General features: G+C 48.2%; 3 protein-coding genes across 4 annotated transcripts in view; 2 read left to right on the forward strand and 1 right to left on the reverse strand.

Annotated features, from left to right (window-relative positions):
• Positions 1-9,962, forward strand: part of SH3RF2 (SH3 domain containing ring finger 2) — a 21,740-nt gene extending 11,778 nt beyond the window's left edge. Inside the window, exons 3-8 of the mRNA XM_058815149.1 lie at positions 1,458-1,763; positions 3,776-4,153; positions 4,917-4,999; positions 7,520-7,725; positions 8,545-8,879; positions 9,678-9,962. Coding sequence (XP_058671132.1) covers positions 1,458-1,763; positions 3,776-4,153; positions 4,917-4,999; positions 7,520-7,725; positions 8,545-8,879; positions 9,678-9,962 — 1,593 coding nt within the window. The remainder of the gene's footprint in view (positions 1-1,457; positions 1,764-3,775; positions 4,154-4,916; positions 5,000-7,519; positions 7,726-8,544; positions 8,880-9,677) is intronic.
• Positions 9,963-12,489: 2,527 nt separating this feature from the next.
• LARS1 (leucyl-tRNA synthetase 1) lies at positions 12,490-37,703 on the reverse strand. The gene is made up of 32 exons (XM_058815021.1): positions 37,685-37,703; positions 36,692-36,810; positions 35,160-35,247; positions 34,444-34,524; positions 33,874-34,014; positions 32,596-32,757; positions 31,819-31,931; positions 31,357-31,420; positions 30,759-30,826; positions 30,188-30,413; positions 29,022-29,109; positions 28,855-28,931; positions 28,153-28,206; positions 27,329-27,469; positions 26,525-26,602; positions 25,563-25,648; positions 25,407-25,472; positions 25,233-25,315; positions 24,289-24,427; positions 22,688-22,900; positions 21,726-21,783; positions 20,943-21,006; positions 20,164-20,347; positions 19,860-19,950; positions 18,905-19,045; positions 18,231-18,371; positions 18,042-18,152; positions 17,089-17,199; positions 14,972-15,076; positions 14,730-14,825; positions 14,221-14,353; positions 12,490-13,552 (listed from the first exon to the last, which is right to left on the reverse strand). Exons 1-32 carry the CDS (start codon positions 37,688-37,690, stop codon positions 13,347-13,349), a joined length of 3,534 nt encoding a protein of 1,177 aa, XP_058671004.1. The 5' UTR covers positions 37,691-37,703; the 3' UTR covers positions 12,490-13,346.
• A 440-nt stretch (positions 37,704-38,143) lies between these two features.
• On the forward strand, positions 38,144-60,584 carry RBM27 (RNA binding motif protein 27). Of its 2 annotated transcripts, XM_058815127.1 has the most exons (22): positions 38,144-38,247; positions 41,057-41,175; positions 41,904-42,028; positions 43,795-43,901; positions 44,465-44,655; positions 45,068-45,151; positions 45,450-45,713; positions 46,255-46,488; positions 48,018-48,152; positions 50,113-50,262; positions 52,033-52,180; positions 52,463-52,616; positions 53,160-53,417; positions 53,515-53,643; positions 54,450-54,572; positions 55,121-55,195; positions 55,303-55,467; positions 55,885-55,989; positions 56,076-56,267; positions 56,518-56,604; positions 57,049-57,159; positions 57,764-60,584. In XM_058815127.1, exons 1-22 carry the CDS (start codon positions 38,189-38,191, stop codon positions 57,848-57,850), a joined length of 3,102 nt encoding a protein of 1,033 aa, XP_058671110.1. In that variant the 5' UTR covers positions 38,144-38,188; the 3' UTR covers positions 57,851-60,584. The 2 variants fall into 2 exon arrangements, with proteins under 2 accessions (XP_058671110.1, XP_058671109.1); XM_058815126.1 differs by lacking the exon at positions 45,068-45,151.
• Positions 60,585-60,948: the final 364 nt, after the last annotated feature.

Below are 60,948 nucleotides of genomic sequence, written 5' to 3' on the forward strand. Positions count from 1 at the left end.
ATGCAGGGTGTACATGGCACCGGCACCAGTTCCTAGAAATAAAATTAATACTTGCAATGCCCATAATTACAGCAAGCTCTGCTTTGTGGCTGTTTTATAGGAGGACGCAAGCAAAACATCTTATTTGGAGTTCTAATATATTTTTTTAATGTCTTTTCATTTAATGAAATCATGTTAGCTTCAGTAATGACTTATTCAAGTCTGGCATTGAGAGACACAAGTTAGTTAAGGGACACATACAGCCACCAAGGAATTAGAAATTAATTCTAGAGAAGGCAAAGGTAGGGCTACTGTGGGAAACACGAGGCTCTCCTGGCTCTGACATGCAGTTTGTGCCCCATTTTATCATGTCTTCTGGGACTTAGGCAGAAAAACATTTCCAGTTTGCTCACACAGAGAAATGACAGGATGGCCACGGCACATGAGTACCTACACACACACTGTGGGCTTTAAGCCTTATTTTGGAGAGGGGAAATGAGAAACCAACCCGTATTGTAAAATATCAACATCTGAGAGCCACCTGTACCTCCCCTGCATGGTCTCCCTGTCCATCCCAGGCATTGAGCACATTGCCTGCCACAAGCAGGTGAGAATCTCAAGTTTTGCAATTCATTCATGTCAGCAGTAAATCATGATTAATTCCTCTGGCACCCATGGTGGTGAAAGGGCTGTCACCACATGCCCTTTGCTACCAACACCCTGATCAGCAGTTTCCAAGAAGTACTGTGTGAGCACTGCCTGTATGCAAACTCAGGGCCTGCCTCTCCCTCATCAGCCCCAGCCCTTGACAGGCCGGGAGTTTTTCAATGGAGGCAGCGCCAAGCCATGAATGTTCAAGCTGGCAGAGGTGGAACGGCGTGGATGTAATCCTGCTGGGAATGCCACCATCAGTGAGGGCCACTGAGCCCGTGCCATCCCCTCAGCTGCCAGAAGCACCCACGTGTGCCAGCACAGACAGGGAAAGGGCGACAAGTCCAAGCACCAAACATCCCTTCTAATTCAGAGTTAGAGTTATTAAGTACAGCTCTCCCAGCACCTCTGCCAGCCAAAGCTCTGGACAAGGAGTGTGTTATCCTCAGTCACCCCTTCTCTTAGCACAAGTTTTAAAAACCAGTTTTAATTTTGCTGTCAGCTTTGAATCGGAAATTTCACACCCAGAGTTTGTCAGTGACACCAGCTGAGAGAGATGACAGAGCCCCAAGGTTTTAAAGGTAACCTGGTAAAGGTAACCTGGTAAAGGTAACGCCACCGGAGCCCCGGCTGCCAGCGGGAGAGGAGCAGAGCATCGGGGGCAGTGCTGGGCACCGGGGGCAGTGCTGGGCACTGGGGGCAGTGCTGGGCACCGGGGGGAGTGCTGGGCACCGGGAGCAGTGCTGGGCACCGGGGGCAGTGCTGGGCATCGGGAGCAGTGCTGGCCGTAACCCCTGAAGCCCCGTGCCCGCTGTTGTCTCTTGCAGCCCGGCACGGCCCAGCAGCTCCTGCAGGCCACCAAGGGCCACTGGTCGCCGCCGCCCCGGGCCGCGTCCCTGCGCCCGGCCAAGGCCCCTGCAGAGCCGGCGGCGCTGCCCAAGGCGCCCGAGGCGCGCAGGAAGAGCCTGCGGCAGTTCTCGCTCACCACGGCCCTCAACACGCTGAACCGCATGGTGCACGCCGAGCGCCCCGCGCTGCACATCAGCCCCCCCGTGCTCATCAGCTCCAGCAACCCCAGCGTGCCCACCCAGAGCTGCGAGAGCGCCGAGCTGCCCTGCGGCACCCCGCTCCAGGTAAGGCAGCGCGGCCGAGCCCGGGCAGAGCCTGGGCACGGGGAGCCGGGGCTGAGCTCACACCCAGACGGACCCTCTGGAATTCAGCCACTCCAGTCTCATTCCTTCTTCTCGCTCTGACTGAAGATGTGAGCACAGAATCTTCACAGATATCTGATATGGGAGAGAAAGGGGTTTTACATTTATATGACATCTTTCATAGTGAAGGTTGCTCCCACCTTTTTAGAGCAGTCACCTAGCCCCTGGCAGTCCGTGTCCAGGCAGGAACACCCGGTGGGCACCTTGTCCTGAGCACCAGCCTGCAGAGAGCTGGGATCTGATATCCTGGGTTACAGAGGGGAAATGGAACCCTACAGGAGTTCCTTAATTCAACTGGAACTGTATCCTGTCTCACACCCCAAAAGGATCTCACCCAAAAGTCTCAATGTGAACCACTGCCAATAGCAGAAATGAGAGAGGGGCCATGTTATGGTTTGGCCTTGCAGGGTTGGAAATCTCTTGTTTCCAGTCAGCAGCGCTGCTCCCAGAGGTTTGCAGGGACCCTGCTGTTTCTGGGGCTGCACAGGACGCAGCTTTCCTTTTCCATCCCTGGGTTTGGGCTGCAGTGACTGAGCTGCAGTGCTGAGATCCCTTCCCCAGCCCAGGTGGGCGCTGCCAGGGTGGCCGGGAGCCGAGGGAGAGGGGCTGCACCCCAGCACAGCCAGCAGCAGCTGGGCAAGGCCGGGCACAGGGGCTGTGCCAGCTGCAGGGCTCCCGCCGCAGGACCCGCCTGCCTGGCACTGCCAGCACCAGCAGCAGGTCGGGCTCCTCTCGGCCCATAAAAGGGAATTCCCAGCGCTGCCCCAGCTCCTCCCCCGGCTCCCGCTTCCCCTCGGCTGCCAAGCTCAGCTGGAGCCAGAACCGGTCTGCAGGGCTGCGGTGGCCGTGCCTGTGCATGTGCCTCTTGTGCAAGCGGCCGTGGGGCGAGGGCAGGGGGGCACCCACGCCCTGCTCTCCCCGCTGGAATCTCCTCCCAGCACATCCCAGAGCTGATTCCCCGCGCTGGCAGTGCCGGGTGTGACCCACAGCTGCTGCTGTGCCCTGAGCTCAGGGAAGGAGCTGATGGACCCACAGCTGATGGACCCACAGCTGATGGACCCACAGCTGACGGACCCACAGATGCCTCCTGCACACCGGCTTCCCTGAGTGACAAATGTGGAGCTGGCAGTGCCCAGTGCCCAGAGCCCCGTGCTGGGATGGGCAGGGCTCCCCTCGCCACCAGGAGAGTCCCAGCAGGGCCTTGCCTGTGTCAGCAGCGCCGGGGTCACGTTGGTGACACGCTAGAAAGGCAGATGGAGCAAGAGAGGGATTTCAGGAGAGGCAGCGAATTAAACACTTTGTACTTACAAGGGCTTGCAAGGTACTCGTGGGAGATCAGCAAAAGTGAGTGCTGAAATCAGTTATGCGTGACTTGAAAATATTTCTCCCAATCTTTTTTCCCCCCTGCGTGTTGCAAATGCAAAGGTGGCTTTGAGGATGCTCTAAGTGATGGCTGCTCCTGGACACAGGGGAACACAGAGATTGAAAGCATGGAGCTTTCCACACAGAATGGGACATTTCAACACAGTTCCATCAGGAAAACCAGCAAAAGGCTGTCATTTTTTTCCAATGCAGAAAAAAACAAACTCCAAATATCCAAATGTCAAGCATTTTGATTATGGTAATTAATAAAACAGGATTATAATTTCCAGTCAACTGTATGAGCACCTGGTCCAATCTTGCCTGGACTAGAAAATGAGGAATGCAGAGAAGGTTTGAAGCTGACCTGCTACTCCAGGTCCGAGACAGAAGCTGGAGTTGCTGGGGTGTTTTAATTAATTTAATTTACTGGAGAGCACCAGGGCGGGTGAGTCACTTTTCTTTTTGCCTAGGTCCCTGCCAAGCCAGTGCTCCCGCACCGCGTTACAGACATGACCACTAGAAATTAGATTTGAAACGAACATGAGATTAAAGCCCCAGTTTGCACCATTAAGGTCCTGTGGCGGCTGCCGGAGAGCGCAGCTGCCGCCTCATCCAAGCGCGGCGCGTTCCGCTGCCCGGAGCTGCCCGGGGAGCCGCTGCCGCCGCCGCGGCTCGGAGCTCCGTCCTGGACAGGCCCCGGTGCTGCTGCTGCCGCCCCGGCTCGGAGCTCCGTCCTGGACAGGCCACGGTGCTGCTGCTGCCGCCGCCGCGGCTCGGAGCTCCGTCCTGGACAGGCCCCGGTGCTGCTGCCGCCGCCCCGGCTCGGAGCTCCGTCCTGGACAGGCCCCGGTGCTGCTGCCGCCGCCCCGGCTCGGAGCTCGGAGCTCGGTCCCGGACAGGGGACACGATGCTGCTGCCCCGGCTCGGAGCTCCGTCCTGGACAGGCCACGGTGCTGCCGCTGCCGCCAGGGCCCAGGGCACAGCAGGGCACTGCCAGGCCCCGCCGCGGTGTGGCCTTGAGAGAAGGCAGGGCTGGTCCGGACGGGAAGGAGCCGCTGCTGGCGCTGCTCAGCCCGGGGATGCTTTGAGCTGCTGGAGGGACAGCCCGGGAGAAGAGACAGAAGGGACAGAAGGGACAGAAGGGACAGAAGGAACAGAAGGGACAGATCGGCAGGAGGGACAGAAGGACAGCCCGACACAAGTGACAGAAGGGACATCACCATCAGCCCAGCGGGGAGATGAGGAGGGACAGGGAGAGGGACCAGCCCAGCGCTGCTCGTGGCCTCAGGGGCACAGCAGGGACAAGGAGCGACCCTCTGGCACAGCTCAACGCACAGTTATCCCAGAACTGGGGCTGCAATTCCTCCCTGGAACACCAGAGACCCTGAGAGAGCCCGGAGGGAACACTGTGGGGCCGGTACCCCTCTGCAGGTGCAAAATAACAGCAGGGAAAGGACCAGGTGGGGATCCATCGCAGGGTCTCATGATCCTGGAGGTCTTTTCCAGCCTAAATAATTCCATGATTCTGAGTCTTCCTCTTGCTGCCCGGTCCTTTTCTAAGTCAAGTGCTCCAGACTCTTCCATTTCCTGAAATGTCTCTGGTGGTTTTTGAAGGGTGGGTGAAGCCAGTCAAGTGTTACTGCTCCTCCAGGGGCTGAAAGAAGCTGATAACCAGATTAATGCTTTGTGTTCTCTATTTCCTTTCTCCCACAGGTCTACCCCGCGCCAGGAGCACTGGGGCCCCCGGCAGCCATCGTGACCCTTCCCCACCTGCAGCACCACGGGCCGGCCTATCTGTACGTAGGGGAACTGGGGTATTTGGGTGTCATTTGCTGTGGCCTCAGCAGGAGCCTGCTCCGGCCAGCCCGGAGCACAGCTGGGATCCAGGGGCAAATCCACGAGGGAATGTCCCTGGCTGCTCTAAGCCAGGGTGGCAGAGACACCACAGCTGAGTGCATCTTCCTGCCTCACTGCAGGTTCTGTGGAGAAACAGTTCTGCCTGCTTGCCAACAATACATTTTAATTTAAGTGTAAAGAACCTAATTACTCCTTAAGTGCCTCTAGTTATTTATCCTGAAACCTTCATGTTCACTGGTGTTTTGAACAATCCAATTTCTGAAAACTTTCACAGAGTTAAAATTTGCAGATAACACTCTATGATGATTACATCAAGGTAAGAGTCACCACCCTGGCATTTAGTAAAGCATCTGAAATAACAGCAGCATCACAACACGCTGTTTACACAGCACTCAGCACCCCTGGTGCAGGCCAGGTCATGGGAATGCTGGTGCCCAGAGCAGCACCCACAGCTCAGTGCTGTGCTGGGACCCACACACACCACCATCAGTCAGCCAGGACTCCAGCACACAAATAGTCCAAAGAACAAGAGAACTCCCAAGACCTTAAAACAATTTGCAGAAGGATGGTGTGAGAGCATGGCACCACCTGCCTGGTGTGCACAGGGGCCGTGTCAGAGCAGCCCTGCAGGGCCTCCCCTTCAGGTGACTCTGACAGCCTGGGCAGCTCCTGAGCACACCCAGAGCCCACCTGGGCTGTGCCAGCCCCATGGAGCTGCCCCTCACACACTGCCCCAGCAGGGCACACCCTCAGATGCTTGTGCTGAACTGCAGGGAGAGAGAGAGAAACCCTCTGAGAGTCCTGGGGCAGCCCTGACTATCCCAACACCCCATCCATCGTTTGTTTTGTAAATAGCACCTGATACTTGTGGTGTTGGGCTGCAACTCATTGGTTCTTGGAGCAGATCACATTCCCTTTGAAAAAAACAACAGTGCAATTAAATGTGTTACTCTGGAGACAAATTCAAGTTCTTTAAGGAACAGATAGGGAAAAGTTTTGAAAAATGCACCATTTTATTTTGCTGCTGTTTTGCTGTGTGCTCACACGTGGGTCAGAGGGAAGAATGAAGCTTCAGCTCCTGGTCCCAATCCCAGAATCACAACAGAGAGGTCTAGGGGGGATTTCAGACCAATTTCTAGTCTGATTTCCTCACTGCCCTGGAGTGGGGCCATGTACCTCCTCCTACCTCCTGCTCTGTCCATTCTCCGTGGCCTCCAGTGGCTGCCACTGCTGTCCCTGTGCTCCAGGCAAGGAGGAGGAGGCAGGGAGGAAGATGGAAGGCAGGGCAGGAGTGGTGCTCTTCCCTGGGCCTCCAACACCTCCTGGTGATGCTCCAGGCAAGCAGATCCAAGGCCTCTGGTTTCAAAGGCAGAACTGCCTGATGCTGTCTTGAACACGGCTCCATAACTGTGCTCTTTCAAGAGCTTTGCCTTAGGACGGGTACTTGTCAGGCCCTGATCCGTGTTTCTGATGGGACACTCGCTGTGTGAGGTGCAGAGCAGCAGTTTCCTCCTCCCCAGCACTTGTCACCCTGGGCTGGCACTTCTGGGAGAGAAACTGTCCTCATGAACTGCTTTGTTCTGCATTCCTGCTGGGTCTTCTGTTATCCACGTCCCCTTTGGCCAGAGGTGACAGGCGCTTTCCTCCCTGCGAGTTCTCTCCACAAACGCTCGATGCAGCCCCTGGCTGAAGGGCTGCGAGCACAGCCAGGAACATCCTCCCAGCCCGGTTAAACTGTGGAGCTCCGGGATGCTCCAGGCACAGCCAGGAACATCCTCCCAGCCCGGTTAAACTGTGGAGCTCCGGGGTGCTCCAGGCACAGCCAGGAACATCCTCCCAGCCCGGTTAAACTGTGGAGCTCCGGGGTGCTCCAGGCACAGCCAGGAACATCCTCCCAGCCCGGTTAAACTGTGGAGCTCCGGGGTGCTCCAGGCACAGCCAGGAACATCCTCACAGCCCGTTAAACCGCAGAGCTCCGGGATGCTCCTGGCTGTGCCTCCCCAGCCCGTTAAACCGCAGAGCTCCGGGGTGCTGCAGCCGCCCGGCCGGGCCGCTCTGCTCTCCCTCCCCTCACAGCCTCTCTCCCCAGGTGCGTGGCTCTGCACTCGTACGCGGCGCACGGACCGGACGAGCTGGAGCTGCAGAAGGGAGAAGGGGTCCGTGTGTTCGGCAAGGAGCAGGACGGGTGGCTGCGGGGCATGTCCCTGGTCACCGGCAGGGTCGGCCTCTTCCCCAGCAACTACGTCAGCCCCCTCTTCAGGTCTGGCACTTCTTACGTGAAAATAAACGGGCAGGGGGAAGCGGGTAACAGAGAACTTGGGGTCTTCTTGTTTCCACGGAGAGCCCGTGGCAATGCATCCCCCAGTTCTGACAAGGGACCCCCCCAGAACTGAGCAGGGCCAGGGGTCCCTGGCCAGGTGGGATGGCACCCGGCAGCCCTCGCCCTTCTTTTCCAACAGGAAATCCAGTCTCACCGACTCGAAGATGCCTTCCCTGTACACCTCCTGGACGCTGTCCACGTCCTCGCTGTCCTCGCAGGGCAGCGTGTCCGAGGGCGGCCCGCGGCAGAGCCGAGCCCTGCGGCCGCTGCTGCTGCCCGTGCCCATCCCGTGCCCCGGCCGGGCCCCGGCCCCGCTGCGCCGCGGCCGCGGCAGCGCCAGGAGGAGTGAGTGAGGGGGAACAGGGACACATCCCCCGGGAGTGAGTGAGGGGGAACAGGGACACATCCCCCGGGAGTGAGTGAGGGGGAACAGGGACACATCCCCCGGGAGTGAGTGAGGGGGAACAGGGACACATCCCCCGGGAGTGAGTGAGGGGGAACAGGGACACATCCCCCGGGAGTGAGTGAGGGGGAACAGGGACACATTCCCCAGGAGTGAGTGAGGGGGCTCAGGGGGGACAAGGGGACTCCCCCAGGAGCGAGTGAGTGAGGGGGAGGGGGGGGAAACAGGGTCACATTCTCCAGGAGGAGTGAGTGAGTGAGGGGGCTCAGGGGGGAGCAGGGGACACATCCCCCAGAGCACACCAGTGCTGCGGTTCATGGTCCCTCAGCCCCGCCTGGCCCCGACTCTGGGGAATTCGGGAATTCCAGGGGTGTGACTCAGCATGGAGAAATTCCTGCAAAGCTTTGTGCAGAGATCGGTGGTTATATTCTCTACAAGGAGGCAGCAAGGTTTATCTTCATCCCATACGCACTGTTTTGTAATACACTTCCCCAGTATTTGGGGAGCCGGGTGTGTGTTCCCAGCTCCGGCAGCAGAGCAGCTCCCGCAGGCAGCAGTGTCCTGGCAGGGGCCGCTGTCGGAGCTTTTACACCCGAAATGGGTCCCGGGGCACAGGGGCGGGCACGGGGCGATCCCTGGAGGCTGCGGCCCCACAGGATGCTGCGAGCGGGGCTGCCGGTGCGGGGCTGGTCACAACCGCTGCTCTCTCTGCACATTCTGGGTTCCTGACTAAACGCCTTTCCGCGGTCCTTGCTCCGCAGACGGATCCCTGCAGAGGCCGGGCCAGGCGGGGACCCCCGTGCAGATCACCGGCTCCCTCCGGCGCCCCTCGGCTGCGGGGCGAGCTCAGCACTTCCAGCTGTACCCGCACAGCGTCCCCGGCACGGACGAGACAGCGAGGCCAAACCCCTCCTATGAGGCTGCCCCGGCGCTGCTGCTCAGGGGAGGGGAGAGCCGAAGCCCCTCGGTGTGCAGCTCGGTGATCCTGGACGCCAAAGAGCCCTCGGTGAAGAGCGAGGCCGCTCCAAAGCCGCCGGCGTCAGCCCCGCCGTCCATCCTGGTGAAACCAGAAACGTCCCGCAACAGCGCCGAGAAGGTACAGAACCCTCCCTGCCCCGGAGCATCCCCCCGGAACCGCAGCGGCTGCCCAAACCAGCCAGGGCCAAATCCCCGAAGGCTCTGCTCCATCCTCACCAATTTCTTCCGATAGAAATCGGGGGGGATTGACACACGCCTTAGGAAATCGGGTTTTGGCGCTGCTGTTCAGATTAGGCCCTGAGGAAAGGCAGGGCGCTGCAGGCGCTCTGTCCCTGTCACCCAGCTCAGTCACAAGCAAATCTCGAGACTTTTCTGAGGTCATAAATTGAGCAAAAATCTGTGAGTTTGGGAGCAGCTCCACAGAACTGCTGTCAGGCAGAGCTTTTGCAGAACTCCCCCATCTCCCTCATGTCACTCGGGCTGAGCCATTTGGAATGGGAATTTCTTTCCCGTTTGGCAGCCAGAGATAAATTTCATAAAGCTTCCCTCTCCCATAGTACCCAGAGCCGTGCCCAAACCGTTCCACATGCCCCCAAAAGCCCAGCCAGCCTCAGGGCTCCCGGGCAGCTCAGCATCAGCAGCAGCTGAGGGAGCCCGCCAGGGCAGGAGGGGCCGCAGCTCCCGGCGCTGCGCTGCCTCCCGCTCCCAGAGCAGCTCTCTGGGTCTGCAGGGCGGCCGGCACCGCTGCGCTGCTCCCCGGGGCTCTCTGCCGCCAAAGCATCACCCTGGGCCGCTCTGCTGAGCCCCGCGGGACCCGGCCGGCCCCCGAGCATCCCCCGGTTCTGCAGGGGCAGGGCAGGGCAGGGCAGGGCGGGCTCTGCAGCGCCCGCCTGACTCTGGCCCCTTCTCGCTGCAGCAAGTGAAGACGGTGAGGTTCCAGAACCACAGCCCGCCGCCGCCCAAGCGGCACAGCCTGCAGCCCTCGCCGAGGCTGGCCCGCAGCAGGACAGAGCCCGGCCCCGAGGCGCTCCTGCCCGAGCCCCGCCTGGGCCCCGAGCTGCTGGTGCTGTACTCGCCGCGCCTGGGCTCCAGCCCGCTGCACCCGCGCCGGGCGCTGCACCCCAAGGCGCTGTCGCTGGACCTCTCGGGGCAGCTGACCTTCCCCATCAAGAAGAGCTACAGCAGCATCTCGGCAAACTGAGCGGGTAACGCCGCCTGCCTGCCTTCCTCCCCGCTCCCGCTCCTCTCCCTCGGCGCCCGGCCCCGCACCCTGCCCCAGCTCCCCGGGCAGGGCCAGCTGCTCCCGCACCGCCGGCGCCTCGGGGGCTGGGGCACCTCGGCGGGACCCCGCAACCCAGGGCTGCCCGAGCACGGGAGAGGTGCCCGAGCACGGGAGAGGTGCCCGAACACGGGAGAGGTGCCCGAGCCGCAGGGCTGCCCGGCACCGCGGCCCGAGCACAGGGACAGGTGCCCGGCTCCGCGGCCCCCGCAGAACCGACGCTCCCCAGGTCGCAGCACCGGAGCAGCGGCAGGGCGGGAAGCGTGCAGGTATCGGAGGGAGTTACGCTTGCTTTGGTCTCCTCAGGGCTGCAGAAAGCCCACAGAGATCAAACACCGGCTCGTTACCTGCCTGCCTCAGGATAAAGAAACCATAAATCAGAACCAGTCAGCTGCTGGCTGATGGTTCATGCTGCCTTTGAGGGGAGGGGGTCGCTCAGATTTTTTGTTAGGGTGGTTGCTTGCTTGCTTTTCTCATTGGTTTTAGCCCAGGAATTTTAACACATAGGCCTAAAAGGTGATTTGGAAGGCAAAGAGCCAACGGAAGGGGCTTTGCCATCACTGCAGTCACCCAGGCCCTGCAGTGAGGGCACTGAATCTCCCTTCTCCTCAATGCTTGTTTTCCTCTGGTCACCTGTCAGCTACCTCCTGCCCCTGAGCTCCTTCCAGCCCTTCCCACCACCCGCCCACTCAGATGTGGCTGTTGTAAATATCTCAAGTGGGATTCATGGGTTTCAGATGCATGAAACACTGTCTATGTAACAGAGGGCAGAACTCAGAGCTCACCCTGCCCCAGACCCCCTCTGCCCCAGCAGCCCCAGCTCTGGTCTGCAGCTCACCCCAGCCCAAGCGTTCTCCTGCGAATCCCAGGGAAGCCAGCAGAGCTCTGCTGGCTCCAGGTGTGCCTGCGCTCTGCCAATCTGCACAGCAGAGTTTGGTTTTCACGCTTAGTTTCCATTGCTGGTTTATCCATGGGCAGTTCCCAGCCCAGCTGCAGGCACCGGCCGCCCCCTCCTGACAGGAGGAGCTGCGCTCCCTCCAAACCTGCCCTGAAATCCCGTCCTCGGTTCCCTGCCTACAAACCCGGGGAAGGAACTCCACTGGTCAATGGAGACTCCTCAGAGAAGGACATTTTTCCTAAAACCACACAAAGGGAATGGATAAAACAATTCACTGTGCCGCAGCCCCTGGACCTTCCCTCTAGCAGGCTTCCTGTGTGTGGAGCAGGAAAACTGGGTCTGCCTGCGGGGATTTTCAGTGGCACAGCGACCTCCAAGGCGCAGAGCTGCTCTCACTCTGTGCCCTCTGTCAGCATTCCTGCAGAAACACCCGACAAGCTGGAAGCATGCGCTGTGCCCTGGTGTGAAAGGCGGCAGCAGCTGCAAAATGAGGGTGAGTCCAGCTCAGCCATGGCACCTCAGACAGCTGAATGCCTCGGGGAGACGTGCTGCCTCTGTGCTCAGGACTCCTGACATCCTTCTAGAGCTGAGCCAGAAAGCAGCTGGCTCTGAGACACATCCCCACATCCCAGCACAGCCAGAAATGAACACAATTGCACTAACCCATCAGCCCCTCTCTCCTTCTGAGAGCTAAGAATGCAAGCACTGGCTCCAAACGTTTTAGTTGGAAACACCAGAGCAGCCTGGGACTGTGTAAAATCTCTCATTTATTATTCTTAGTAGGTTTATTCACTGCCCAACAGTCATTGCAGTTAATTTGTGAAATGAGTGTTTGAAGTGCAATCACAGCTGAAGACTTCTCAGGTTGTTACAAACTTCAGCATCTGTCCCATTTAAAAAGCAACACTTCCAAATATTCACGAGATCAGTGTTTAGAACCCCAAACTGTCCGTGGAGCCCGTGGGAGCTCCCCAGGCTGATCCCTTTGCACGTGTTCCCAATGGGAAGCACTGATGGATCCGAGACCCCGAGCCAGGCTGGGGAGGGCTGCAGGGGGAATGGAGGGAGAAATGATCCATCCACACCAAAGTTACAGCCAGAACAGAGCCTACGGGCAGGAGGGGTCAACAAAAATTCCCTAATCCTTCACATGACCAAGCAGGGAGTTCCATTGCCTACTTTCTGCATCCAGCCCAGGGAATGCTCCAATGAAATGTTACAGCCAGGTCACCACCAGTGAGAAATCATAAATTACTATTTTTACATTACATATCTTAGAAACAGTAGGATGTATAACATTTGCTTAGTTGGTGATGGATAGGAAGAACAAATAATGTTTAGTTTATTGTTCAGAGACACTTGTACAAATTCAGGGATGCTGAATATTTTTTCCATGAAGTGAAGTTCATTTTTTAAAAAGTTTTTTTCAATTTAAGGTACTATTTGGGAGAAAAGTCAATAAACAAGAAGATATTAGTTTCCTGTTTTGTATTAATCCTCAGGCTATTTATTTTGTATTTCTGTAAAAAAAAAAGCAATGGTTTAAAGACGTTTTAAGTTTTCAGAAGTTTATTCATCTAAGTTTATAGCACTAATGCTTAGCTCTGTAGCCTGTAGATAATTAAATTAATTGGGGCCAAATGGATTACAGCCCCTCATGCACTGCAAGCACTGGGGGGTGCACTGGGGAAAATGAGGCTCAGGAAAGATTTGGCACCCACCGTGTGAGACACCAGCCTGTGGGAGCTGCTGTGGCACCATTAAAACGTTTTGCATGAAAACATGTTTATTTTCCCTTTCTTATTTCAGGGTTTGCCTGTTGGGGACAGATGGCAAGGGGAGGGTGAGAGGGTCACTGACTGTGGGTATGAACTGGAATAAAAGCATCCTGAGGCAGTACCCAGGAGAGAATAAACCACGATGAGACCCTCGACATCCCATGTGTCAGAAGGACTTTGAGGCAGCACAGGTGACACCACCCTGGTCCTTGCCTTGTGTCACACCAGCTCCCACCTGCCAGAGCCACCCCTCTCCCTGCCCAGGCAGCCCCAGGCTCTTCAGTTAAAGCCTTTGGCTCAATCAGCTTTGGAGGGAGCTGAATGCAGCTGAGAAGCAGCACAGCTCCCTGGAGTAAGGAGTGCAATTCTAAGCAAAATTTGAAGACCCTGAAGACCCTGCCCACAGCTGGAAAAGAAGGGTCTCCAGGGTAACTTTCTTTCCAAGAGAAGCCAAAGCACCACAGGAAAAAAAATTTATTAAATCCCTGTTTAAAAGAGCAGGGGCAACTCACATGTGAACTCAGGTTGGTTTGGGTGGGCTTTATTTTTTTACAGAACAAATTCTGCCCTTTGTTTAATACAAATGCTTCCAAGTCCCTCCATAACCCTTCTCACTGGATACACGGCAGCTCAATGGACCAAGTAAACAATTGTGTCCCCAATGTCCCTTGTCAGGCCGTTCTCAGTGACACAGACGTGCCTCTGGGCCAGGTCAATGTGGAAGATGGCTTGCTCCAGGATTGGAGACTTCCCTGCTTCCTCTTTGCCAAGCACTGGAACACGGCGGGGCCCAAGCACAGGATCATCAAACCTCATCAGCTTCACTTTGGAGAGATCTGCACAGAGAGAGCAGCTGGTCAGGCCCTGGGAGCTGCACACAGGCCACAGCACCCACAGAGTTCATACCCACAGCAGTGCTGAACCCTTGGAACTTCCCACCTGCTCCAAGAAAATGTATTCTCATGGGAATACCTGTCCTGCTAAGGTTTGCACCAATACAACAATGTCCTTCAGGGGTTACACAGTGAGTTACCAAGAGAAATGGGGATAAACCACACAGAAACACCAGCTCCTAATACCACATTCCAAGCCCTGAACTTGCTTTATCTGGCTCAGGACAGGTCTGAGTAACTGAACTATTCCTCATTTTCTGAGGAATGAACTGCAGAGACTGGGAGGAAGAGGAGGGTGAGAATTGATTTCAATATTGATTTCAATACAATTTCCCATCAAAAGGCAGACTGATAAGACTGCTAAGCAGACCAAGAAGGTGAGACCCTTCAGCTGAGCCTTCCTGCAAGTGCAGCCTTCCAGCCCTGTGCCCCTCAGCACACTGACACCTCCTGGGAGACAGGGAGGACTCCCTCACCTCACTCATTCCCAGAGCTCCACCCAGGAGCGGGCAGTGACTCCCATCCCTGCACACACAGGGATGTCCCACCTCTGTCACACCTGTGAGCACCCCCCCAGCACTGGCACAGCCGTGCCCTGCACTGGAGGCTACCTTTGATGCCCCTGTCCATCTTCATCAGGCGCCTGATGATGGTCTCTCTGTTGTCCCCCTGCCTGATGTCCATTTTGGTGGAGAAGTGGCCGTTGCAGGGCTGAGGGTTCACCAGGAACACGGACACGCCAGGCTGTGAGACACAACACAGACCTTAGAGGAGAACGTGCACGTGATCCCCCAGGAGAAACATGCAACTACACCAAATAAACATCTGCTGTTTGTGAATCTTCCAGAGGGATCAAATCCCTTCAGAGCCCTCCTGGCCATGCTGGATACCAGCACTGCCCCAACTCTAAAATGCAGCCCAAAGTGAAACAATTGTTTAAGACATCTTTAGGGAATGACATTTTTACTTTGCAAGTAGAACTATTCATACATGATAAACATTCATGTCTGATCAAAGTTTTTAAATGGCATATTTAAAAAAACCCAGACAAAAGTAAAGTTTCAATTTAAGTTTTTTAATTAAGTTTTCAGATTTTCAATATCTGAATTTCTGATATTACCTCAGTTCTGAATATAGAAAATGGTTTTCCAGGACAGCACTCTTCTTTGATTTTATCTTCTGCTTCAGAAGCAAACTTCACCTCAATGTGATCCAGCTGTAAAAGAAAAAAATCGGGGAGGAGGGAATAAGCAGGAGTTTATTGGCTTTAGAGGGAACAGCAGAGGCCACAGCCCCATCAAACAGCTGCTGCTCCAGCCATCCCAATAAATGCCAAGCAGTAGGTGCCAAGTCTGTACCAACCTCCAGGGAATTTGTCAAATAGACAATGTTCTCCATGAGCACTGCACGCTCATCAAACTCCAGCTCGAGATCAAGAACACGAGAACCATTTTTCTCCAAGTTTTCCTGTGGGGGGGAGGGAAAAAGTATTAAAACCCTCCAAAGGCTGCAAGCAAAATGATGCTTCAAAATGGCAAACTATCCACATTAGTCATGAAAAGAATAGGCTTGTAAATCCAAGAGCTCTCTGCTGGCACAACATTAACATTGGAGCAATAATTTTCTTGTAACAGGGCTGCTTCTTCTACAGGGAGCTGGTGACACTGATGGGAGGAGTAAGAGCAATTAGAACACATTTTTAATATAGAACTGAAAAGGTGTTTGACATTCACAGTTATTTAAATCCCTACTTAATGTGCAGGTTGAGAATTCACAAAATCAGTCAGCATTTCAGTGGTATTTCACAGCAGGAAGCTCAGGCTTATGACCCAGTTTAAAATAAAGGACAAGCCCACAACACCTGGACGTGCTCACAGCGAGTTCTCTGCAGGGAAATAACAACCACTTTGTACGTTACCATAAAAGTAACTTAATTAGTCCAGAAAGCCAGCAGCAACAGTCACAAGAGACACAGTATTAAAGGCAGTATAAAAACCACACAATTTTTTTTTTTTTAACTAAAACAGAACTTCCTCTTTGGAGTTTAATCTGTCCCTGCCTGGCTCTCACATGCTGAGCCAGCTGTCTCCTTTGAAGCTCTGCTTTGTCAGCCTCAGCATGGTTGTGGTTTCCTGGTTTCCTCATCAGTTTAATGTGAAAGATTCCCTTTTAACATGGAACTGCTTCCCTTTGTAAATCACAGAGGTGCTCCTACATTTCAGCCCTGCTCTGATGAGTAGGAAGCACAAGCAGAGATGCTCCTTGTACCCTGGAATTGATGAATAATTGGTTTCAGAGAAAGACACTGCTCAGGGGAGTCTGAGCTCAGGTGTTTCCATGTCTCTGTGGGAAATAGGCTGCTGCTCTTTGGAAGCAAAAAGATGGATTTGAGGTAAGCCTCAGCTCCTTCCCCACTTGCCCTGGGATCACTCACTGCTGCCAGACTAAAGACACCAAAACACAGCAAGGTTTCAGCCCGAACTCTTGGGGCTGAGAGCTTGTCTGACCTTTCCCAGCTGGATCAGTGCATCTAACACATCCCACTGTTCTTACAAACTTAGACAGGAAGCTCCAGAACTGCTCTGTGCTCTCTGCTCCTCTGAAGATTTCCAAGCTCCCATGAAAAGGAACAATCAGAACAACCCCACAGAGAGAGCAAAGAACAGTTACACTCCTCATGACAAAGCTTACAAAGAGAAGTAATTATTATGTGCATTTCAAAAATCAAGCTAAAGCTTAAGGACAAAAAGTTTTTTTTACACTCATTAAGATCTTTTTCCATTAGTAATCCCTCTCAATTTCTACAGATCATGAAAAGTCATTAAAAAGGTTTTAAATCATACACTGCAACCCCCACCCTCATTTTTTAAAAAAAATTGTTAATTCTTTGCTTCTTGGCTCTCCCTAGTTATTGCATTGAATTTTCATCTGCAACAGCAAGCAAAAGAAAGTTTCTTTAAAGAAATGGAAGCCAAGATCTTCATAGGCTTGCATGACTCAGGGAAAATAATGGACTATCAGCATATTAAGTAATAAACATAAGAATTACACACAAAATTCATAATTCCATTCAAGGCTCAGAACAGTCTGTTGTTTCCTCCCTTACACATACTGCAATCAAACAACTCTTGGCCTTATTCTCAGCTTCCAGTTTCTATGTCTCCAAAGCAGCACTTGACTCATTTCAGCATGAAAAACTGGATAAGTCAAATAGGATAAATTTCAAATACAGAGGGATCCAGGCATGTTTGGAGTACAGGTTCCATCACCCACAAAACACAGAAAGCACCAAGCCTCAACCAGATCCAAAGCTCACCTGGGCTAATTCACACAGAGACATTTTTATTATGCAGCTTTTCTAGAGATGTAGAAGATGTTTTTAAACAAACCCTGGAAGATGACAAATAAGCACAGGGCAAGGGGAGACACTGCATTCACAAAAGCCTTTCCTGTAGCAGAATTGCCCCTCTGACACCTACCTTAACCATGGCAACAAAGGGCATCACCTTCTTCATATACTTCTTCAGCTCTGGCAAGGTGTTCAGCTCACTGGCAATTACTTTATTATCTGGCAGCTGACCTCCACTGCCCTAAAACAGGGATGAACAAACATTAAGGAGAACAGCTGTCATGAAAAACTTGCCTTTCAATATCATGTACCTTTCCTGCTTTCCCATAAACACCAGCAAGGTTTGTCAGCATCATTGATTCCACAGATAGTTTTCTCATCCTTCTGAAACCCAAACAGCATTTAACACTAATACAGAAAAAAAGCCTATACAATGCCCAAAGGTGAAAATACCCCCAAGAACAAATCCCACATGAGGAATGTTGGTTTATCTCATTGCCACAAGCTGGAATAGTCAGGACTCCTGAATCTATCAGCTACAACCCTGGTGTGTTCAAGCTGAGGATGATCCATTGGGATCCCAAAAGCCACTCTCAGCAGTTTCCCCATGTCAGAAACATAAGCCTGCTGTTTTCTTAATATATTTCTTCTTATACTGACTTATTCCATTTCAGCTATTTCTTGTGACACTGCTGAGTGGTTTACACTTACTCAAGGACTAGAACAAAGCTTCTAAGCCCACTTGCAGAGTAAGGCAGCAGCAGTCTGTCAGTCAACCATGTTTCCTCAAAAACATACTTGTAAAGAATATTTAAAAGCTAACCACTTACAATTGGAAGAAACAACAGAGCACAGGCACGCTTTTTACTCAGATTGTCAAAACCAATGAAATGCAACTGTCAAACCAATGACAGTCCTTGGGACATTTTCATTAAGCATCAAAACTTACTGGACAGTTGTAAAAGCATGAAGAAAATTAATCTACTGCAATAATTTGGTAACAAGGTGCAGCTTATAAACTTTCTACAGATGAGCCCCCAAACAGCTGGCAAGCAGCTGGAGGGCAGAGGAGGGGAGGAGCACCTGGAAGTGCTTGCGCAGGACGGACAGGGTGGTGTGCTGCCAGGGCGGGTAGCTCTTTGCCACGTAGATGGTACAGTGGGAAGGCTTCTGGGAAGGCTCTTTTGTACTTTTCTGAGGAAATAGAAAACAATCAGGAAGGGGTCCCTAGGCAATAGAGAATTACCACGTGCACACAAGCAGCAGCCTCACCTTTCCCTTGACAGGGGCCAGGTAGCTCTTGAGGCGCAGGCGGAGCTCGTGGGCTGCCTCCATCAGGTACTGAGAGGAGCGGATCAGCACCTCGTCCACGGGCCCTGCTGCTGGCCACGAGGCCCTCATGATGGACTCAGCCTTGGGCAGAGCAGACAGCAATGCACTGAGCGAACACACCTTGGCTGCTGGGCTCCCAGCCAGTACAGCTTCATTGGAAAAGAGTTCAGCCAGTTTGGACTCAGTGAGCACCCACCCATAACAACCCAAAGGAGGAGGCACACAGACAACAAGCACTGCCAGTTGTTCAGGACTGTACACACAATCACAACTACCACATGCCCATGGAATGCCACCTACAAGCAGAGGGCTTAAAAAACATCAAAACTAAGCTTTATGCAGAAGTGTAAGACTATTGCATTGTTACACTAAATTTTAGATCACCTCTTTGTAAGCAGACAATAATAGTGACTGTTATTAATGTTGCACACATCATCACAGCAACAGGCCAGCTCCCTGCAGTCACTGTCCCAGGGACAATGAGCCAGTATGACTTCTTGTGTACTGACATATCCTTTCTACTTGTACACAAATATCTGTCAGCCTGACATGGGTGTTACTGAAATCCATAGAAGCTCAGATGTGAATCAATGACAGAACTGAAACGCCAGTACCTTCCCCAGCAGGGACCAGATGTGCTCACACAGGTGGGGGCAGATGGGAGCCAGCAGCAGAGTCTGCACCTCGATGAACTGGAACACCAGCTCCCTGTGCATGCCCTCGATGGCCAGCTCCCGGTACTTGTCCTTGGCTGCCTGCAACAACAGCACAGCCCTCAGCCCTCAGCTGCCAGGGACACACACACACACACCTGCAGGCTCCAACATGCCTTCAGAATGTCAGCAGCTTGTCAGAATCCATTATTGAGTTCTAGGAACTGTACTTTCCTGAAGCACCCACTTGTGACTCTGCCAGTCAGCCATTGGATTTTTGCATTTATGTGGTACTTTGAAAAACTGTTTATTAGCACAAACATAAAAGACAAAAACATCCACAGCTGTGTATCAGGTGCTGTCATCCCAAATAACTTACATACTAATAAGAACTAAGAGAAAGGCAATGAATATGATCTATCATTACACATAATTCAGCCTATTTAACCCTGCTCCTGAGTATCTCAAAGCAGCCACATGAAGGAGTGTGTGTAATTCATTAAATGGAGCAGCATGGCTCTGCAGACACTCTGGAGACATGGTTTATGGAGGATATCAAAAAGCACTATGCTTCCAAACAATTTTGTTGATGCATTTTCTGGCTTTCTTATGAAGAGTCCTTTATCATGAAAGATATAAAGGCAACACTATTTTTAATAGTGTCTTTTTTAAAGCAGCTTCTTGCTCATATTAGATATCAGGACTATTTTGCAGAATTGCATTTGCTTTCCTCTGGACCTTTGTAAACTGACACAAGCAAACCCCTATGATTCCACATTTATTCCCTTGAAGAACTCTTGTTTCTTGACACAATTCTGATTCCAATTCAGCTGTATGATTAAGGACCAGAGAAAGAAGGATTAAAAGAAATCCACTAAGTGACAAATACCAGGTGTCATTTTCTTACATCTCCTACCTGAAACTCAAAGAAGCCAGTTTTCAGAGCTTCCTTAAACATCATCTTCTCATAATTTTGGTCTGTCTTCATTATGCCTGCATTCATCTCACTGGGGAGGGAAGTGACAACATCAATACAGCACAGTCTGCCCCATGTAATGGCAACATTGTAAAACTGTCAGCAATGCAGCCAAACCCCATAACCCATTCAGGAATGAGCTCTGTTTTATGAAATTCATTAATTTTTAGAAAAAATAACTACAGGATTCCTCCTTGCAAGGAAAAACCTGGTCCAAACTGCATTATTAACCTTCATACCACACCTGGCAAAGACTCTGTCATTGAAGGTGCTGGCTGGGCCACTCCTCAGGCTGTCTCTGTTTGCAATCATCTCCTTCACCCACTCCACCCACGTGTAGAGACGAAGAATACCAGCATCTGCCATGGCTTCCACAAAGTTGGCATCTTCAACAGTGTCTCCAGCATCAGCCAAGGCCAAACGCATGCCTGAAGAACAGGGGATCAGCTGCCAGGGCTGGGTGCCACCAGCTGGCCGATACCTATGGAGTGCTGTGCCTCCTGCCCCTGTGACAGCTCCCTTCAGCTGGTTAACAATTGCAAAGCCAGGTCACAAACTGCCTGGCCAGCCAGAGACGCCCCAAGGAGGCACTTGCCCTGGGAGAGGGACACTGCCCTCCTTGGGAGGGGAGCAGACAGACACCAGAACCAGGAGCCCAGCACGGTCCCTGCCCAGAACACAGGGCATGGCAGGAGCGTGGCACACACGGATGCACAGAGCACAGATATGCACACAGCCCATGCACACCAACAGCATGTCCTGTGCTCTGACCCCCCAGTGAATGCGGGGAGCTCAAGCAGGCTGCTCCTGGAGAGCTCAGCCCCAGGAGCACCTCCTGGCTGAACCAGGTGTGCTAACACACATCCCAGTCTTCCATGTGGAGTTCAGCTTATCCAAAAGGACAGGTGGCAAGTGGCAGATTTATTGCCATTCAATACTCCAATAAACTCCCTTGAGAGCAAAACACTAATTTTAGTCATGTTGGCATAATTGACAATCAGATGCAGGTCAGAACGCACTCACCATCTGCAGAAAACTTGTCAACAGCTTGAGTGAGGGTGAGGAAGTTGCCTGTCGATTTAGACATCTGAAAGAAAGATAAGAGTGTTTGTTTTCTCACACATCCCCTGTGTTGGTGGATAAGCAAGACAGACCCAGCAAGGGTTTGGGCAAACAATTTTCTCATGAATCACAGCAAAAAAGCGTTTTGGTAAATCTGAATGAGGCCTCACAGCAAAAGCAGACTGAACTCTGCATGCACTCAGCAACAAAATATAATCCCAGAAATTCCCTAAGTTAAACTTAAATACCACTTTAAAAATGGCAGCTTCAGATCACCATGTATTGATTTTTCAAGAACTCCACTAGGGTTTATTTGGGGTTTTTGGATTCATATCAGACAGTCCCCAAGGCCTAATTCCTGGGTTCAGGCACCTGAATTCAGTGTCAGAACCTGCACATATTAGTGAGCTATTGCCCCAAACTTTTCCCTCTCACTGCACCTACTCCAATGCTCTAAAAATGTAAACTTCGCTTAAATAAATGAATATTCTGTATTACTCTAAAACTTAACAGAAATCTTCACTGAACTTTTCACTAAATTGGTGAGCCCACACAAGAGCTGACTTAAGAGAAAGTGCTACCTAAAATCACAGACAAGGCAGGTCTTTAATGAATGAAAAACTGGAGGGCACTAATGAAGAAATGTCACTATTTCCCCAGCTTACATCCCAAGAAGTTTCCAGTCTGGCTAGCAAATGCCTATTTTGACAACACAAAAGCCTGTCACACAAAACCTCACCGTACCTTTTCGGAATTGAGGAGCAGATGTCCATTGGCTCTCACAGCTACTGGCCATTTTTCCCTGTTCAAAGGCAAGATACAAATCTTTTGGCCAAGTAAATACATTTTCTCTTTTTAAAAATAGGAACAAACATTTTATATTCCAGTTTGAAATTAACGCTTTGAGTGGAATCTTCAAAAAAAAATACCTAAGGGTTGTCTTAAATATATTAAGGAGTGTCTCTGAAGATGAAAAGAACTACAGTGTAAAGGCTAAGGATTATCATTGCTGAAACACAGGGCAGGGAGCAGTGCACTTGCAATTACAGTTCATTTACATCACCCTCCTCTGTTCAGATATTTTTAATTTAAAGGCCAGTGATTGGCACTGCCCAAGAGCACACAACAGTGCTGGGTCCACATTTCTACCCATGAAGGAAGGAGATATTGAACTATCCACAATCATCTTTACTACACATCAGAAACACACTTTTCCTATGTACAGTTTTATAGAACCCCTAAACCAAAATTCAAGGGAATGCAAACAGTATCTTCACCATAAAAGCATCATGCAATGGGCAAAGACTCTCAACCAGTCCTGCACAGCCCATGGGAGTATACATGGCTCTTTTAACCATCCTTGAGAAGGAATTAAGGAGACTTAATAATAATGCCAAATAAATTCCAGTGCAGGAATGCAACTCAACACTGGGAAATGCACAGGACAAGATAACGCAGAAAAAAACAGGGGAAATAATGATAAAAAACCCTTCCATTTCAATCACTTCTGTTATAGAAGTGTATAATAATAATGGTAGAAAACCTTTCCATTTCAACAACTTTTGCTATAGACAGCTGTATTAAAGCTGCAATATGAAAGAATACATTTTCAACACAATTCTAAATGTTGTAGAGTCCAAAGGCCATTAGCAAATGTAACAGAACTGCAAAGTCTCCAGCCTTACCTGCCTCACATCCCAACTCACCTTTGCTCTGACCACATGGCCACATGATTATAGAGGTAGTACGACAGGTGATTTGGAACAAGATCTTTGCCAGAAACTCTGAGATCCACAGGATACCAAAACTCAAACTCCTCCTTCAGCTTATCCAACTTTTCCTTTGGAATCTCAGTTTTTGGGAACGGAGCTGTCTTGAAGAAGATGTAATCCCAAACCTCTTTGGTCATTTGATGCGCCCTGCACAGAATCAGTCCCACATTGCACAGTCAGTAAAAGCTCCTCACATTCTAGCACTTTCTGTAAGGCAGCTTAAACCTGTGGCTCCATTCTCACAGCACAGTCCACCTGAGCAGCAAACACAGAGTGAGTGCCCAGGGCCTTTACCTGAGTTCAGGTGATAGCTCTGTGCTATGCACAGAGGAAACACATTCTGGACCCCAAATACTTCCAGAACACATTAAAAAACACCACAGATGGTGATCTGTACTACCATCCAGAAAAAATCCTACTGGCCCAGGTTTGCTGGTTTGGTTCTGGCAGTTTTTGTTCCATGCTTTAAATTCCTGTGCTGTGACTGGGCTTGTGTTTGGTGCCAAATTCATTGTAACTGAAGGTGACTGAAAGGATGGGCCATAAATCCCCTTTTCCTTCACACCACAGAGCAAGTATCAGTAAAAAGCATTTTCCAAGGCTGCCAGATATTATCTACTTGCATAGGAGAGCACTCTAATTGTACATGCTTAATTACATCAAATCTGTAATTCAGGGACGAGGATGCTCACTTCAAAGCTTGTTTCTAGACACGACTAGCTCGTGCATAGCTTCTCTGTAATTAGAGAGGTTTCAGCCCAAATGACAGCCTTGCCCAGTCTCAGAGGTATTTCTGCAAGAATTTTATTCTGGAAATGGTTTTCAGATTAGTTATAACATAAAGTAAGAAAAGTTTCCATTCCAATACATAAACTACTTCAGAAACTAGTCCATAAACCACACAGAATTAGAGCAGATGATTCAAGGCACAATCTCAAGTGTTTTTTCAACTCCAGACAGAGCTGTACTATCTCATCTCTCTGACCCCTATCACCATGCTTCAAAAGCCACTCCAACCAAGCGGCCACATGCCTCCTCCCCCTTGCTCTGAAGACTTCCACAGACAAGCTGTGGATAAAAGATGGTTCTGAGCTTCCAGGAGAGTGACAATGACAAAAACCAAGAGCTAAATCCTATTCCCTCAATACACTGGAGCCTCCAATTTATTGTGGTGCACAGCAGTCTCAGCAAGCGGACACCTAAGCAGCCAATCACCCAAAAACCTGCCAAGGCCCATTTCAAGGCAAGTCAAACAAGTATTGAAAAAGATGATTTACTCTCCACACAGTTCTTTCAGAGGTGCTTTCAGAAGCATTTTTCAACTCTCTTCCTCTCAGTCTGTCACAGTCCTCTCTTTCCTTACCGCCCCCCAGCAAACCTGTTCTAACTCATCTCACGGCAGGTTAAGTTTAATAAAGACACTTTTTACACACAAAAGCAAAGACTCAGCCTCCTTGGCAAGTCTTTCTGCAGAGCAATTCAGGAGATAAGCACACCTAACTAAACAAGATAATTTAATGGTTCACTCTCCTTACCTGATGCCCAGAGGAGACTCTCCTTGGCCCCTGAGGTTCCCCCCCTGCAGCAGGTGAGCCACAGTGTAATAGGCCATGTAGATGGTGGAGTCAGAGAGAGACTCAATCAACCACTGCTCATCCCAGGGTAAGCGGGTCCCTGCAGGGGAAGGCTGTGTCAGGCACCCAGCACCACCCCAACCCCTCACACACACACTGCAGCTGATGGTGATTGTCAGTGGAACATAAACATACATACATACATCAGGGGAAGGCTGTCAGGCACCCAGCACCACCCTGAACCCCACAAACAGCAGGGATGGTGACATAAACATATATACATACATCAGGGGAGGGCTGTCAGGCACCCAGCACCACCCTGAATCCCCCCACACACACACACAGCAGCTGATGATAATTTCCAGTGGAACACATACACATACATTAGTACATACATTAGTACTCACGCTAATGGGTTTAAAAAATATTTGATTTAAAAATTAAACTATGCATTTGAAAATTTTACTCAAGGGCAAACAGTTGTTGACTTTCAACATATTTCCTGACACAGCTCAGCTCAAGAACATCTGCTGTGGGTTACAGTGCATATTTAGCAGCTGGCCCATGTCAGGCTACACAAGATGAAGGCTAATCAGGATTCGAGGAGAAAACTCAAGAAATGGTATAAGCTCCCTCTTCTGAGGTCCCTTCCAAATCAATGGCCCAGGCAGAAAGCTACCAAGATGCTACAAAGACTACCTGTAGTAGTGCAAATATTACCAGCCCCATGCACTTCCAACAAAGCACACCTTCTCTGGGATGCTGGGCCAAGATACCAGTAGGACAATGTTGCTCCCACAGTTCCCTGTATCACTGGGGATGTTACATAGCACTTAAGCCTTCCAAATGAAATGAGGAGTACCATCCTTACAAAGAAGCAACCCAGAAAGGAATGTTTTACCTACCTAAGCCATACGTCCTGGAGCACGCATGCTCTTGTAGCCAACCTAAGGTAGCTTCAAAATTTCTCCTAGTCTCTTCACAGAACCTGTAAGAAAGAAGCTCTTACTGCCTTCAGCCCTCTCAGACCCCCAAGAGCAGCAAAGTCACTCTCCTTTACAGGCACATTCATAACTCACGTCTCCAGATGTTGCAAGCACTCTGATGTCTGTTTCTTCCAGCTTGCTTCACCATAATCTAAATACCTAAAGTCAGGAGAGGTTTATTGTAATAAAGCAATCGAGAAGTAGTGTACAATTGGAGCAACTTTGTAACTGCAGCTTTGTTTCACTCACCACTGGTCACAAAGGGCCACAACACACTCATCAGCAGATCTTGATATAACCTGTTTCTCAGGTTCCATATAAATCATGGCTTCACCCTAAGATTGAAAGGGCAACAGAAGCTGAGATTTAAGTACTTACCAAAGTACTGAAAATCCTGACAACTTACTAAAAAGCATCCCCTCCATTCTAATTTGGTTCATAGCATTTACTGCACAGCTCTCACCACTGCCCAAGCTCTCTGCCTCAGTATTCCCTCTGGTAAAAGGCAAGGCTTGACTCTGTAACTTCACTAAGGTACCAGCTCACAGCACTTTGTACAAAACGCATGAGGAAAAGGAGGACATAAGCACAAAATATTCCCCACCAACTATGACCCTGACTGAAACAGCTCCTAGGAAACTGGAAGACAGAGGGAGGGGAAAAGGCAAAGGAAAATGGGATGCTGAGCTTCAAATCTACTGCACACATCATGCGTGCTGATGCATTATAATCTGGACATAACAATGCCACAACAACAAGGGAATGATGACTAAATGCCTGAAGCCTCCTCTCACTCCCAGTCCTCATCAGGGAGTCTCATTAGAGGGATGCCACAGTCATTGTTTGTTTACTGCTGTTTTCTGAACCAGGAGCCCAGCAAGGCGGCATTTGCACAAACATGTCTCCTTCACTGGCTTGACAGAGACTTGACAGCCCAGGTCCTACACTTCAGCATCCTCCCAGCTGTGCTAAAGAATAAACTGGACCACCAGAACATGTCCTAGGGAGGGTGACAGAATAAGGCAGGGAACAAGAGAACTAATGAAGCTGCTCAGCCCACTCAGCCCAAGAAGACCAGGTCCCTCTCTCTGCAGTGACCCAAAACACCCTGAGGGCTGCAGAACCACACCAGGGGTTCCTCTGGTGACTCAGCCCTGTGAAAAGGACAAAGCAGACAGTTCAGAAGCAGCTGTGTGCACACTGCCACTTACCTTATCCAACATCAGCTTCTGAATCTGCTTCTTGACATCTTGAACTTTTTGTCCTTTGAATTCATCCACCAACATCACCTGCAAAGATGGGTCACAGGAGATAATTTTTTTCAAAATTTAGCAAGAAACAGGTGCCATAGGTGTTCAAATCAATATAAGGAAGTAGCAGGTGCTGCAATCTTTGACATGCAAAAAAATAAGAGTACAGGTATTAGGTTTTTTTCATTATGTGCAGTCATCTTTACCCAAAAACAGTTTGTACAATGTTAGCATCCACACAGATGACAGACTGCAAAGAGTCAGAAATAAAAACTATTGCTTGCTTACAAAAGAACAGCTGAGAAATACACAGGGTAAGCTACTGAGGTAAAGACAGGAGAAAAAATAAAGAAAAACAAAACAAACAAACAAAAAAACACCAAAAAAAAACAACCCAAAAACAAACCAAAAAAACCTGCAACTAATAACACCTTCTCATTTCATATCAGTTTCCCTATCTATACTTGCAACAAAATGGATCAGCTCCCCAGAAGATGATCTCTTGTTCAGAAACCAGGTTACAATGCTCAGAAAACACAGCAATGTGTGAGTGGAAACTTTCTCCAATTCTACATCACTCCTTCAACTGCAGAACTCTACTGCAAGAAGAGTCTAAATGAAAAGTCCTTTGAGACTGTTTTGGGAAAACAGGACACTGGCCCTCCTTCTTGAGATTTTTTTTTTTTTTTAATTCTTTACCTGCCTTTTTTCCCCTCCTAGTTGAACTCACCAAGAAACCACTTACCAAAATCTTGTATTACTTACTCCTTCATAGAATCCTTTCAGGTACACTCTCTCCTTGGCCTCTGCAAGCTTCTCTCTGTCATTCTGGCTCTGGATTTTGAGCTCATCACAGACAAATGGAGCACAAAGGCTGCCATAGCCCGGGATTTCAATGATGGGCACCTGAGAATTAACAGAGGGCTGTCAAACCCCTCCTGCACCCCAGTACTCACTCCACACATTCACAGCATCCAACACAAGTTACACAGGGCTTACAACAGATGGCTGCAATTGCACTCAATGGCCCAGAAGTTCTGGCAGCCCCAGTGTGACCCCTGAGCTGCCCAGGTGTGACCCATGACATGGCACCACACAGAGCTGTGCCAGGACTGGAGCTGGCCTGTGGAACCAAGGGTACTGCAGAATTCTGGGATGGCTTTACCTGTAACCTGCATTTCCTAATGAAAACTGCCTCTGCCTCGAGGCTGTGCTAACAGTGAGGGACTTCAGCTTTTTGCACTGAATAGATACCGTCCTCATTTGACCATGAGTGCATGAAGTTTTCATCAGCCAGCAGGTTATCAAGATAATAATGCATTCCATTTCCCAAAACAGTAACTCCTATAAAAATTGATACTTTCCTTTCTCTCTGAAATATAGCATAGAACAACAAATCTTCGCTGCAACCCTTAACAAACCAATTGCTGCAACTACAGGAAGGTATGAAAACTTTACGTTTTTCAGCTTTCAGCTGAGAAGGACTTTAAACAGAAACTCTGGAAGGGTTAGCACAGCTCCTGGTTTGTTTCTCATCAGTGAACATAACATCCTGTGTGCTGTAGATGGACACGTCTGGGTGCACTCACCGGCTCAAAGGGCAGGACCATTTCATCTCTGATGCCATACTTCACCCTCAAAGCCTTGAAAGTTGGAAGAAAAAAAGCAATAGATAGAAGTCTTCTAGATGTGAAGGTTTTTATGCATTCATAGTAGATTTTTTTTACGTAATGCTTTATTACAAATCAGACAAAGCCACTTCTCTGCCTTCTCACCATTTCTGACACCTGAGCTCAATCCTCATCTCATTTCCAGGTGATTCCTTGCCAAATTGTCTACATTTTTTAAAAGGGCAAAAATTGATATTGCTCTACCCTGAAATGAGTGGGCAGAAATTTCAGTAGCCAGGGATAGCTGTTCAGACACTGAGGTACTCCTGCAGTTAGTAACAAGCACTTTCAGTCTCATTTGAAATTGATAGAGAATCTTAATCTCATTTTTGGAAGTCATTTCCACAACAGGAATTCATTTCTGTTTCCCTGGTGCTCTTCTCTACCTTAACATGCAGCACAAGTTACATGATTCTCATTCAAAACTCAGACCTGAGGTCTGAAGAAAACCCCATCTGTCCTAGCCCAGGTTTAAACTTCATTTATTTTTAACTGCTTTGATTTCAAGTTAGAGACGCCAAAATGCCAATTAAAGCAAGTTTCATTTTTCTGACTGGATATTCACTTTTGACCCTTTTCACCAGGGAAAGGAAACAGAAACAATTCAGCGAACAGACTGACCTGCTTCTTTTTCAAGTCTCTCAGTGCTGCAAAGTCATCTGGAGAGTCAGAGGGAACACTTGTCACCACTCCAGTTCCTTGGCAAAGGAAAAGATAAACAGATGAAAGGATTAGTCCCCACACACTGAATGTCAGTGCCCATCCAACAGGCTCTGCTGCAGAATTACCTTTATCCTCCTTGATGGTGAGCATGGGCAGGGCATATATGACCTTGTAGGTGCTGAGGGGTGCTGAAAGTGCAGCACCCAGAATCTCCTGAGCAGGACAAAGGAACAGCATTACAGTAAATCAGGGGCTTTCAGCCTAGTAGAGTAAGCTCTCCTGGATGATATTCTTCAAATTTTCTGTACATTTTCCTGACACATTACAAACAAACTAAATACATTTTATATACAGATGGACAAGGAGGAAGTACATATGAAAATGTGTAGTACTATTTGAGACAGGATACAGGTTATATAATGGTAGGAAAGTCAAATGCCAAGAAACTTAAACTACAGGTATGTAGAACTGGAAAAGCATAGGAAGCAGGAGAACAGTTTGCTTCCAAGTATCTGAAGCACAACAGCGCTGAGGCAGAAGTGGCTTAGGAAGCCAGTGTCAAAAGTGACATTACACAAAGAAAGCATATTGTCAAGATAGTCACACACTGACAGGAGGCAGTCAAGATGTAGCAGTCGTCTTCTACCTCACTAATTTGCTTGAATTCACATCATGTCTACTAACAAAGGAAAAAAACATGTATTTTCTACTTCATTCTTCAAGGCAAGATCAAGAAAGATGGTGACAAGTTGTAGTGAATGGAGATCAAGGGATGTAAACAGCTGAAGGTGCTTTGTATCAGGATGAATGAACACCACTGATGACACTTGCACAAAGCACACAAGTTAAGGACAGCAAACCCCAAAATCACCGACATTCACTACTCAGGTAAGAAAGCTTCACTCACACAGATGTACTGGAAATGTCAGTACCAACAAAAGCCTTTTCCACATAACCCTTTCTAGCTATTGCTATCCCTACCCTCCCTTACCATTCAATCTTCCCAGCAAGCACAAAAGCTTTCCTTAACACTATCCTTTCAGCACATCATGCTGAGGGAATAGGAATGCATCTGTCCCCAGCTAAGTGCACCAGGTTATTCTCCCAGCAGCAGCTCTGGCTTAGCTGCAAGGAAGCTGCCTGCTGCTTGCACTGTTTGCCACTAAAGATGTCAGTCACTCCAAAGTTTCTGCAATCCCTCCTGTACTTCCTTTCCCATTAGAGCGGCACCATGGCCCTGTCGGGCCCAGAGGGGCAGCAGAGCCCGGCCCGCAGGCTGCAGGGCGCTCACCTCTCCCATGAGCTCCTTGACCACGGGCAGCACGCCGCTGTCCCGGGTGAAGCCCTGGTAGGACATGTTGCGCGCGGCGCGCTGCGTGCAGATGAAGATGTCCCCGCTGCCCGTCTCAAAGCCGATGTACTTCATGTCCGGGCGCAGCCAGCAGTTGGTCTGCCCAAACATGGTCTCTGGCCTCAGCGTGGCAGCCACCAGGAAGATGTTCTTCCCTCTCAAGCCACTGGGGGGAAAAGGTACTGGGTAAGTTACAAAATAAAACCATCATGGCTCACACAGAACAGGTTTTTACACTGACATCAACTTCCAAGCAACGTTTCCTAAAAGACAGAAGTGGATCATTAGTTCATTGTGGGTTTTCCATTTTTTTTTCCTTTTTTTAAAATTTTTTTTAATTCCTTCTTGAGGTCCACACAGACACAGAAAATAGAGCTGGTCAAAATTCTGACCAGGTCTTTGAAGTGATGGAAATAACAAGGTAAAATTAAATTCTGCATTACTGTTTAATTCAATGGTCAGTTCTGGCCAGGAGATAGAGCCCATCTGCCACTAAAAAGTCAAGACTTACCTCAATTTTGCAGGGTAAGGATCCAACACCTTCATTTTTATCAGCGTGTATTCTTGAGGCCCAACACCCTAAAAGACCCACAGACAATGAATGCAACAATCAATAAGTGGAACTCACTTAAGCAGGAAAGAAAACAAATCCTGTAGGAGCCTAATCCAAACACTATTTAAGGTACTGATGCTTTCCTCAGAGTAAATCCTGTTTCCATTAATATGAAAGGCTGTTCACTAAAATGCAGACTGCAGAGAGGTTATACTGTGCTCCTACAGCCAAAAACTTACTAGTCCCAGACACTGTCTCAGCAACATCTAAGTTAACAACAGCTTGTCTATTTAGTTTCAACAGATAACACAATGGAGCAATGCTGCTGGCACAGATTGCCAAACAATCATAGAAACCAGCTACAATGCAAAATACTATCCATAGTTCCAGACAAATCTGCTCAAGAGAGGAGTTCATTCAATTTTCACATGCACTGACAGCTGAGAGCCAGTGACTGTACACATCCAAACTACGTTTTGCTGTAAGACATAACTTACATTCCATTTAGTATTTGAGATCATAAGCAATGCATGAAAATGTCAAGTTAAAACATTACCTCTCCTGTTTGCCTGTCATGATCCATGCAAGGCTGTCCGTCTTTAGGAGAATAAATTGTATATCTAGAAAAAGATTTTCATTTAGCAGTGAGTAAAATAGTGTATAGAGCACGAGAAAAGTATAGCTCTCTGGGAAAAAAAGACCTCTTAATGGCATTTTCAAATTTTGTTTGGATCTGTTTCCATCAGTGCTAATGTTCAGTTTTCACAAGAGCTTTCAGAATTGACTGGTTTTTGTTTGGAGTTGGTACCCAAGGGAAAACTAAACCTGGAAGACAAATCTCACATGCTTTGCTAGCACAACAACTACACTTCACTGCATCAGGCAGAGCACCAGCAAGGAACGATTTTGGTTTCTGGTGAGTTAAAAGCACACTCTAGAGACGTGTCACAGGGCTCTGTCTCTGGCACAGCTGAGCTTATCCACTCTCCCAAAAACTCAGAGCTGAGTGGCAGCTTACCGTTTGCCAAACTTAATCTTATTTCTTTCCTTTAGAGTAAGGAATTGCCATCGGACAAAGGAATCATAGTAGGGATTGACGTCTGTTGTAATGAAGGAACGCCTCCAGTCCACCTGAAAATGGGCAAGAGGCTCCAGTAAGTAAGCACAATCAAGAAATCAGAGGAATCTCATAATACCATAACTATTACCTTAAAAAGAGCTTTCTCTCCAAAACGACAATGCAAGCACATATCCCATAAAGGGTGTAAGCTTAAATACACATCTGTGCCTGCTCTCTGAGCAGAGATGTCAAAGACTTGAGGTCCCTCCACTGACTGAGAAATTCAGAGGTTTTGTAGTAGTTTAAACCAGCCATTCGAGCTGCATTTCAGCACTGCCTTGTTTCATCACCTTTATTTCTCTCCATTTACAAAAATCTGTTGTCAGCAGGACAAGTACTTTTAGGAAGAAGAATGCTGAGATGTCAAATAGAACTACTGTCAATACTGACTACTGATAAGTTAGCTCACATGGGAGCCATAAGTCATAATGTCTTTATTGGACTCATTTCCAGCTGTGACCACTGTACAGGGTACAAGCTCTATATAAGAAAGCACTTAATTATCACCCAAGACCATTTAATGTTAAATGACTAATTCCATAGATATCAGAAACATTCCTGGAATTGTGCTGGTATTGCTCAGAAAATCTTAAGGAGAAGCAGCACGTTCACCAGCACAGTAACAATACGGGTATGGCTGCCTGCATAACTGAGGTTGGGATCACCCAGAGTCACCTTCAATCCCATGCTCTTCAGATCCTGGACAGCAAGGGGAGGGAAATAATCCAGCCAGTGCTCAGCTTCAGAAAAACCGACCACTTCTTCATCAGACAGACCCAAAGACTTCATGATCCCCCACTGGTATTTGGAAGAGCCAGTCTTGGCAGCAGCCTTGCTCTGCAAGAACAATTGGGATTAGGAAGAAGCCCACAGTCTTGTCACAAGAGCATTTGCCTCTGTTAATGTTATGGTTTCTGATTCCAGATACACAAGTTAACACAAATATTCTCGCATCCTCCCTCTAACAGTGAGACTAATTGATTAGAGTTTCCATTCTGCACCCTGTATTTACAGGGTTTCCATTCTACCACACCTTGTGTTCACAGTTCATTCTCTAGCCCTCCTGTTCTCAACTGCCCCATGCCAATGCCCAAAACACCTGCAGAGGCTCTGCCACAACAACCTGGCAAGGAATTGCCTGTTGTCGAGGCCCTGCTCAAACCCATGGGTTTTTGCACCATGGAAAGGTGCATAGCCCTGCACCCCTGTACCAAAAGCCTTTGCTGCTGTCACTTTGCTCATTGTACTTTTCCCAGCTGCTGTCCCTTGAGAATCTCCTGTCTCTCCCCAGCAGTGACCCAGGCAAGGTGACACCTTCTGTCCTGTAGAGCAGCCACACCCCAAACCCAGCAGCTCCAACGGGACAATCTCTTGAGCATACATAAACAACACACAGTGCATCTCTAAGAGTCTTTTCCCAGACTTGATTCTTTGCTTTGCTTTGGAATACTCCCAAAATCCTAAATCTCATTTAAAAACCTGGTAAGTGAAAATAGTTTGGATGATTTTACTGAGCATATCTAGACAGAACAGGTTAGACACCAACTTAAAAAAATAATGACTAGAACAGCAGGAATACACATGCTTTACCTCTGAGAAAGAAGGGCTAATTCCTACAACCTGCTTAGGAATGTTCCGTGAATGGATTAAAAAAAAAAAGAGAAAAAAAAATGAGAGTATTACTCTGGATCTGATCTGTTAATTCTCAGAAAACTATTAGGCAGCACATTAGCTTACCAATAAGGGTCCATGCATTAACATGGTATCTCTGGAACCATGCAGCTAATGCATTTTTTCAAGTCCACCCTAAAGCTAACTCAGCTACCTTGGAAAAAACAAAAAAATCTTTGTATTGAGGTTTCTGTGAGCCCAAAGGAGGAAAAGCCTACAATGTGCACACCGAAATTTTGACAGCACAGCTCTCAGTCCAAGAAGGCTTGCTTTAAACTTTACCTTTTTGCCTTTTGCTTTGTCTTTGATGATAATTTCTTCCTCTTTTTTACCAGAATTTTCTTCCTCTTCCTCCTCCTCATCAGGAAATTCCGGTGGGCAACCATACAACTCCATTTCTCTTTTCAGCTTATCTGCACAAGCCTGAACAGAGTTATTGGGAGTGTGTCAGCCAGGGCACCAGCTGCATCCACAGCCAAGGAGTGGGTTTTACTGATAACATGTTGCATTCCACGCTTTAAACGTTTTTGGACCTTGCATTAAGATCTAGGAGATCGTGCCACTTCCATAACACCTTCCAGGGCAGGAAGAGGTTTACTGTAAGGATTTTCTTGCAAAGGAAAACATACAACAGGTAAAATTCAGTTTTCCAGCACTGTGTCTTTTAGAGTGATGTTATAGCTCAAGCACAACACAGGTTTATTACAAATTCAGGTTCCAATTTACACTGTTTTGGTGAGTTTTTAAATAAACTAAGGTGCTGTTGGGGATGGACAGTAAGCAAGGCCCCGAGCAGCCTTAGGGATAAAAACCCCATCAGAAACAACCCCCCAGCAACTGGCAAGGTCTCACCTTGATGGGCATCCCCGTGCAGTGCAGCCCAAAGGGAAACAGGCAGCTCCTCCCCTTCAGCCTCTGGTACCCGACGGCGAACTGCAGGCAGGGAAAATGGAGCAGCTGAGCCAGGAACGGCCGGGCTGGGCCAGCTCCTGCTCACACACAGCTGGGACTCCTTCTGCACAGAGCCAGGGCAGGTGACAGAGCCAGGGCAGGTGACAGAGCCAGGGCAGCCCTGCTGAGTGTGTGTCCAGGCCTGCCCCTGCGGCTGCCCAGGCACGGGCGTGCCAGGCTTCCAGGCTGGCTGCACCAGAGACCCACGGCTGCACAGGATGCTGCTCTGGAATCCCAGCACCCAAAACCTGCCCCCACACAGGCACAGAGTTACTCAAAACCTGCTCCCACACAGAGCACAGCAACCACAAACAAAAGGGACAGGTCTCTGGTGAAGCTTGAGCCATTTAGCAGCACCTCCTAAAAATCTCATTTCAAAGAACAAACTGGGAAAACACCTGCAGCCCCATCTCATCAAATTAAAAATTACATTAATGGAATTCCCTTCAGCTAGCAATATTCCTACTGAAAATGTGGGGAAAAAGGAAAGTTTTAATAATTCATTACTAAATCTATAAAGGAATTGACATGGCATCCTATTAGCTCAAAACTGAACTACAAAATCAGCATTTGTTCTAGAATAGTACTTAAAGGTATCAGCAAAGGAGAATTCTTACCTCACATTTAGATAAGGAAAACGTGTGTCCCAGATGCAGGCGGCCATTCATGTAAGGGTAAGGAAAGGTAACAAAGTACTTCCCTTTGCTGAGAAGAAAGTCAAAGGATTAAAACACATAATGAGCTTTGTAAATGACCATCAGACAGTGCACAGCAAAACAGGTAACTGGGACGTTCAGCTATTATCAGCCCACAGTGATGTTAAAATATTTTCCTTGCCAGTAACATGAGTATTTGATTTTAAGCATCTGATACACTAACAGGCTTTATCACCTCAAAAAATAAACACAAAAGTAAAGACCCACAGAGGACTGGCATCACATAGAAACATTGAAACAGATACAGCATGCTCCCAAAGGTAACAAAGTATAATCCTGCTTCTGCAAATTAATTACAGCAAAGGTTTAAAGTCATTTATTTAATCTCCCACAGTGCGAGTTCAGATTTTAAGGGCACACTGCAAGCAATCACTCCTTCCACAGGGATATATTGTTGCAGGGTGTTTCAAAGATGTATTACGTTGATGGAACCCGAGCTCTCAAAGCAGTCAAGAAAATATTTACATTTAGCACACTGAATTTCTACCTCCACTTTTGTACTTCACGCCTTGTCTCTCCCCTTCACACACCCCCTCGATCCATTACCATGAAGGAATAAAGGCCAAGTCATTTGTTTGCCTGCAAAATCTACAAGTTAAGAACCTGACACCTGTTACACCGCTTCAGTTACTATCTTGGTTTAGTCTGACTTTCCCACACACCAGATATTAACCTCATGGTGCCAAGGTCACTGCTTTTCCAGCCAGGGACCTTCCACAGGATTAATGCTGCTCCCCCACAGCCCCCCACGCCTGTGAGGAGCATGGATCCCACCAATTCCAAAGGAACTGTGCTTCCAGGCGCGCTCCACATTCCCAGAGGATAAACAAGTCTCTCAGGGTTTACCCTGGGGCAGAAGCAAGAGCAAGAGTCCCGTGGTGTTCCCCAGAGTGCAGAGCACCCTCTGCACTGTGCAAGGCTCTCCCTCCCCGCAGCTCTCTCCATCCCTGCTGGGGCTGGGGCTGCAGCCAGTGGTGACCAGGGGGGCTCACCCAGGACCCTCGCCCAGCTCCACACAAGGACAAGAGGCTGCTCCACAGCACATCTGGGGCTCTGTGCAGCACTGCTGTGCCCTGTGAGGCAGAGCAGGACACACCTTCCCTCAGAGTGAAACCTCCCCAGGCGGAGGGCTCAGGCACCCGCTGCGGAGCCTCCTCCATGTCAAAGGGCACAAGTCACCAAAGAGAACTGGTGTTCAGCCCACAGAGGGTACTGGCACTGCCAGGGAACGAAAAAGCTTCTCTCATCCTGCTGGAACTCAGCCACACACGTACCCAGCTTTATGTCACCAGCTACAGAAATGCCAACAACGTGTGAGCAAGTCCCTCCAGCCGAGCCATGAATACTGCTCATTACAATGGGGCCACCTTTCCCCCCAGCAGATCTTGAATGAAAAGACATTTCAAGCAGTGACAAACCGAGTACAACCGTACCTCCTCTGGTCCTTCCTGTCTGCAGCATTGACCTCAAACACTCGATCACGCTCCCACTTCTGCTGGACCTCTCTTTCAATCTTCTTCAGGAAATCCACTTTCGCTGTTCCTTTACGCTCCTGTTCAGCAGAGAAAGGAAGAGAGGTCTGGCTGAACAGGGTAAGAAATAACAGGACTGTAACCCATCACAGACCACCCTGATCTCCTTGGCCAGGGGACGCACTTCCCCAGGTCCCTGCAGCAGCGGTGGCACTGCCAGCCTGAGATCCAGCCCTCTGAAACTGGAGCCACGATCTGCAAGGAAAGCACCAACAACCATTTCCCACAGCAAAGGACTCTACAGTAGCCAGGACACACACATACACACTGGCCGTCTTGCCAATAAAGAACAAACTCAGAGATCTCTGATCTGGGGAGGTACAAGAGGATATAAATCATAAGCGAAAACTCCTACAGAACTCTGGTTTTATTCCAGACTCTCCATAAAGACATGTGGTGCATCCCCCTCCTGACGTACATAAAGTGGGCACAGCACTCCCTATGCCAGGAAGAGGGCAGGTAACAGCTCTAAGTGTAGTTCACGGAGTTCTTCAGGTAAAGCATTCCAAACGATTTTCATTAAATCCGTGCTCAGTAGCCCTTCCTCTCATTCTTTTATCACATAACATATGGCAAGTATTAAAGGATCTTATTCTTTCACCATATAACACACAGGAATTGCTAAAGGACACACGCATTACGGACACACGCATTCTGCGCTCATAAAGGCTGAGGATGTAGTTTTTGCCCATCAAAACCAAGACACGCCTGAGACCTTTACACCACGGGGCCGCAGCCGCCGGCCAAAGGCCCCGCGCACGCCGCTATAGGACCCTCGTTCCGGAGAGCGAGGCGCCGAGGAGTGACCCTGAGGAGCGGGTGAGGAGCCCCAGGAGCGCCCCGAGCCCCCGCAGAGCCCCAAAGCCGGAGCCCCGGCCCGGCTCCCGGACTCACCGCCATGTTGCCGCGCCTGACGAGGCCCGCGCGGGCCGTGCCAACAGCGGCAGCGCGCGGGGGAGCCCAGGCCGTACCAAGGCAGCGGGCGGGGGGACACCGGGCGCTTTTTGGCGTGCAGGGAGGGGAGAGAAGGAGAGCGGCAGGGAGAGCGAGCGGAGCGGTCACTCCGGGCACTCGTCCCGGCTAGGGAGGGGGAAACGAGCCTGGCGCGCCGGGCCGAGGTATGCGCCCGCCAGCACGCTGTCCCTTTAAGAGCGCCCCCCCCAAGATGTCGCCGCGGGTTCATGTGCTCGCTCTACCGAACTTGCTGGTTCTCCCTGACCCTCGGCTCGGGCTCCGGGCGGCTGCCATTGGTTGGCAGCGCGGAGCGGCAGCTTCTGATTGGTGATGTGGCGCGGCCCCGCCCCGGCCATGCCCAGCAGGCTGCGCTGCGGGCGGTGCCGGGCAGGTCGCGGCCATGGCGGCGGCAGTGTAGCTGGGAGCGGGCGGCGCGGGGCCACCATGATCATCGAGAGCGTAGACGCGCTCAAGTCCTGGCTGGCCAAGCTGCTGGAGCCCATGTGAGTGCGGGCGGGCGGGCCGGGCGCAGCGGCGGACAGCGCTTCCCGCGGGCCGGGCCCGGCCCAGGCGTTACGGCCCTGCCCCCGGCCCGGGCCCGGCGCGCCCGGAGTGCGGGACAGCCCGGGCCCGGGGAGCTGCCGGCGGCCTTCTGTCCTACAGCGTGCAGCGGAGCTGGAGAGGGGCTTGGAGCGCAGGTCTGATGAGGAGCAGCTGGGAAGGGGCTCAGCCTGGAGCAAAGGAGGCTCAGGGGGCCCTTGTGGCTCTGCACAGCTCCTGACAGGAGGCGACAGCCGGGGGCTCGGGCTGTGCTCCAGGGAACAGGGACAGGAGCAGAGGGAACGGCCTCAGGGTGGGCCAGGGCAGCTCAGGGTGGGCACAGCAGGAATTTCCCCATGGAAAGGGGGCTCAGGGTGGGCACAGCAGGAATTTCCCCATGGAAAGGGGGCTCAGGGCAGGCTCAGGGTGGGCACAGCAGGAATTTCCCCATGGAAAGGGGGCTCAGGGCAGCTCAGGGTGGGCACAGCAGGAATTTCCCCATGGAAAGGGGGCTCAGGGCAGGCTCAGGGTGGGCACAGCTGGAATTTCCCCATGGAAAGGGGGCTCAGGTGCTGGGAGTGCCCATCCCTGGAGGTGTCCAAGGAAGGGCTGGCCGTGGCACTCAGTGCTCTGGGCTGGGGACAAGGTGGGGATAGATTGAATCTGGTGGTGTGGGAGGGCTTTTCCAATCTGTGATTCTGTGTGCTCCCAAATACTGCCCCGGCTGTGCTGTCGATTTCAGTCCCAGCTGTGTCATCTCGGAGCAGAGCCAGGGGCTGCTGCAGGAGGTGACAAAACCAGGAATAACGCTGAAACTGTGGGAACTCTGAATTTGCATTCTGCTGCTGCTTGCATTGGGAGTGGGACTGGGATGGAGTCAGCGTGGATCCAGGTCGAGTCGTGCATTGTGTGGGCTCTGATAACTGGCTGCAGAGGGGTTGAATTTGTGCTGGTCCCGAGCTCTGCAGTGCCTGAGCACAGCTGGTGCTGGTGGCACAGGCACAGCGAGGGGCCAGTGGGTCTCACCAGGGGAAGCTGCTTGGCCAGTGCCTGGCCAGGCTTGGGACTCCCGTGATGTACGACCGAGGCCTGTGGGAAGAGTTTTAAATAGGCCTTAGGTCTGCTCACTTGCCATCATTAAGTATTGGGCTTTTGGAAGTCCTTCACAGCTTTCTTTTTCCCTTGTTACAATGGGTTCCTCTGGTGTTTGGTCAAACCCTGCTGAAAGTGTCTAGGCTGGAGCATGACTCCTGCTCCTGCACCTTCCCTGCCAGCTCCAGTCAGTGTCCAGCGTTCCTTGGGCATTTGAACTGCTCTGTGCAGTGGGAGGCAGGAAATCAAGGAATTGGCCAGTGGGCCCTGACAGTCACAGACTCTGTAGTGGCACTAGAGTGACAATACAGACTGGCTTGCCTGGAGGAGGGCAGTGTGTGCTCCTTTACTGCATGATGGGATGGGGTGCTTGGGAGGGTCTGACATATGGAGGAAGGAAAGGTAATGGTTGTGAAGTGGGAGATAGCTTCCTCTATTTGAAATTGAACATTTATAGTCATTGGGTGAGGGCCCCAGTACATCACACACAGTGAATGCATCACATACAGGTTATTTCTCTGTGTGTGTAGGAATTGTAAAATCTGTCAATTTGTGGTTTCTTTGTTCTTAATTGCTCCATTTACCCTAGCTTTCAGTGGAGGTTGGATGTTGTTGGAGGCTATATGAGAGCAGAGCTACTTGATTGCTGCTCATTGAGGATTTTTATTTCTTTTACCTGTTGCCCTCTGCTTGGCTTTTTGCATTTTGCTCATTTTCTGGATTTTTTTCTTACTTGAGATTATTTGTGGTATATATACTTCAGAATTTTTCCTTCTATTTCCAGAGTTACTGTTCTCAGAAAATATACAATCACCTCTTTAAATGTTCATTAAAAAAAAAAATCTTTTGAGTGTTTTAGGTTTCTGCCCCCACCTGATATCTGGCATCTGCACATTCTGAGAGGCCAAACAAGGAGCTGTAGTTTAGTCACACTCTTACTCTGTTTCATACCTGAGGTGTTCCTAGTAGCTGAATAATGGGATCTAAAGCAATATCCAGTTTAAAGATCAGTGGTGAAGTATCACTGCACACAGTTGGTAACTTTGGTCTTTGTGGACCAGACGCAGGTGAGGGAGCATAAGGAGAGAACCTGGGTCAGTAATTGCTCCCCTGTAGGTGTTGCACCAGCATTCAAAGGTTACTGTGAAATATGGCATGGAGGCGTCCTCGAGGAGGAAACCCCAGCACAGCAGGACAGTCACTGAAGCTGTGCAGAACGTGTCTGTGTGTGTATTGAATATGGACCTCTGTGACATCTTCTGAACTCCTTTATAGCAATGTTTTCATTTTTAAACGCAGTTTAATCAGTCCTGGTGCAGTGCCTGCCCTGGCCCGTGCTGTGCTGTGCCTGTGGAGCCACTGGAGGTGTGCTTGCTGGGCCAGGAGGAGGTTCAGCAGCAGTGGGTCTGTCTGGGCAAAGGAGAGGTGCTTTTCCCCCAGCAGAGCTCAGGAGGAGCAGAGAAAGGGGACCTTAGCCAGGTGTGGTTGGGGGGTTCACAAGGCACTAAAGAGTGGGCTGTGGTTGCAGAAAGCCCTTTGCAGGCTGCATGGCCCCAGTGCAGCTGTGCTGGTGCTGCATGTGAGCCTGGCAGCCCAGGGGTGTTGCAGGAGCTCCTGGGGGCTCTGCAGTGCCCGTGCCCCCATGGTGCAGCTGCCAAGCACAGTTCTCTCTCTCACTAGATGTGACGCTGACCCCTCAGCCTTGGCCAACTATGTCGTGGCATTAGTCAAGAAGGACAAGCCCGAGAAGGAGCTGAAAGCTTTCTGTGCTGACCAGCTGGACGTGTTCCTGCAGAAAGGTGTGGTGGCCACGGCTGGCTGGGGGCTCTGGGTGGCAGGAGGGAGGGAGGCACCACTACTGCCTTCAAAATCTTTCTTGGTAGCCATAAATATTCCATACAGAATTTGAAGGAATTGTGTGATTAAAAAAATAATAATCATAAGATGAAGTCATGCAGCTTGGACTTTTAACAGTGGGTAGGAAGAAATGTTCTTAAATAAAAGCAATTTAATTTAAGGTGTCAATCATGTTGCCAGAAGTTTCTCTGACAGGTGTTTGATAACTTTTGAAAACCCGGTCCATGTTAGTCCTTCAGACTGCTAGGACCTTCACATGTGGCAATTTGCTTCATATCAAGGATTTAAACTCCTGAAAGTCTGACACTCACTGGGAAGGTTATTGTGCATTTCTTGTGATGCTGAACTGCTGCTGAGTGTAGCTGATGGAACTTGTGGATAGCTGTGGACTTGCTCCTTGATCACAGGTACCAAACATGCTTGCCCCTTAGAACAGGAGAGTCTCTGTTGCTGTCTGTGATATAACTGAGGAATTTCTTTCTCTAAATGAACAGCCTCAAGTGCCACAAATGTAATTCCAGCTCCTTCAGTGGAGCTAATGCTCATTAATCTGAGGTGCTGCTGCTGCAAGCAGCCCACCTGGCTGACTGTTTTCAGAGTCTTCTCTGGTAAATTAAGCATGCACTTAAATGCATATGTAACAGTATTTTCTTGTGTTCTTTATCCTCAGAAACTTCAGGGTTTGTAGATAAACTCTTTGAAAGTTTGTACACCAAAAGTTACCTTCCTTCTGCTGAGCCCACAAAGGCAGAGGCAAAGCCTGCAGGGCAAGAGAAAGAAGAAGTCAAGGAGGAGGTAATCTTATTTATTCTGCATGCCTTTTATTTTCAAATAGCTGTCCTACATTTGTGAGGCAAAATGTGACAGAAAAATGTACTCTATTGTGAATAATGATCTCTGTGTCCAAAGAACTGCGGAAGATGACTATTCAGACAAGAACATTTTATATCCCTTTGTAGAGTCTACCTTTGATTATGCACTCAGAAATCCTGTTCACAGCTCTGGTAATACCAGTGCATGATTACTTGGAAGGGTTTGAGAGGGGGAAGCTACAAAAACATTCCAAAACATTTCCAATTTTGTATATTCTGTGAGGAGTTAAAATTACTTAAAATGTTTTCTGTGATGCTTAAAATCACTGAAAGATGTCAGCCTCTGTATTGTAATAATTGCTTTGGAAAGTCAGGTAGGATTGGTTTGCGAAGAGTTTTACCTTGATTTTAAGTTCTGTTGGCAAAATTAAAAGCAATCAAATTTTTCAGAGAAAGTGACAAATAATTGCAGAAATTGTCAGTCAGCAAAACACAAGTCAGCCTATACAAATGCAGGTCCTGACTGTGGTTCATCAACTGATTTAGATTAAAGTTGCTTTATACTTTTTTTCCCTTTTCTCTGATGACCTTTTTTACCCAAGGATGTGATGCAGAGTTGTGACAGCTTATGGAAGTAGCTTTGCTTATGGCAGTTCATAATTTGAACAAGACTTTCACTGTAAGAACTTTCCCCTCTGTTCTCAAAGTACTGCCATAGTTTCTAGAAAGTCCCATAGAACTTCCTTCAGTTGACTTTACCAGTGCTCTGGTGGGGGCAGAGGAGGAAGTTTGAGGGGCTGGAGGGGAGTGGCAATAAGCAAAAGAAGATATCTAGGACAGCTTTATGGGACAACATTACAGAATTCAGGACATTAATTAGTTCCTTTGACATGAGCAAGGCCTTTGTGATGTGTTATGAAGCTCAGTGTATGGTGTGATTCCTGCACACGGAGGCCACAAAATAAACCACACATGGAATCTCAGTGAGGTCAGGGCTGGAGGGGACCCCAGGTGCCATGTGATACCCCTTGTGCTGGGAGCAGGACTGCAGGTGGAGCTCTCCAGAGCCCTGTCAAGCCAAGTCTTGAGTATTTCTGCCAGTTCTCCCCAGATAATCCTGTTTTGGAAGGATGCAGATAGCCTTCCTTTTGGTTTCAATTGGTAAGAAATGTCTTTTAAAAATTAGTGCATGTAAGCTTTTTCCACCAAAATTTACAGTAACTTGTAAGCAGTGTGAAATGGCAGCAGAAATGCTGAATGGGTCGGTGGTTTGCAGTAGTGGTGCAGCTGGCAGACTTCTGAACCTGCTGTAGTGGAGGCCAGCAAGAAATGTGACCAGTTCCACCATGGGAGCAGGTTTTTGCCTTGAAGCAGTTATTTAAAAGGTCAGCTAGTGACTTCTCTACCTGGAGAGGTGACTGCAGACTTTGTGTTTAAAGCTTCAGGAAATACCTCACTTGTAGAATTGCTATGCTAAATAAGGAAGTAGAGTGGAGAGAGATCTTGTCCTTCATGAATCCTGTTTAGAAACAAAACATCAAAGTGGTTTTATTTAGGGGCATCTCTTCTGCAGAAAAAAAAAAAAGGCAAGTTTTGAGACCAAAACTCTTCAACGGGTACTAGTGCTTGATTACTTGTAGTGCTTCAGTACTTGAGTATTGTTTCCTTTGCGTTGCTGTCTGTAACTAGAAGTACATTTTGGTGTAATTTTCTTAATTTAAAAAAGTGATACTCGTCCTTGTTTGGTAGTTGTGTGTTAAACAGAATTTTCAAGAGTCTGTTGAAGAAGAGCGGGAGAGCAGGAAGAAGAAGTATTCCAGTCCCCAGAGGAGCCGTACAGATTCCAGTGAGCAAAGGTTAGCTTTGAGCCACAATGTTAAGAAATTTTTCTGTATTTGCTGTCAATCTTTGACTGTGTTTTTTACCTTGTAGGCAGTGATTTTTGTGAAAAATAGGGATTTTCTCCTTCGACTGTGACGCATCGTGCATATGCTGATCACGTGCATGAGAAGTCTCTACAAGAAGTTGGCCTCTTGCACAAGATGCCAAATATTCTTCAAATTACAATTCCTAGGAATGTCATCAGTTCCATTGTTTCCTTGTTATAGAAATGAAGAACATTTTTGGGGTCTGTAGTTTCTGGGGGCAGTTGTTCACACCATGTCAGCATCACTTCTAAAGCCTGTTCTGGTTCGAGCATCGTAACTGACTCACCTTGCCAGTTCCTACCCCTGCTTTCTACAGACCAGTGAATCAGCTTTAAGATTCAGTAGTTCTCTGTGTAATTTGTGACATTCTGACTGGAGTGTTTCGCTGCCCAAATGGATGGGAAGGGTGAACAGTATCTCTCCATGTTGCAAGCTCCTTTTTAAATTTTGTTTCTCTTTTCACTGACGTGGTCTACATCTGTTTTTCCTAGAACCAGAGAGAAAAAGCGGGATGATGGGAAGTGGAGGGACTATGACAGGTACTATGATAGGAGTGACTTGTACAGGGAGAAGTCTGGCTGGCGCCGGGGCAGGAGCAAAAGCCGCAGCAAAAGCAGAGGGCTGAGTCGGAGCCGCAGCCGCAGCAGGGGCCGCAGCAAGGACCGGGACGGCAGCAGGAGCGGTGAGTACCCAGGGTGCTGCTCCAGCACAGCACCCTGCTGCAGTGACAGCTGGGACTTGTGCATTCTGCATGAGCTAGCAGGCAGGAGATGCCCTTGAGAAGTTGGAGGAAATTCTGATAGCTTTGTGTTCTTGAAATTATTAAGATGCTGTTCTTCAGAGTAGAACAATTAAGGGGTTTGTTTTCTTCTTTGCTAACCTCTTAATTTATCCACAGGTGTATTCCTGTAGATAGCAGTAGCTCATATTTTTGTGCTGTGTGTTCTGACAAAGCTGTTGGTTTTCTTCTTTTTTCCTCTTAAGGACTGAACTTTTTGCAAAGCAGTGTTTCCCTCTTTCATTTTGTTACTGTGTATTTTTTAGAGAAGGCTTCTTTGCAGTTGCAGGTGGTTACCATATGATTGTTCTTTTAGGGCTAGTTAAGGTCTGTCGGAAAAGTAAGTGGCACAGATTACAGCATTCCACGCACCTTGAGACCGCGTTAGTTAAGGGCAGAGGTAGGTTTGTTGTTTCAGGCTTTTGCCCTTCTTTCTCCTTTAAAAGAGAGCTGTAAGTCAGCATGAAATAAGTAGTAGAGGAATGAATGTGCATTTTGCAAAGAAAACTTGGTTATTTCTGAAGTTAAACCCCTGTTTACATTATATTTAGTTATTACTCCATTGGTAAGACCAAGCTCCTTCTAGAACAGTTCAGTGTGCTGAGTATTTCAGAGAAGGTGTTATTGTCTCTTGCTCATGGCTCTGATGTACAGAGCAAAACATGAAGGCTTTACTCAGCTTTATTTTTTTTAAACAGAGCACCGAGACAGAGAGAGGTCAAAATACAAGAGTGAAAAAAATGATGTTGAAAGCTCATATAATCCGGTGTCCGCGACTCCCAGTAAATCCTCTGAACAGTATTCCTCTGCACAAGCTATTCCCAGTGCTGTAACTGTAGTTGCACCTGCGCACCACCTTGAAGGCACCACAGAGAGCTGGTCAAATTACTTCAACAATCACAGTAATCCCAGTTCATTTGGCAGAAACCCTCCTCCTAAAAGAAGATGTCAAGACTATGATGGTAAGGCAGTTTCATGCCTTATTTCAATGTTTATGTGACTTTTTTTTTAGGTATTCACTGAATGTGAGCAGCAAGTCATGCTGCAGCAGCATGTGATGTGTACCTTGTATGTAACAGATGCAGAGATGCCTTTTGTTGTACTGGAGAAATAACTAACCTTACCACAAGCAGTTTGCGTATGCTGTGGCAGTTGCTGGATAGGAACATATGGAGTTGTTTCACAGTTCTCTATGTGCTAGACAAATACCTCAACCACTGGCAGTCCTGGTGCAGATTGCAGTGTGTGTATGTTTAAAATAAACCACAGTACTTCTGACTTTTTTTCCATGGCTTTTATGATGAATGCATGTAAGTTTGTATGCTTTTATGAAAGATTGTTCTAATTTCAATTATTTTGTGAAACTTTACCTTACAATATAGTAATGTATCAGTGGATGCATGTTTTCTTTGGTAAGAAATTCCATGAAAACCTGAAATGTTACAAATTATGAGAACTACAGCGTGTGTTTTCTAACATGCGTTGAAATGTCATGTTTTGCAGAGCGAGGCTATTGTGTCCTGGGTGATCTCTGCCAGTTTGATCACGGAAACGATCCTTTGGTGGTAGATGAAGTTTCCTTGCCCAGCATGATCCCGTTCCCGCCGCCGCCGCCGGGGCTGCCACCGCCGCCGGGACTGCTGCTGCCGCCGCTGCCGGGGCCGGTGCGCGGGCTGCGCCTGCCGGTGCCGCAGCCGCACCCGCAGCCCCCGCCGCCCGTCGTGCTGCCCGTCCCGCGTGAGTCACGGCGGGGATCCGCTGCAGCTCCTCGGCTGGCAGCGTGCTGTGAGGAGCAGTGCCCAGAGCTGCAGCTCTTCAGCTGGCAGCGTGCTGTGAGGAGCAGTGCCCAGAGCTGCAGCTCCCCAAAGCTGCAACTCCTTGGCTAGCAGTGTGCTGTGAGGAGCAGTGCCCAGAGCTGCAGCTCCTCGGCTGGCAGCGTGCTGTGAGGAGCAGTGCCCAGAGCTGCAGCTCCTTGGCTGGCAGCGTGCTGTGAGGAGCAGTGCCCAGAGCTGCAGCTCTTCAGCTGGCAGCGTGCTGTGAGGAGCAGTGCCCAGAGCTGCAGCTCCCCAAAGCTGCAACTCCTTGGCTAGCAGTGTGCTGTGAGGAGCAGTGCCCAGAGCTGCAGCTCCTCGGCTGGCAGCGTGCTGTGAGGAGCAGTGCCCAGAGCTGCAGCTCCCCAAAGCTGCAACTCCTTGGCTAGCAGTGTGCTGTCCAGAGCAGTGCCCAAATATTCTGAATATTCAGCTGGCAAACCATGATCTTCCAAGCCCTGCAAACTGAATTAAATTGGACGGAGGAGTGGAGCTGGGGATCTTTCAGCTCACCTCAGTGGTAGTTGGTGATTGGATTGGTCACTGACACTTAATAGCCAGGTTTTTCCCTGCTGTAATGCAAGAAATGTTGTGATTCGGTTTCCTAGAGGTTCTAATAAAGATCTAGTGTTGGTGCTACATTATCTACCACTAGAAGGCAATACGTTATTGGCACATTTAAGAGCATTCTTAGCTCAGCAGTGATCTGAGATGTTGAGCTTTTTGTGTTACCCTACTGCATCTTATGAACTCTGTGAAGAAATAGCATATTAGGGGCATGCTTGCTCTGTTTCAGTGTCTATTCCAGGGACAAAATAAATGCTGTGATAATTGTGTCCAACAGGAGCAATTTTGGGATGAGGAATAATTTGATACAGGATTAACCCTAAACTTGGCATGAAGCCTTTAGCAGGCAGAAGTGACTTGCTGTGAGAGAACAGACAGTGCTCAGGATGGGCTGTGTGGTGTCACTTGTGGTCCTTTTTGATCATACAGTCAGTAGCATTGTCTGTATGGTACTGGGGAAACCAAAGCACAACCAGCTAGAGAAATTCCTTGTCTGGGAATGCCTCTTGCCCTGCAGTTCTTATTTCAGAACTGTGGTCTGAATGCTGCTGAAACGATCTCTTGCTCTGAGCAAGCCTTGTCTCTCCATGGTAGAGCTGAGGGAGGAGCTGCTGTGGTTAAGGCATCTCTAGCACTAACAAACCACTGGGGAAGAAAAGACACTTCTTTCTTTTCCCTTAAAACTTTGTCTCTCCTGAGAAAGAGAAAAGGTGTTGGAATCAGAGAGCTTACCTGAACAGGCTTCTCGATTTACTGTTGCTGTAGTGGAACTGGACATATTTGCCACCCTGACCTTGCTCAAAGCAAGGCATAAACACAGCACTGAATTGTTGGCACGCTGTGCCTTTGAGCTGTCAGCGTGTGATGTGTTATGTGCTGTTGTTGCAGGGCCACCTTTAACACAGTCCAGCCTCATCAACAGTCGTGACCCGCCGGGGACAAGCGCAGTGCCCAGCCTTGCACCCGTGGGAGCAAGGCTGCCTCCTCCTCTGCCTCAGAACCTGCTCTATACAGTGTCAGAACGTAAGCAAATGCCTTTGGTTTCAGTCTGTTTGATGGAAACATTTTACATTTTCTCTGTTGATGTGTGATTAGAGGTTATCATCTGTCTTCCTCCAATTTATACAAATCTAAAAAGAAGTCTGATGGCTCTCCCTGGCTCAGCCCATCATCCATTCTGGGATGGAGTGGCAGCAATGCCCTGGTCTGAGGAGGAGCAGTGTGGGGAGCTCTGGGTTTCATGTGCTTGCAGCAATCCAATTGTTGTATAAGAAATGTTCCTTTCATCTTCAAGCCATTCAGTAGTATATTAGTAGGTGAAACATGGATCTGCAAACCTGTAATTGCTGTTTAACTTAGGTTTTATTCCTCTCCACTTCGGACTAATACAGATGAGAGCTTTTTTTTCTAACTATATGTCACAATAGTCTGTACAGTCTTCATAGACATCAGTGCTTTTTCTGTTCTTTTTCCAGAATCACCCTGATTCTAGCTTTCTAAAGGCTGTTAGCTTTCACTGGACACGTCCCTCTTCCTTAACTGAGCTCAAAATTTTTAAAAGTATCTTTTCACAAGGGAAAAATATAGCAAAATACCTGGAAAGGCCTAGATTGCTCAATTTAAATGCAACAAAATTAATCTCTTTGATAATTAAAGCATTAATGTCATTCCCATGTTCTCTATGACCAAAATAGATAATTAAATGTCATGTTTTATAATATTCTCATCTGGGGTTTTTTAAAATAAATATTCTGGATTTTATTCAAAGAGGGGGTATAGTTCAGTTCATTATCCATGTAATTTTATTTGTAACTTCTGTGCTTTTCAGAACTTGAGACACCCAGATTTCTTATTAGATAACCTCTTCAGTTATCCCCAAGTCCCGCTGAGTGTTCAGGTGTCACCATCTGATCCTTTCAGCTCCAGAACTTCTAATGGCTGATTCTGCCTGTGGGAGCTCACAGGGCTTCACAGTAATTCTGTTCTCCAGAACCTCTGTGGAGATTCTCATGTCCTGTTCTTGGGCTGTTGTGGTAACAGCTGCTGGTTGCCCTCTTGCAGTCAATCATGTTCTAAATAAGGGAAGAGGAGCTTGTAGTTCTGCTCCTTCAAGGTTAGAGAAAGTTCTTGTTTTACAGTGTCAGGCTCTGCTCTCAATGTGGATATTGTGGGGCATCTGATTTTAACTGTACAGTTGTCTTTGTTGCTGCAGAATAAGGAGCTGAGATTTTTGAGGCATTCATGTTTATCAGGTTCCCTTGTGCAGGCGTTTGTTCTGTTCCTGTGGAGGCTCTTCACAGACTTCATTCATTCCAGTTCTTGTACAGATTTTCCTTTTTAAGGTTAAAAAAATGTGTTATCCTCAGTTTGGACCTTGGGCTGGAGGAGAAGTAGGAGTCAATTGTCATCTTGTATTCTTGTGGTGACCACTTCTAATGGCAATAATCATTAGTGCTTTACCTGAGTTAGGCAGGTGATCTCACTCTTGCATAAAGAGAGTTCAGTAGGTAAGTATTGGTTCCATTGCCTCATTTCTCAGCTTTCTTTGAAATCATTTAACTATGTTCTTCACCTAAAATTCTTTTCTGAAGAGACCCAGACTGTTGGGCAGCAAAGGCTGAAAATTTCTTTGCATCTTAGACTCTACAGTATAAATGCTGAAACCAAAACACTGCCAGACGTTGTGCACGCTGTCACACAGACACCTCAGGCTTTCCAGGCAGTGGATCAGCAGTGCTCTGTATTGTGACCTGTGTGCTTTGGACAAACAGTACCAGAATAAAAAAGAGAATGTGTTTAGATAGGCTAGGCCTGGATTCCAGGTGAGGGTTTGCAATGGCTGCACAGGTTGACTGTACCACCTCTTCTCTTCATCCAAGACAGCTTCTGACTCTTGGACATCTGTGCACTTCCTTGAAGGAAAACTAACCCCGAGTCTTAAACTCACTTGAAAAATTCTGTCGTTTCTCTCCTTTTTTTGTAGATACATATGAGCCAGATGGCTATAACCCTGAAGCTCCTAGTATTACCAGTGCTGGTAGATCTCAGTATCGGCAGTTCTTTACAAGAGCACAAATGCAGCGTCCAAATCTAATTGGCCTAACATCTGGGGAGATGGATACAAACCCTCGAGGTAGGAAGGGTTCTGGTCATTGCTGTTGCTATTTTTGTCCAAGACCATCAACACTTTTTTCCTCTTTTCAGGATGAAAGCACTAGTTTTTCTCACTGATCTAGCGTTTCAGAGATTTTTTTTTTTTTACATTTCTGCCATTTTAAAGTGCTAGCATGCCCATATTAAAGTCAAAGCAGCCTTTTTTATTAAAAATAACCACTTGCTTGGGAATGCTACAAGGGTTTTGTTGGTTGGTTGGGGTTTTATTCCTCTTAAACCTGTGAAGGTATTTTCCAGGTACTGGTAGCTCCTAGAAATAAAAATGGTGCCTAAAGGTGGATTTAGCAGCACAGTATGCAGACTGCTTTTGATCAGCCGAGGGCACAGAGGTGATGATCCAAGCTCCTTGCCTTGGCTGTTGTGATGGTAGTGAAGAAGGGAGCTGCCATGGCATGTTTTGGTGCTTCATGCTCTGACTCTGTCAGCCAGGTGTTCTCTCTGAAATGAACATCACAGGTATCATTCCAATTTCCCAGCTCCTGGGAATCCCAGTCTGTACTTACATAATTCCTAGCCCCTGCCTGAATGGATGTGGCTGCTGTCTCTTAGTGGTGATGTGCACAAAGCATCTTTTAGGGAAGGGCACAGGTCAAGGCTCTTCAAAGTTTAGTTGTAGTAGCAAAACTTCCTTTCTCCCTTGCATTTTCCTGCCCTGACTCTTAAAACCATAAATGTTAAGTTTTGGGTTTTATTGTTCTACTTCAGTATTTCTTACTCAGTAGATAACAAAGATTTTTTTTTTCCCCAAGTATTTCCTTCCAATGATTCATCTTTTAAGGAATATGGCTAAATATTATTGCAGAAATTGCTGTTGCTGTTTGCGTCTTAATGACTGTCACAGAGGCAGGGTTGGGGCTTCATTGAGAGCCCATCCCAGGGGTAAGGCAGGGATGAGTGCTCAGTGGTAGGGCCTCACTCAACATGTTTTACTGTCTTTATCACAGGTGTGAAAGGTTTGCTCTCAGATCATCCTCCAAAGTGAGGATGCCATGCCCAAAATGCCCAGTCTCTGTTCTCACCAGTGTAACCAGAAGTTGCTGTGTAGCTCAGACTTCTTTTTAGGGGTTGAATATTTGGCATTCACAGGAGACTAACACAAAGGGCATAATCTTGAAAAGGTTGCAAATAAATTTCTAGCAAACTTTGTGTTGGTAGAATTTGCTTCAAACTTTAAATCTAATGTCTTAAAAGAGTGTAATAGTTACACTTAGTTAACAGTTTGTTCCCGAAACCTGGCTGGAGGGCTGGCAGTGGGATAGCAGTGGAAAGAACGGGTTCTTGGTTGCTTTTGCTCTGTCAAGGGTTCCTACAGGGCAAGCTGGTTATTAATTCAGCCCCTGCCCATTGCAGAGCTCTGACTTAAAGCCTGGGGATCCACCCGTGGGTTCTTTTCCTCCTTTTCTGTTTTGTTGGGATTTGGGGTTTTCTCTTTTCTTTCTCTCCCTTTCCTGCAGAATCTGAGTTTTTAATACCTGAAAAATGAAATTTTAGCTTTGTTTCTTCAAGCTAGTACCAGCCTTAAAGGTCAAAACCCATCCCTCCCAGCTGGACCTGTGTGTTTCTCTCAGGATGTTTAGTTAGGCTAGGGAATGATTTTGTTCGGAAACAAAACTGACCAATTTGATAAAGTCATCCTGATGTTTATGTTTTTTAATCTCAGTTTTGTTTTGCTGTGTGAAAGCTTTTCCATGTGTGGTGGCATAACACAGGCCTTTTTCCTTCCCCCCAGCTGCCAACATTATCATCCAAACTGAACCTCCCATTCCCATTACAAATAACAGCAGCAATGTCACTAGAGTTGTCCTGGAACCAGACAGCAGGAAGAGATCTCCAAGCAGCATGGAGTGTCCACCATTGAAGAAACCCTGGTTGGGAAAGTAAGAGTTAGCTACAGATGTTAATTCAAATGTACTAGATTGCTGTCAGTGCTGTGAACATTGCTACTCACTAGTCTCTGTCATTTGGGATGGTTGGGTCACAAAGTCTGTGTCCCCATAAGATGGAAACTGAACATGGCGTCAGGGGAAGCTCTGTTTTGTTAGTGGCTAGAGGGTGTACTCTTTAGAGGAAAAATGCAATTTAGATATATGCTAACATTTGCTGCCTTAATTAGGCACTTTTGTACTTATCTGAACTCTTCCTGTTCTCCTTTTCTCTAGGCAAGTGAATAACAATCAGAATAAGCCAGGATTTTTGAAGAAGAATCAGTATACTAATACAAAATTAGAAGTTCGAAAAATTCCACCAGAATTGAACAACATTACACAGCTCAACGAACACTTCAGCAAATTTGGAACTATTGTAAACATTCAGGTAAAAAACCAGTCACTTTTATGTCTGTGTGTGGATATTTTATTTTCCCTGAAGCCTGCTTGAATACTGCATAGTTTCTTTGAGAAATCTTAGTGGAGACAAACTGGGAGAGGAGGTAATCAAGTTCAGAGAAACCTTTGCTTGGTTTACTGTGTGTTATTTTCTTAGTACTGTAAAACATATTTGTTTTAGCCTTCGTGATGACTAATTGCATTTGAAAGGCTGGCAGATTGAACGGTGTCTAAACCAACTCAGGTTTTTGAGCAACTTGTGTATAACTTTTGAAAGAGATGATCTGACAGTTTGTCTTACATGATGGTCATTCATCTATTTATTTGAATGTGTATAGACTTTGCTGCAAGTACATGTAAAGTTTGCCAAAAGCTACTTTGCTTTAATTACATAGAGTGTCTTACCAGAGTTTGGAGGTGTTAATACAGTGGATACTCAACTCATCATTGCACATTATTTGTAGATGGGTTTGCTGATGATTGAAATGTTTTCTTCCTTGAGAAATAACGCATTTGTGACCTTTTGCTTTAGGTGGCTTTCCAGAACGATCCCGAAGCTGCTCTCATTCAGTACTTGACCAACGACGAGGCGAGGAAGGCCATTTCCAGCACGGAGGCAGTGCTGAGCAATCGGTTCATCCGGGTGCTGTGGCACAGGGAGAGCGAGCAGCAGCCCCCGGCGCTGCAGCAGCCGCAGCCGCCGCCCGCCCCGCCGGCGCTGCAGCACCTGCAGCAGCAGCAGGCGCTGGCCGCGCCGCCCGCCGTCACCGTGCACAGCAGCCTGGCCAAGGTGCGTGCTGTCCGGGGCCCAGCAGCCTTCCCAAGGGGCTGTGCTGCAGACAAGCGCAGTGTCTGAGCTTGATGTTTTCATGTCTGTGCGTACACAGGTGATGAACAAACCCCTGGCATCCGGTGCCTACGTCCTTAACAAAGTGCCAGTGAAAAGGCGCCTTGGAGCTGCGGGTGGGAGCCAGCCTGAGCTCAGCCAGCCCGGGGCTGGCATGGAGGAGTCTCAGGTATGTTCGGAGTGGACCGTGGTCATGCTCTCAGGTACAGCTGTAGCTTGTCAGCCAGGAAAGAACAAGCAGAGAGAACTTGTGTGTTGTTCTGTTCCTTTTCAGTAATGTTTTGTGCAGCCACGGTCAGTCACTTCTTCCTCGTTTCATCAACTGTTTATATGGAATAGGGACAATGATTTTAGGAACTATCAACTACAACACTAGCAGTATTGTAAATAGCATAAAATATTATTAGCAGTGCTTGATCTGACAACCTGTGAGACCAGCCTTTTGTTGACAAATCTAATGGCTCTCCCAGTAATTTTTGAGCTTTCACTGTGCTTTAACAGCCGTGCTAGAAGCTTAGAGAGTATTTGTACCCAGAGTTCAAGCCAATAAGTGTTCAATTCACACTGATACCATAGTGCAGCATGTGTTTTGGGCCATGGGGAAGGAAGAAAGGAAAGGAAGTATGGAGTGGCTTTTGCTGCCTTACTTGATCAGAAAGGGGGATGTTGGGCTGCGACTGCAGAGCTGAAACTAAGGCATGGGCTGCTCATCACCTTCAGTGGTGTCCTGGTGGGAATCAGGATGCAAAAGGAGTCTGCCATGGAGCAGGAAAGGATTTCTTTTTCAGAAATCCTTTTAACTGGACTGATATCTTTATCCATGTGTTTTAATTGCCTTGGTTGTTCTGCCTCCTTGCACAAATCTAACATCTGAGTTGAGGTTGCAGGGAACGTGATCTGCTGAAGTTCCCTGCTGGTATATCATGGTCACTTTGGAATATTCCATATTTTACTGGGTGTTTTTTACTATTTCAGATATTTCCTACTTCCACAAGCCACTCAAAAATGGTTTACAGTTCTCCAAACTTGAAGACAACTCTGAAGTCTGGTGCAGGGTCTAAGCCTCATGACGTGCAAGAAGCCCTTAAAAAAAAACAGGTACTTAATGCTTGATGGCTGCCTGACAGTGTAAGGAGCAAAGTGCTTTGAATGCAAGGTTTGACGGGCACCTGAAAACTCAACCAGTCCTCAACAGCTTTATTTGTAGGTGTGGAGCTGGCCCTTGTTACGGGGTGGTCTTGCAAACACACCTGGGGTAATTGTGTGGAGTGTCCTTTTGGGTTGTCTTGATGCTCTTGGCCATGTTGGGTTTTCTGAGTTTGCTTGGGGTTTTCTGGATTTAATCTCTGCAGGTGTGAGACACTTGCAGGACAGTGCACACAGTATGTTTCTTAAGAGGTGTCTGAAAGGGGAAAATGTTAGTAAAGTACCTTGCAGCAGGAAATGAGGATGTTATTTATTTTTTATTTATTGAATCACCTGCACTTCATACTTGTGCTTTTTGCAGACAGTACTTTTGGTTGTGGATTTCACTTCCATAGCCTGAAGGGGACAATATGATCCCTTTGAGTACATACATGACCTCTATGAGTGCATGCAATGCTAGGCTGCTTTTTACTGATGGAAAGAGTTTTCTCCTCTTATAGGAGGCAATGAAACTCCAGCAAGATATGAGGAAAAAGAAGCAGGAGATGTTAGAAAAACAAATAGAATGCCAGAAGGTAAGTCTGGGATGTGGCTAATAAATACATTCTGGTTTTGTACATACCTGTCTGTTGAGGGCTGTTTTTCCTGGATTTTATGTTCCTGTTCTTTTATTATTGTATAGATGTTGATATCCAAGCTGGAGAAAAACAAGGCCATGAAACCAGAAGAGAGAGCAGAAATTATGAAGACTTTAAAAGAACTAACAGGAAAAATATCTCAGTTAAAGGATGAATTAAAAACTTCATCTACAACCTCCACACCATCTAAATTGAAGTCCAAAACAGAGGTATTTCTTGTGCAACACACTTGCCTCCTTGGTTTTTGTAACTATTTCTTTTAACGTGTCTTAAAAATGCAACAGCATTAGATCAAAACACTTGCAAGCAGCATTTTAATGTGAGTGATAACCATGGACAAACATGCCATGGTTGAAGGAACTCCATGACCTAGTTTTGCTTGTAGCTCATTCATGTTTGTTCCAGTTCTAAAGCAGAGAATTCTGGGTCCTTCAAAAAATGGGGGCACCACACACACACAGAGGCAATTAAAACAAAACTGAATTGAGAGAAAAGTATGGCTATTGTGTCCTGATCTGTCTGTATCATTTGCATGAATGTACTGCTGAAGTGGAATAAAATATTACAACTGTGCCTTACAGTTCTGCCCTTTCCTTCTGTTTTCTGTTCCCACCTCTTTCTGCTAGGCACAGAAGGAACTGTTGGATGCAGAGCTGGACTTCCATAAGAGACTGTCCTCTGGAGAGGACACGACCGAGCTGCGCAAAAAGCTCAATCAGTTACAAGTGGAGGTGAGCTGCTCTGGCTGCTGCTGTTAGTGAGTTTGTGGGTGCTGGGTGTGTCAGCTGCTCTCACTGGGGCTGTGTTCCTTCCCCAGGCTGCCCGCTTAGGCATCCTGCCTGCTGGCCGAGGGAAGGCGGTGGCAGCCCCAGGCCGGGGCCGGGGCCGGGGCCGTGGGGGCAGAGGCCGGGGCGTGCTGAACCACATGGTGGTGGATCACCGGCCCAAGGCCCTCACCGTGGGAGGCTTCGTGGAGGAGGAGAAGGATGAATTGTTACAGCACTTTTCTGTAAGTGTGGCCTGTAAATTAATGCACGTTTCCTTTACTGCTGTAAAATCAAGCTTGTCTTAGAATAGCAATAAATCTGAGCTTTTGCCCAAAAATACAACTGCTACAATAGTGATGGCTGATGCCGCTGGGAGTCCTCTGGCTCTCACTTTTCTGTCCAAAAAATCAGATTTCAGTAACTACAATTGTACCATGATTATGGAAGTGGAGGAGAACATTACTGCTGGTCCTAATGAACTTTTCCTCACAGAAATTTGGAGATATCGAAGATCTTCAGGAAGAGGATTCCCCATTAAGTGTTGTTGTAACTTTTAAGTCCCGCTCAGAAGCTGAGAATGTAAGTAGACTCATGGATATATTTTTTCACATATCTAAAATAACAGTTTTTAACTACTTTTGTCTACCTTTGTATTTTAAAATTTCAGAGGCTTTAATCCCGCAGTTTGAGCTTGATAGTGCTTGGTGCTGCTGCAGGTAGTGCTGCTGAAAGGGAAGTACCTCCTGGTGGTCTGAGCAGTGACACAGGGCTTTCCCTGACAAAGCTGCCTGTCCCTGGCAGTTCAGGGCTCATCCTCTCACTGCCGGGGCAGGAGCAGGATTTGGCAGATTTGAGTGTGGCTGAAGTTACTCTTGGAACACTGAAGTGGGTGATTGTGATTTATATATTTGAGATCTTCAAACATGCCTCTGTACCACATGCTGTGGGTCTGGCTGTTGCTGATGTTAGAAGTTCCTTGCTTGGTCCTTTCTCTGAAAATCTGTGCGTTTGAACTCGACGCAGGCTGCTAACCAGGGATCCCGCTTCAAGGACCGGCGGCTCCAGATCTCGTGGCACAAACCCAAGGTACCCTCTGTGTCCACAGAAGTCGAGGAAGAGGAGCCCAAGGAAGAGGTATGGAAATCTCTTAATAACCTGGTCATTCTTGCTGGTATCTAATAGCTGAGAGCTCTTAGCATACAGTTTCCTGTGTGCTGAAGAAACTTTGTAATTTTTTACAAACCAGGAACTGAACTGGTTTTGAATAGTCAGGTACACTTCCCACATTTAAAAACAGAGAAAATGGTGGGGAAGAGAAGACACTTTGTGGATGGGCTGTTAATTTGTCAGTGATGTAAACAAGCCTCAGGTTCTGTATGTGCAGGCTGCAAAGCCTTTTGCTTCTCACTCTTCGTGCTCTACTCTAGGAGAAGTTGTGTGTTCTTCCCTGTAATTCACCTTAACACCTTAAGCTTTTAAAGGTTATTTTGTTGTAGCATTTAACAAACCTTGTTTGGGAGAGGGTGAGTGGTGGTTTATTCCTGCTTCCTCTGAAGCTTTGCTCTCTTTCCTGGCACAAGGCTGCTGTTCTTCCCCTAAACTGTTTGGATGTAACTGTGTGAGTTTGAGAGAGACACGCTGACACCCACACCAGGCACCAGCGCAGCTGTGAGCTGGGGTGTGTCCCTGGGCAGAGCTTGCAACTTGTGTCTGAAAGTTCATTTTTTTCTTCCTCCAGGAGACTGAAACCTCAGATTTATTTTTGCACGAAGATGATGATGATGATGATGAAGATGAGGATGAATCCCGTTCTTGGAGAAGATGAAACTTGATGTTCAAAATGTATAATTTTAGGAATATAGTTCAAACTACATCTTTTAAACGTTTATTTAAGGAAGTTGATGAGCCAAAAAGAGCTTTACTTTCTTTTCAAACCACAAAATTTACCATGAGCAGTTTGGTATGAAAACATTTGGGACACAGAGCTGTGAGACTGAGCTAGCCAAAGGCCCAGGAACTTCTTACAGGATTATCAAGCTCACCAGGGTGGTGATTTTTTTCTATTTAAGAAGGATAAAAAGGGGGGAGGGGGTTGGAAATCAGTATTTTCTTTTCCTCTTTTTGTGTCACCTGTATTACCTTGTTTTGGGTTTTTTATAATGTGATTGGTTTGTTAGTTTATAATTGAAAAGATATTACAGGTTTTATTTAGCAATATTATGAGGTTAGGGGAAAGACAAACTTTCATTAAATATTATGAAAGAAAAACTGGCCTCATTTGCTCGTTGAAAAAAGGGAGCATTTTATTTCCTGTGGAGTCTCATGTTGTAGGAATTATTTGTGGTTAGATTCTTAAATCATTTACTTCAGTATGTGTGACAGCCACACTATCTCTTTGTTGTGCTACTTTTTGTGAGAGGAGGTGGAAGAAACAATTTAACAGGATATTGTTATAACATTGTCCAGTTCGCTCTGTTTCTCCAAATTCTGCTTCACAGAAACCATCAGCAGGAGCACACACTGGAGTGGATTTTCACTCCTTGATTTCCTTCTGTCATTTCAGTGTAAGGCTCAGTGTAGGTCAGGCTGTTTATTGCATTTCAGTATTTGTGAGCAAGAATGGAAGGAGTTCCAGTCTTCCTCAAAAAGAGCTGCACTGGCCCCTGTCTCCCAGCCAGGAGCAACTCTCCTCTGGCTGTTCCCAGCTGTGTTCCAGGCAGAGCCCTGGGGTTCAGAGCAGGGTGGGTTAGAGCAGGGTGGGGTTCAGCCCACAGGACTGGGGTGTCCTGCTTAGGCAGCCCCACAGCAGGGTCTGGTGTCCCAGGGCTGCTCAGAGCTGGCTGTGCACTGGGTGTCCCTGTGTCCCCTCTCGGTGCCTCTGTGCTGTCCCTGTGACCCAGCAGGGTGTGTGCTGGCTCTGGGCTCTGTGCCTTGGGGCTGGGACACCCAGCAGCACCTGCCCCGACTGCCCCCTTGCCCAGGCCACTCCTCGACCCCTCTTTTGTGCATTTGCACACAAAATCAGCACCGTGGCCGTGCACAGCACTCCTCTCTCTTGAATGGCTGCCAGCGTAGGCCCCGTAACTCCTGGCTGAGGGACAGCATCTACCAAACCCTCTGCCTGCCTGTGGCTCTGAGTGTGGCCAGGGCAGGTGCTGAGCACCCTTTGGGCTCAGCCCTGCTGTCTCTGTCCTTGTGCTGTGGTGAGGTATCCAACTTGTGTCATGTCCTGTTTCTTGTCAACTGAAGGGGATGTCTCCAGTGTTCTGTCTCTTTCCAAATCTCTCCTCTTCCTAGAATTAGGACTGTCCTGCTAAGGCTGAGACTAAATTCCAGGCGTGAAGAATTGGAGGAGAAACCCACCCCATGAACTTACAAGAATGTCTTGCTCTTCTCCCATCACCTCCAGGGGTTTTAATGTCTGTGACACAGTGTGTATCTTGAGAAGTCCATTGCAGCAAACATGTCTGAGTCCTGACAACTTAAAAAAGGAGAGAGGGATCAAAAGGATTTATATATTTTTTTGTACAGAGTTTTTTCTTAAACTGTATAATTTTGTAAATATTTTGCTTTTTTGTGTACTAAAATTACCGGCGTATAGATTTCAATAAGAATTGTTGTATTTTTGTATTTGGAAAATGAAATTTACAGTGGATTAATTAAGCTGTAAGAGAAATTGCGATAGCCTTCGACACACACAGAATGGATTCCTTTTCATATGGTTTTAGCTCTAAGTGACACTGGGGTGGCACCTGTGTCAGGTGAGGGAGCGAGGGCCATCTCTGAGAGCTGCATCCCATTGCAGTTTGCCCTCAGTGCCCCTGGCAGGTGCCACAGTGCCAGGCGCCACCCCAGGGCTGGCAGAGCCCCAGCCTGGCTGTGCCTGGGGCAGAGGAGGAGGAGGAGAGGAGCTCTGTGACACTGGTCTGCCTTCTGCCAAAGCTTATGCACCCCCCTGTATTTCAGGGCATGCTGGGCCTGTCTTGGGGTGGTTTGGCTTGGATTTCTGTGTTTCCAGAGGCAGCAGGGCAGGACAGCTGAGTTCATTTCATGGTGATGCTTTACTGGGAAATTCACCTGTATACCTTGGGCAAAACAGCCCTCGGGGGTACCTGTGTGCCCCAGCCATGTGTACCAGCCTGAGCTGGGGCCAGACACTGAAGGATGAGGGGATGGGGAAAGGAAGTCACTGAAAAGAATTCCCTCCCTTTCTGTGCTGAGTTAACCTGAGCAAAAATTAAAAAAAAAAACACCTCTAATACAGAGCCAGGCACCTGCTTAGGAAAGCACCACTTAGCAAAATCATGTGAAAAGGAACAAAGCTCCTCTTGGTGTATAGTAACCTTGTACTATAGTTTTTACAGATTGTGAACTTGTGTAATAGGATAATAGCAGATATTGTTGAATTTCTAATTGTTTACACATTAAAATTCATATATGTAATGTTTGTTTTATTGATTACAAGCCAAATTTCTAAGATGCATGTTGACTTTTTTTGCAATAAAGTTATAGTATGGAATGGTTCAAGATTTAGAAAAGACGAAATTCTAACTGAAATAAATTGGAAGGAGAACCATTCAAAAAAATGACAACTCTCAGAAAAAGAGCATTATCACTTCTTTGGGGGGAAGTGGGTGTGGGAAGGGGGATTCCTGTGCGTGTAATGTGTGTGCAGGTTTGGTTTAGGTCAGAGCTGAGAGAGAAATCTTCCAAGTGCCCCGGTGCTCTGGAGCAGAGTGCATGAAGCAGGTGAACGGGTGTGGGAGGAGATGGGGGCCAGTCAAGGCTGTTTGGCAGCTGTGGGGGGCTCAGTTTAACAGCAGCTGGAGGAAGCTGTACGGCCTGGGCTGGGTTCCCAGTTCCTTCCAGGTTTGCGGTGTTGTGTTGGACACAAATCCTGGCAGGACACACCTGCCAGTTCTG

This window comes from Ammospiza caudacuta, chromosome 16, assembly GCF_027887145.1.
Source record: "Ammospiza caudacuta isolate bAmmCau1 chromosome 16, bAmmCau1.pri, whole genome shotgun sequence".
NCBI lineage: Eukaryota > Metazoa > Chordata > Aves > Passeriformes > Passerellidae > Ammospiza > Ammospiza caudacuta.

What these genes read in the sequence shown, in the direction of transcription:
- LARS1 (XM_058815021.1), bottom strand. An exon ending in CTGGCTTCTTTGAGTTTCAG is followed by an intron (nt 19,046 to 19,859) that starts GTAGGAGATGTA and finishes CTGTTGTTGCAG; the next exon opens with GCAGCCAAGGACAAGTACCG. An exon ending in TCTGGTCCCTGCTGGGGAAG is followed by an intron (nt 18,372 to 18,904) that starts GTACTGGCGTTT and finishes GCTCTGCCCAAG; the next exon opens with GCTGAGTCCATCATGAGGGC.
- RBM27 (XM_058815127.1), top strand. Translation starts at nt 38,189, where the DNA reads ATGATCATCGAGAGCGTAGACGCGCTCAAGTCCTGGCTGGCCAAGCTG. An exon ending in CTGGCATGGAGGAGTCTCAG is followed by an intron (nt 53,644 to 54,449) that starts GTATGTTCGGAG and finishes TTACTATTTCAG; the next exon opens with ATATTTCCTACTTCCACAAG. An exon ending in CCCGCTCAGAAGCTGAGAAT is followed by an intron (nt 56,605 to 57,048) that starts GTAAGTAGACTC and finishes AACTCGACGCAG; the next exon opens with GCTGCTAACCAGGGATCCCG.